Source organism: Capsella rubella, unplaced genomic scaffold (assembly GCF_000375325.1).
Source record: "Capsella rubella cultivar Monte Gargano unplaced genomic scaffold, Caprub1_0 scaffold_2, whole genome shotgun sequence".
Classification (NCBI taxonomy): domain Eukaryota; kingdom Viridiplantae; phylum Streptophyta; class Magnoliopsida; order Brassicales; family Brassicaceae; genus Capsella; species Capsella rubella.
In genome coordinates, this window is record NW_006238922.1 from 775426 (window position 1) to 842866 (window position 67441).

Below are 67441 nucleotides of genomic sequence, written 5' to 3' on the forward strand. Positions count from 1 at the left end.
GGGGTGAGGTATATGTCTGTGTTAGGATCGCAAGGGACTCTACGGCTCTGGTTCTAATACCGTTTTGATGCTTTATTGGTCTTGACAATGGCTTCAATTTTGGTAATTTCTTTTTATATGTTTTTTGGTTCAGGGTATGTACTACGATAATATATGTTTATTCATCAGTGAGTTTGTTGTTAATTTCCATTGTTCTTCACCATCTCTGATACGTTTTGTTCAGTGTACAAACTCAATTAGAGAGATGAAAAGAAAGTATAGTATTACACGAACATGGAGACTTGTCTATTGCTCTGGTAAGGGGTGATCATTAGAAGAAACACTTACCATTCAAGAAGATCTCAACTTGGTTTGGTTCTACTGCAGATTTTTGGTGTCTCTTTGTACTCTTGGTTCTGTTCTCCCTTTTCCCCGTATACAAAATTTATGTTTTTGTCTTCTTCTTATACAAATATAACTATATTCAAACAGAGCAAGTTTTGCAAAATATTATCATATCTTAGACATTCAAACGGAACAAGTAAAAATTCCGGTTTATCTAAACCGGAGTGATTCATTTGAAAATTTGTGAAAAGTAATCTTGTTGGAACTACTTCTGGTCTAGAATAAATTGATACGACCCGACATAAGTTTAGTGGACCCTTATTATGGGCTTCATCTTTGGTTATATAGTCTAAGCCCAACTCTTTTAGTATCTTCGTGTATTTAAGTACGCTTTCTTCATCTGTAAACATCATCACAAAGTTGATCAATCAAGCCAACGAGAGTGGCGTCTTCTTCTTCACCATTCTTCACCTTTAACCTCCATTTCTTCTGATTCTCATGTATTTTCTGTTACATAGTTGATAGCATAAAACCCGGTTCTATCAGAAATGTGTTGGATGATTTCAATTTTGCATTAAAACGATATGAAACAAACCCGTGTATAGAGAACTCAGAGTGAACCGGTCGGTAGGTAAAGCTGGAGATGTAAGATCAAATCTTGACCGTCAAATACAATCAATAATCCAACGGCGTTGCAAAAATGAAATCGTGAGCTTTGCTCTCATCGGAGCTATAGATTTGGAGTCGGAAGTTGGGAAGAAACCAAATCAGCTGAAGATGAGGAGAGTGTCTGAGATTGCATCGATGGGAAATATATTTGCTCGTCGGAGTCTTCTTGAGAAAGGTAACCTAAGAACTGCTGCGTCGTCTTCGTTTAGCCATTGTAGCTTATGTTGTTACCGGGTACGAGCTTATTCTAGCGTCAGTGGTGATTACAGAGCGAAATTGAAAACTGAGCTGAGTGATTTAAAGTTAGATGATGCTATTGGTCTGTTCAGTGTTATGGTCAAGTCTCGTCCACGCCCTTCAATCATTGATTTCAGTAAACTCTTGAGTGCTATTGCTAAGATGAAGAGGTTTGATGTTGTCATCTCTATGGCTGAGCAGATGCCAAATTTGGGAATCCCTCATAATCTTTATACTTACAATATTTGGATCAACTGTTTTTGCCGCTGCTCTCAAATCTCTCTTGCTTTAGCAATTCTTGGCAAGATGATGAAACTCGGCTATGAACCCGATATTGTCACGCTTTCATCGCTGCTTAATGGGTACTGCCACGGTAAGAGGATATCCGAGGCTGTAGCTTTAGTTGATCAAATGGTGGAAATGGGATATCAGCCTAATACCGTTACATTCAACACTCTAATCCATGGACTCTTTCTTCACAACAGAGCTTCAGAAGCAGTGGCTTTAGTTGATCGAATGGTTGTAAAGGGCTGTCAACCAGATCTGTTTACTTATGGTGCTGTTGTAAATGGACTATGTAGGAGAGGTGATATCGATTTAGCTTTAAATCTGCTCAAGAAAATGGAAGCAGGGAAAATCGAGGCTGACGTTGTGATCTACAGCACAATCATTGATGCAATTTGCAAACAGAGACATGCTGATGATGCGCTCAACCTGTTCAACGAAATGGAAAACAAAGGAGTTAGAGCCGATGTTGTTACCTACAACTCCCTCATAAGTTGCTTTTGTAATTCCGGACGATGGAGTGATGCCTCTCGACTACTTCATGATATGATTGAGAGGAAAATCAACCCCGATGTAGTTACTTTCAGCACATTGATCGATGCATTTGTGAAGGAGGGGAAACTTGTAGAGGCAGAAAAATTGTACGAGGAGATGATCAAAAGGTCTATAGATCCTGATATTTTAACGTACAGTTCATTGATCAATGGGTTTTGCATGCACGATCGCCTAGACGAGGCTAAGCAGATGTTTAAGTTCATGGCTAGCAAGGATTGTTCCCCCGATGTTGTGACATATAGTACTCTGATAAAAGGGTTCTGTAAGTCTAAGAGAGTAGAAGAGGGTATGGAACTCTTCTGCGAGATGTCTCGAAAAGGATTGGTTGGAAACACAATCACTTTCAACACTCTTATCCAAGGGTTTTTTCAAGATGGCGACTGTGATAGTGCCCAAAAACTATTCAAACAGATGGTTTCTGGTGGTTTGCCTTGCTCTATCATGACATACAGCATTTTGTTAGACGGACTTTGTAATAACGGCAAGCTAGAGACAGCATTGGTCATATTCAAGGATCTGCAAAAGAGTGGAATAGAACTTGATATAGTTACATATAATATTATGATTGAAGGGATGTGTAAGGCTGGGAAGGTGGAAGAAGGGTGGGATTTATTATGTAGTCTCAGCCTTAAAGGAGTGAAGCCTAATGTTGTAACCTACACTACAATGATCTCAGGATTTTGTAGAAAAGGTTTGAAGGAGAAAGCGGATGCCTTGTTCAGGAAAATGAAAGAAGATGGGCATTTGCCAAATGACCGTACCTATAATACGCTTATTAGGGTACATCTTAGAGATGGTGACAAAGCAGAATCAGCAGAACTCATCAGGGAAATGCGGAGTTGTGGGTTTGCTGGAGATGCTTCATCTTTTGGGTTGGTCACCAATATGTTGCATGATGGGAGATTGGACAAAAGCTTTCTGGACATGCTTTCCTAAATTAGTTTCTGGAAATTCGTTTGATGCTTCACTCTCAATTTCTTCAAATGTTTAGTTGAGATTGGAGGAACCGAATTTTCCATTAGAGGATGTGTGAACTGTTCGTTAGCTTACAACCTGCAATAACATGTGCATTCTCTGCTCTCCAATCACATATAGTTCAGTTTACAGGAGGAAATACTAAGATTTGCTCAAGCTCCTATTTATATGATACAAAGGTTAATTATGAGGTTTCATTTTTCTCAGAAACAAGATGTGAACGTTTCAGAATTCAAAGAAAAGCCTAGCTGCTTTTACTTGAAGGAGGACAAGAGTAGTTTTCTTGTAGAATTAGCATTTTTATGTGACGCTGCTTTTACTTGTATCTAGACGTGAGTAATTTATGCTTTCACTCTTACTTAGAATTAGCATTTTTAATTGTCACACATATTTTTGCGTTTTGAAGTTTGAACAAGACACAAATTCCGGTTTATCCAGACCGAGTGATTCAATTGAAAATTTTGAGAAAGGTAATCTTCTTGGAACTGCTTCTGTTCTAAGAGGAAATGGGTTGCATGATTTTAATTTAGAAGCTTCTGCTGCTTAAGTATATTATTGGCTGGCTTATTAGTAAATATTACGTATATTAAAAAAAAAAATTCCCAAAAAAATACATTAGAAAGAAAGACATTAAAAACAATATGAAACAAAATCGTATAGAACTCAGAGTGAACCGGTCGGTTAGTAAAATTGGAAATGATAAGATCAAATCTTGACCGTCAAATACCAAAAATGATCCAACGGCGGTGCAAAAATGAAATCAGTCACTCTTTTCTCGTGAGTCTCTTTGGTAGAAAACCAGAAATTGAGAAGAAACAAAATCAGCTGAAGAAGATGAGGAGATTGTCTGCGATTGCATCGACGGGGAATAGATATGCTCGTCGGAGTCTTCTTGAGAAAGGTAACCCTAGAACTGCTGCTTCGTCTTCGTTTAGCTATTGTAGCTTATGTTGTTACCGGGTACGAGCTTATTCTAGCGTCAGTGGTGATTACAGAGAGAAATTGAGAACTGGGTTGAGTGATATGGAGTTAGATGATGTTGTTGATATGTTCAGTGTTATGGTCAAGTCTCGTCCACGCCCTTCAATCATTGATTTCAATAAATTGTTGAGTTCCATTGCCAAAATGAAGAAGCATGCTGTTGTCATCTCCTTGGGGGAGCAGATGCAAAAGTTGGGAATCCGTCATGATCTCTATACTTACAGTATTTTGATTAATTGTTTTTGTCGCTCCTCTCAAGTCTCTTTTGCTTTAGCTCTTCTTGGCAAGATGATGAAACTCGGTTATGAACCCGATATTGTCACGCTTTCTTCGCTGCTCAATGGTTTCTGCCACGGTAAGAGGATATCCGAGGCTGTAGCTTTGGTTGATCAAATGGTGGAAATGGGATATCAACCTAATACTGTTACATTTACAACTTTGATTCATGGACTTTTTCTCCACAACAAAGCTTCCGAAGCAGTGGCTTTAGTTGATCGAATGGTTGTAAAGGGCTGTCAACCAGATCTGTTTACTTATGGTGCTGTTGTAAATGGACTATGTAAGAGAGGTGATATTGATTTAGCTTTAAATCTGCTGAAGAAAATGGAAGCGAGTAAGATAGAGATAAATATAGTAATCTACAGCACAGTTATTGATGGAATTTGCAAACACAGACATGCGAATGATGCGGTCAACCTGTTCAAGGAAATGGAAAACAAAGGAATTAGAGCCGATGTTGTTACCTACAACTCCCTCATAAGTTGCTTTTGTAATTACGGACGATGGAGTGATGCCTCTCGACTACTTAGTGATATGATTGAGAGGAAAATCAACCCCAATGTAGTGACTTTCAATGCATTGATCGATGCGTTTGTGAAGGATGGGAAACTTGTAGAGGCTGAGACATTGTATGTGGATATGATTCAAAGGTCTATAGATCCTAATATTTTCACGTACAGTTCATTGATCAACGGGTTTTGCATGCACGATCGCTTAGATGAGGCTAAGCAGATGTTTAAGTTGATGGTTAGCAAGGGTTGTTTTCCAAATGTAGTGACATATAGTACTCTCATAAAGGGGTTCTGTAAGTCTAAGAGAGTAGAAGAGGGTATGGGACTCTTCCGAGAGATGTCTCAAAAAGGATTGGTTGGAAACACAATCACTTACAACACTCTCATCCAAGGCTTTTTTCAAGCTAGAGATTGTGATAGGGCCCAAAAAGTTTACAATGATATGTTATCTGATGGTGTGCCTCCCAGTATCATGACATACAACATTTTGTTAGATGGACTTTGTAATAATGGGAGGATAGAGAAAGCATTGGTGATATTCGAATATATGCAAAAGAGTGGAATAGAACTTAATATCGTCACGTACAATATAATGATTGAAGGTATGTGCAAGGCTGGGAAGGTGGAAGATGGGTGGGATCTATTTTGTAGCCTCAGCCTTAATGGAGTGCAGCCTGATGTTATAACCTACAATACATTGATCTCAGGCTTGTGTAATAAACGCATATCACAGGAAGCTGATGCCTTGTTTAGAAAAATGAAAGAAGATGGTCCTCTTCCAGATAGCGGTACATATAATACGCTGATCAGAGCCTGCCTAAGAGACGGTGACAAAGCTGGATCGGCTGAACTCATCAAAGAAATGAGAAGTTGCAGGTTTGCTGGAGATGCTTCAACAATTATCATGGTGACCAATATGTTGCATGAAGGGAGATTGGACAAAAGCTTTCTGGATATGCTTTCCTAACTAAGTTAGGTGAGTGTAGTACGTTTTCATGTTAAAGTTGTTGTTTGTAAGCTGCTTCGTGGACAGAACTAGGAAGAATAAGAAAGAGACTTTATTTGAAACAAGCTCAAAGAGATTATTTTATATGTACAGATTAATTAGAACAAAGAACTTAGAAAAGATAAATGCAAATTTTATTTGAAAGCAGCACAAAAACAAAAAACTTGATCGACTCTTCAGAAGGTTATCAGATACCCTTTGGAGCCACACCAACGGAGTTCAATGTCTCTGCATTTCGAGGCCTTTGCACACACAAACAAAAGAAACACAAAAGATTGATTTATCAGTATAAGTTCTTTCAAAATTTGTCATATGTGATGAAGAGAGGTCGTGACAAAACAACAACATACGTGGTGTATGGGTTAGGTCGGGTGGGATCAGATAAGATAGCTTTAGACTTATCTTGAATCTGACCAACTTTACGTAGCCAAGACTTGTTGATGAATTTGTCAGCGGAGGAAACACAATTCTCAGGATCATCGACCTCAGCTACAGCAGCTCTTCTATTCTTTCTTGTACTGATAGCCGGAGAATGCACAAGCTGCTGCTTCAGGCTATGTCCTGCCATTAGCACCGTTAGACCAACAAATCCTCCTATTATTGCCACTGGTGCAAAATCTCCCGTTACAGAGAACCTATTTCAAAGGGAAAACAACTCCATTGATCAAATTAAATTTTTTGTTTTCTCTTCTATGGATCTTTCCTTTCATGCATGTTTGAGAGAAAATATAAAACCATATATATATATATATATATATATATATATATAAGTATCTCTTATTACTTGTTATATGTTTGTTTGGCACCATCGGCGACGGTGGTTGCGAAGCGGCGAGAGCCACCAAATTGGTTTCCGACCGGTCGCAATTGCCTCTATAAAAAAATAATAGAAGTCTTCAAATATGATATAAAATTAATATTTACATTTGAATAGACAAGAAAAACAAAAACTTACGATGATTCTGAAAGCCATCACGGTGAAAATTTAATTTGTTGAGAGTTAGGAAGCTTGAAAAGAAAGATTTGATTATAGTAAAAACCAAAAAGAGAAGAAGAGAACGATTTGATTATATACAAAGTGAGGATGAGATTATTTAGGATCTTTGTAACTAAGATTGGAGAAAAATTCAAATGGCATCTTATATTTAGTCATGATGAGGACATTAAACATTGTCCATTGATTAAATTTTTCCTTTTTTTTTAAAGAAAAAAAAAAACAAAGGCTTACAATAATTAATTAAACACCAAAGAATAATTATAATTAATGAAAAATAATATGCATCCCTCTCCACCCTATTCTAATTTCTAGGTTACTTAGAGGAACAAATATGAAAAAAAAAAAAAAAAAAAAAAAAACATGTAAGGCTAATGTGTTGTGGACATCTCAAACATTGTCTTTACAAAACCGATGCGTGAAGTGAATGATGCTCTCGTTATGGTTTGTGAATCTCTCATGTCTCAACAAACATTACATTTCCTAATACTATGTTGTAAATTAATCAAAACTTTATTGTTTTATGCGTAGTGATACACTAAATTTGTGATGATATCTATATTTTATGATGCTATTGTTTTAAAGAATAATATCAATGCACGTTTAGTATGTCCGATCCCATATATTTTTATTACGTCTCACACAAAAATACGTTTTGAGATGATGATACATGTGGTGAGAAATTAAGTAACAAAATTAAGTAGGAGCAAAATAATCATTTGCTCTTTAATTAGTTAATTAGTAACCTTAGACATATCTTCGTTTTGCATGTCTTCTCACATTCTTGATAGCATTTTTCATACTCCCTCTCATCGTCTGTTGTCATGGCAAATTTCCAAAAGCAAATAAAAACACTTTCGTTATATACATATTATTCAGTTTTCGTGTTTGAAAATAAATTTTTTCATTCATAACCACAGCTTGTAATATCAAGTGCATAGTTTAACACAAAAACATATATATGAGCCAGACGTTTAAAACGTTCAACTAATAAGAAGAAAAAAATCATTAACAAAGTAGTAAGCTAGTTTATTTACATAGATCAATCCATAAATAATACGTATCCAACTTACTTGAGTTATTTTCAAGGTGAAGGCACTGATGAATAGTACAACCAACAACGCAATTTACTTGTTTATGTGTTAGCTAGCTTTGAAGAAGGTGAAGGTGCAGGAGAATCAGAATCTGGTGAAGGGACTTTGAATAAACATCAACATCTTGTGAAGGTGCAGGAGAATCTGAATCTTGTGAAGGAGAAGGAGACTTTGAAGAAGAATCTGAATCGAAATAGCTATCATATTGTGAAGGAGATGGAGAAGGAGAATGATGATGACCACATTTTTCAGGAAACTCACAGAAGGAAATAGCTATCATCTTTGCCTGAACCAAAACGTTCTCCATTCCCATTAGTACTATCATTACCATACTTAACATTAGCTACACTCTTTGTGTTCATCATTTTTTTTTTTTTTAATCTTTCTCAATGACTTATTTTTTAGTAATCGTACAAGAAGATTGTTGTGTGTGGATTGTGAATTTTGATGTTTGATTGCTTAATCATTGTGTGCTTTATATAGGAAAATGTGTGTGATTTCGTATAGTAGGTGTTCATAATGATTATTATATCCCATATATCAATGTTTATTATATCCCATATATATTTTATTACGTCTCACAAAAAAGTACTATGAGATGAGAAATTAGGTAACAAAAGAAAAACACAGTACTCTTTAATTAGTAATGTTAGACATATATATATCATCGCTCGTGTTCTTCGTTTTGCATGTCTTCGCACATTCTTGAAAGCATGATTCAAACGCGCTCCTATCGTCTGTTGTCATGGCAAATTCCCAAAGAAATAGAAGACACTTTTGTTAGATCCAAATATATATATACATATTACTCAGTTTACGTGTTTGAAAATAAGATTTTTTAGATTCACAACCATAACTTGTAATATCAGTGCATGGTTTAACACAAAAACATATGTATGAACCAAACATGTTAACCGTTTTAACTATAAAAAAAAAAAAAAAATCATTCCCAAAGGAGTAAGCTAGTTTATTTACGTAGATCAATCCATAATTAATACAAAATGTCCAACTTACTTGAGTTTTGGCCAAGGTGAAAGCACTGATGAATAGTACAACCAAGAATGCATTTTACTTCTTTTGGGGTTGGCTTTGAAGGTGAAGGTGCAGGAGAATCAGAGTCAGGGGAAGGAGAAGGAGACTTTGAATAAACATCAAAATCTAGTGAGGGTGCAGGAGAATCAGAGTCAGGTGAAAGAGAAGGAGATTCTAAATAATCATCAAAATCTTGTGAAGGAGAAGGAGACTCCGAATCGAAATCATCTTGTGAAGGAGATGGAGAAGGTGAAGGAGACTGATGATGACTACTTTTTGCTTGAACCAAAATGTTCTCCATTCCCATTAGTACCACCATCACCATCATTAACATGGCTACACTCTTTGTGTTCATCATTTTTTCTTTTCTTTTTCTTCTCAAAGACTTATCTTTAGTAATTGTACAAGAAGATTTGTGTGTTTGGATTGTGAATGTTGATGTTTGATTGTTTGGTTATGCGTGTTTTATATAGGAAGATGTGTGTGAGCTTGTATATATAGAAGGTGAATCATTAGTTAAATGTCATATAATAGTTTAAGATTTAGGTGATATGCCACATACATAATAATATTTACATAGGTATGGTCTTATAAGATAGTAAATATATGTTTTATTAATTTTTTATTTATTCTAATAATATGATAACTATTATGACTTTTATTTTGCAAGATAAGTTACTCAATCATGTAGCTTTAATATTTTACAGATATTCCTCAAAATAGCATAAATTTAAGTTATATTATGAAACTAGAATTAAAATTCTTAAATTATTTGAAATTCCATTTCTAAAACAACAAGAAATAATTCAATGTTTCTTTAATTTTAGTGTAATTTTTTAGAGATATTGTAATTTTAATTTGCAATATGATTGATTCAATCCATGCATTTGTAATCATTTCAATAGAGATTTGTTTTTTTCTTTCAAAATAGCATAAAATTAATTTTAAAATTGATCACTGGTATACCTACTTTTTCACTCTTCCAAAGAACCATCAAAGTTAAGAGTACTTACATAAAATTTGGTGTTATTTGACATTTGAATAATTATAATTTTTGGTATATTATAAGTTAATAACATAACTACTACTCAATTCTCTTGTTATGATATCTTTTTGTTAAGTACATAAGTTTTATACTTTTTTATCCATTGTAAACTTTTTATTCAACAACAAAATCTCAATTGTGAAATGTATTTTTTCTTTTGTTCTTACAATTTACAAACATATTTAAGAAAAAAAAATACAATCAATATTTGTGGGTAAGATCATAAATTAGATCGAGCTACAAAATACGGTGTTTTTTTGGGTAGTTCTTCGATATGTCCAAGAACATTGTTAAGAAGACCTCGAGGGTACTATTGTAACTTCACATATAGGAAAGATCGAAACCAAACCAAACCAACACGAGATTCGTTTTGGGATTCAGATGTCCGCACTGTGCGAGTCGTCGTTGTCGTCGTCATAACTCAATCCGAGTTGACACGAAAAGTTCAAAATCTTCACTTTCACCACACTTCACACGCAACCATGGGATTGCTCGACATGGATTCCACGGCGGCATCGATCGGCGTATCCGTCGCCGTTCTCCGATTCCTCCTCTGTTTCGTCGCGACGATCCCAGTCTCGTTCTCTTGGCGATTCGTACCGAGTCGACTCGGTAAACACATCTATGCAGCTGCGTCTGGTGTTTTCCTCTCTTATCTCTCCTTTGGTTTCTCCTCAAATCTTCACTTCCTTGTCCCGATGACGATTGGTTACGCTTCGATGGCGATTTATCGACCCTTGTCTGGATTCATCACTTTCTTCCTGGGTTTTGCTTATCTCATTGGCTGGTAAAGTTTAAAACTTTAAGCTTTTGGTCTCTAAATCTTGCTCCTTTTTGATCCAAGTTTTGAACGGTTTTGTGATTTTGTTTATGTAGTCATGTGTTTTATATGAGTGGGGATGCTTGGAAAGAAGGAGGAATTGACTCTACTGGTACTCTTTGTTCCTCAGTTTGATTCCACTTTTGTAGAATTTGAAGGTTTAATATTGGTTTATGTTATTAGCCGAGTGTGAAACTATTAGGATTTGTTTTGAAGTTTGGATTTTTTAGAACTTTGAATCATGGTGGAACTATGTTGAGGTTGTGATTACAGTGCTAGAGTCATTGATTTTGTATAATGGTGGAGATTAGAAGCTGAAGTTTTGATTGTGATGAATGTATGTTAGGAGCTTTGATGGTGTTAACACTGAAAGTGATTTCGTGTTCGATAAATTACAACGATGGAATGTTGAAAGAAGAAGGTCTACGTGAGGCTCAGAAGAAGAACCGTTTGATTCAGATGCCTTCTTTAATTGAGTACTTTGGTTATTGTCTTTGTTGTGGAAGCCATTTTGCTGGGCCAGTTTTTGAAATGAAAGATTATCTTGAATGGACTGAAGAGAAAGGAGTAAGCTTTTTTTCTTTCTTATTCCTCGGGTTTTGTCATTATCAACTAAGGGCGGTTCTTGATTTATCGAGTTTGTTTGTTTGTGTGTGAATTTCAGATTTGGGCTGTTTCTGAGAAAGGAAAGCGACCATCGCCTTATGGAGCAATGATTCGAGCTATATTTCAGGCTGCCATTTGTATGGCTTTATATCTCTATTTAGTACCTCAGTTCCCGTTAACCCGGTTCACTGAACCAGTGTATCAAGAATGGGGATTCTGGAAGAGACTTGGTTATCAATACATGGCGGGTTTCACTGCTCGTTGGAAGTATTACTTCATATGGTCTATCTCAGAGGCTTCCATTATTATCTCCGGTTTGGGTTTCAGTGGTTGGGCAGACGAAACACAAACAAAGGCGAAATGGGACCGTGCAAAGAATGTCGATATTTTGGGAGTTGAGCTTGCCAAGAGTGCGGTTCAGATTCCACTTTTCTGGAACATACAAGTCAGCACGTGGCTCCGTCACTGTGAGTAATAATGCATTTGAGGAGGTCGTCTAGATTGCCATATTTTTATAAGCCTTTGAACCGTTTCTTCTTTTTTGACGTAGATGTATATGAGAGAATTGTGAAGCCGGGGAAGAAAGCAGGTTTCTTCCAATTGTTAGCTACGCAAACCGTCAGTGCTGTCTGGCATGTGAGTGCTCCTTCCCTTCCTTTTTCTTTTCTGAATTCTCAATGTTTTGGAGTTTTGAGTATCGCTCTCCTGTGATAAAGTAATAGTTTTCCTTTGTTACCACTGAGAATCTTTATAAATATCCAAATCCTCACCTTTCAATTCTTGAGTGAGATCAACCGATGAATATATCATCACTTGCTATTCTCAACTCAGATTCTGTTTGTTTGAGGCCTTGAAAGTTACCGTTTCTAATTGCTTACAATGTTAAAGGAATCATTGTTCATCTGTCCGCACTGTGAATTCTGCATAAAGATTCAATCTTTTTTGTGCCAAGGAGAGTAATCAAAATCTTGTTTTTTTTTGGTTTTGCAGGGACTGTATCCTGGATACATTATATTCTTTGTGCAATCAGCATTGATGATCGACGGTTCAAAAGGTACAATACTCGCCTTCATCTTTCACTAATGTTCTGTTTCGATTGAATTCGGTAATAAATTGGTATCTGAAAACATATCCTTTTGCATTGAACAGCTATATACCGATGGCAACAAGCAATCCCTCCAAAAATGGCAATGCTGAGACATGTTTTGGTGCTAATCAATTTCCTCTACACAGTATTGGTTCTCAATTACTCATCCGTTGGTTTCATGGTAACAAAAAACTCTTCTCTCAGTTTTCTTTCGCGTATTTTCATTTTCAACATTCTCTCATGTATGTGTAACTTTCAGGTTTTGAGCTTGCACGAAACCATAGTTGCCTTCAAGAGTGTATATTACATTGGAACAGTAATACCTATAGCTGTACTTCTTCTCAGCTACTTAGTTCCTGTGAAGCCTGTAAGACCAAAGGCGAGAAAAGAAGAATAACCTTGTTTTTTTCTTTGCTTTTGTTGGCTTTGTCTTTTTTTCTTCTCTGACCTTTTTTATGTATAACAAGAGAAATTAAAATTTTAGTTCATTCTTCTCCTTCCAAAACTGTGATTTTGTTTTTGACCTTCTATGTTTCTTGATTATACCAAAATCGTAACAAATCGATCTAGAAGACTAACATGTACATTTCAATTATTCATATGTTAAACCGTCATTATTGAGGGTATCTTAGCAACAATCTTAGGCTAAGATTTGTGAAGGAATGTAAGATTTTTTATTAAAAAGTTCTCCTCGAAATATTTGATCCAGTGATTAAAAGTTTAAAAGCTTCTCAACTTGGTATGTGGTTTAGTTTTCAAAGGTCATAATTTCTTGCAAATTATTGATGTAAAGTTTATCGAAAATGTCGGACAGTGGGAGTATTGTTGGCAAAACCGTCTAAAAGAAAATTTACATTATAAAATTGTTGTTTGTAGAAGTTTGTTCATTGTAATGACATATTTTTAACGATGATGTGACCAAAAGGAGAAAAATAAATCTTTCAACTAACAACATTGTGGTGGTGTGTTATTTGTTTAATACTTTAGGTAAAGCCTTAAGAAAGAATCGAGTTTGGGGACAGTTCATGGGAAATTAAAAAACATTATCATCTTAAGACTACATTTAGACATGATATCAAATTAGGGGAAAACCCGAATCTCGAAAAAAAGAGATTTGGGTAATAAACAGAGGCATTTAAGGGTAATAATGAAGTTTAAAAGTTGCTAATCTTTGTTTAAGCTAGTAAACACATGCCATAAAGAGAAACATTATGATTAAGAAACATTAGCAAGAGGGATTAGTGATCACATTACATTAATATAGAATCAAGTCACATCAAGTATATGGTCGGGAACTTAATTACTTTATACAATTTTTTGTACAAAGAGTGAGTCACATTACTAAATTCTTGTAACTTAAAACTAGATTCCATTTTATAGAATAGTTTCGACTTTCGATTCTTTGGTCAGTCACCAAAAATTGTTTGAACACATAAAACTGTTCGTCTAGCAGGTTTTAGAACATTGGTTTGATATCAAATCATAAATCATATCTACACTTTTAAAACTACATGAACATAACATGAATGGTCTTACGAATGATATAACACAACAATGAGCTTTGATTGGATATACTATTAATTTAAAAGAATTCAAAATAAGATGTAACTTTTAAGAGTTGATTAACTTGCATGGAAAAGTTATATAATATGAGAGATATGAACAACCAACAAAGATGAAAAGAGAGACCGTGTCGGCCATATGCAACACCACTTCTTCTTTTTTGTTTTTTGCTTTTAGTCAACAAAGCCATAACAACTTAAAAACTAATACTTATCATTAATTTACGTCTTCTTCTTTTTTTGTTGTTGTTGACAAAAGAATGAATTAAAAGTTTTCTGCTCGTTCAAAGTCCATGCTAAATCGAAATTTTGGATATTCGTTTTATACACTCGAACTATGGAGTTCGGAAAAAAAATGAAAAACATTGTTCTTTCATGTAAAACGTAGGAAAAAGAGAAAGTGGAATTTTAAAGTTTCGAATAATTACTTCGTACGTTAAAAAGACAAAAGGTACAAAAGACGACTGTATTTTTCTAAGTAGTCTAGACGAACATCGTTCTATTGAAAGTAGATAGTAAGAAACTTACATTGTTCTTGTTGAAGTACACTCATCGATGAAACCAAATACGTAATTGTTTGACTCAAGATGTTGCGGGTTATAATGTCTATATCTCAGATCATAAGTTATGTGGTCACGTTCCAATATATATAACCATCTTATCTTTTCTAAATAGTACTATATATTATACGATTCTACTATAAAGTCTTGGAACCCTCTTAATCTTGATATTATACATTCATATACTTATAGAACCTATTCATATCTTGGTACGCATGATGTCCCATCGGCACGTCCCGTCTAATCATTCACATGCTTTTTCTAGGTAGTACTAACAATTTTTTCGTATTCGTAAGATGAAACTTTTGAAAGGATTCCCCAAGATGAGGCTGGCACGAGAGAGCTCATTCGTCGAAGTGTTCCTCTCCTTGTCTACTACATGTCACAAGCTAAATTATTAACCATCCCCTCCAATAGTTTGTATTTTTGTATCGCAAACAACATATATTATTCAAATTTAATGCTTTTGTTGTTTTGCTATATGCATATATTGCAATTATTTTAAATATTTTTGTCGTACACATTAATTTATAATAATAAAACTGAAAGTACAAATTTATAGTAATCTACTAATGTTGTTCCAATAGGGTAATGTAATGATGAAACCCGTGAGTCTAAAGCTCTAAAGACAGACAAACTAGCTAAACCCACTTGCCAACAAGTTCTTAGCCAAACCAAAAAATTAAATCACACAATCGATACTAGATTCAATGTATTAGTCGCAGATGATTTGATGTAACAATTTTATTTTTTTCTATTTAAAAGAGAAACAACTTTTAAGCCTACTAGCTATGACTTAGAATTTAGGTGAGTACGGAGACGAATCAAATTGGCTAACAAAAATGTCACCTTTTCATGTCGACTTCACCAATATTCACACTCAACAAAATAAATAACCTCAAGAAATTTTCTTGTAAACTCATAAAACAATCTCGTACATAAAGCACAACGTACGCATACATAAAACAACCAACAATATATATTTTTCTCATATGTATGGTACACAAACAACAATTCCATTGTTATCTACCATTGATAAATGTAATCAAAGTACCTAGAGTAGTTGGTTCTACCATGTTAATAAAAAGGTGTGATGAATTAGTCTAATGGTAACAAATAGAGTCGACATGAGAGTTTCAATATGAGTCAATTTGGCCGCCATTGGAGTCTTTTAGAATGATAAGTGAATATGGACCCCAGCGATATCGAGAAAGATATGTGCTGTCTCCTCAGTCCTCTCTATGCTGATAAAATAATATAAGCACAACGAATACATAAACATACATTGCTCTTTCCTTATCGATCTTCTGAACAATAATAATACTATACAATAAAAACACAAATACATAAACAAACATACATTGCTCTTTCCTTATCAATCTTCTGAACAAAAATACTATTATAGTATGATTCCAAAAAAAAAAATATTATAATAGTAGTCTCTTGTCTTCTACTTTTTTAATTTATTTTTGGTAAAAGTTGAATTATACTGAGGAAGATGATGAGGCTTGACAGAAAAAAATTAGTACTATTTATAGTATAATAATCTTTTGGACTGTAATATCAATACTATAATATATAGTTGTGCGTGGCCTGTCTTGTTCCTCTCTTTACATTACTTTACTTTACTTTAACATTGTTAGTTCGTGTTGTGTACTGTACGGACTTAGCATTGTTAGTTATACACTTGTAGTAACTTACTACAAATAGTCTCTCAGTCCAGTCTCCTCCTTTTAGTAAACAGTTTATATATAGGACATTTGAGGGAAATTGTGGTATAGTTTTAGTCTTTTAGTACTTACTACTTACTACTAACGAAAAAGATTGATTTTTTATTTTATTGTGGCAAAAGATAGGTATATTATTTTATTTTTAGTTTTTTTTTTTTGGCAAGGAAAGATAAATAGTTTTTTTTTCTGCAAAAAAGTTTTGAAAGAATTTATGTCTTTTTAGTATTGATGATACCTAGAAGTAGAACTATGTGTGTTAAAATAAATCTCTTTCTTTAATAATCTAATTTCACAAAAGAAAGTTGATATATCTATAGTATGTGCATCAGATAATATAGCTACTCAATCTATATGTATACAACTTAAATCAATTTAATTTCCGGACAATAGTTTTTTTTTTTTTTTTGTTTCCTAATGTGTGTTTGAACATACTCAAAAAGCTCTCTACACTTTCTTATAGAGAGAGTTTTGTCATCGACGAAAATGTCGTTAAGTTTCTTTGTTCATATTTTTGAAGGTTAGAGTTGGCATTCAAACTGATACTGATTAGACAAGATCTTATAGCTAGAGGGGAAGATGATGTAACATGTTTCGAATCCTACCATGAAGGTAAACATGTTTTTTCTTTTCTTGATTTGGGATATTTGGTTAATGTCTTCTAATCTTCTCTATCACCATGACCTATGTAATCTGAGGGCTGGACGAAGATGATTGATCATCTCTTCTAGACTAATTCAAACTATCTATGGAAGCATCTTCATAGCTAGCCAAAACCTTCATACGCAAAATAATTGCGATGAAATATAATTGTATTATATATTCATATATCAATTACTTTAGAATAATTTTATATGATATCTTTACAGATTTGTATATCGTAAAGTGGCATATAGATATATTGAATACTTTATGAACAGTTAAAAGCGGTTATTTCATTATTCTTTTCACTGTTCATTAATTAAGTTTTAATATTGGAAAGTTGAATTATATAATTAAGTTATTAACCATGATTTTTTTTTTGGTGAGGCGTTATTAACCATGATTTGATAAATGAAAGGCTGGCTATTCATCTTCAACCTTTTGGCAGTTTTAACATGTCAAATGGTCGGTTCAAATTTGGATCAGCCTTAGCCAATATAAGTCGACTTCACAAAAAAAAAATAACAAGTATTTAATTCAAAAATATTATATTATTAAACAACTTTGGATTCAGTTTCAGAATTTCATTGTTCAAGTTAATAGATTTGTCTATGACCTATACAAAAATGGTAAAAAGTTGCGATATAAAAACCAAACGGACGAATGAATACATTGTAATTTGATGGATACTAGAGAACAGTGAACACAACAATCCAAAACTCTTTTGAGCTACAATGCAAGAGTAAATGAATTAGTATTCACTAACAATATTACCCATTTCGTAGTCGATCCATTCTTGATTCTTCAATGACATTAGAGAGGAAATTTAGGAAATTTTGGTGAAAACTCACGACATATCTACTCTTGTCAATATAATGGTCCCACAGAGTTAAAAACAATATGGTCCAAAATTTCAATTATTGTATAAGGAGACAAGCCGACTTAATTCTCGTAACTTTTATAAGTAAAATAAAAAGTAGACGCATTTTTTTTTTAAAAAAAAAGAAGAAAAATAACATCTTTGGATAACAATTTAACCAAGCCAAGTGAAACCTGACCATGTTCCAAAACCCTAAAAGCATTAACATAATGTTAAGGTTAATAATATATTTATATATTAATGTACACTTATAAAACTGTTTTAATTAAAGAAAATTCTTTGGTGACAAGAATAAGAGATTTTGGCTCAGTTGAGCTAATCTTCTCATAGTAGTTGTTGATATTAAAAAAAAAACAAGAAAGTGTTGAGACGTTTGGATGATTCAATGCCAGCATCAGAGTTAGTTAAGTGTTGAGACCATGTCAAAATTAAACTATTGAATTTACTTTTAGAATCATGACACTACTTTAGCGTCAGATAGACAGATACGATGACCTGAGAGCATTATATGCAGAATTATACGATCTCTCTTTTTTTTGTTTTTGTTTGTTTTATCACTCTATCTAGCTATTATGTACATATTTTGCGTGTATGAGTTGGAAATCTATGCTACTCAGAAGTATATAAGATTCAACTTATCATACATACATATAATGTTATATATTCAATATTTACAATAAAGCTTTCAAACGGAAGCGTGCAATACTACAATTATAACTTAGAAAATTGCGATGCGGTTCTAATAGTAATAAAAATACATATATATAAACATATTTTGTTATTACTAAAACCACACCGTATAGTATGATTCAATTTTATTTTTTTGGGAACATAAGTTTATTTTCTAAGCCAAAACGGATTTTGTTTGTATGTTAGTAATTCATACAGTATATATGACATATAGTGGAAGCATAAATACAAGTAAGAGTATAATAAAAAAAATTATATCATCAAAATACAGTGGTCAGTAAGAAAAACTTAGTGGTTATTTCTTGAACAGATATGTTAATAAAATACACCGAAAAAAAAAAAAAGATATTACAACCTAGAGAATCACCTTGTATTTTTGGCACTTTTTATGTTTTTAATGTAGACAATGTAAGAAACCTTACTTATTTTATGACTTTATATACTTAAAAACATATATCAACACAAACACATACTTCAAACTTCACCAAAAGAGTGTAAACATATAAAATCCCACTAAAAGTCAGTCTCTTATCTCTGGTTATTATCCTGCTTCCTAAAATCAAGAATCTGTTTTGCTTGTCCTCTTTTGAAAATGTATATTATGCATAAAAATAGTAGCAAATTTCATAGCTAATTTAATATGAGTTTAGATCTGGGACCATTTAGTTATATACAAAAAAACAATGTCACTTACAAATATCTTGATCCATCATATCTATGCATATTTCTGGAGTTCTAAGAACAAGAGCAGTATAAATCAATATCATCACATCTTGATCTACAAGATATGCAAATTTAGGATTATATTCATGAGGCTATTCATATAAGCAAAACATAAGAGTCAATCACACAAGAAAAGAAAGGGTAGATAAACTAATAAAAAACCCTAATATAAAAAAAAAAAAATCAAGAACACCTCTCTTAAGAGCCCTAATTGATCAAGAACACACTCCAAAAACGAAATGTGACTAAAATTGTTAAGAAAGATCGATCTTCTTGAATCATAAAAAGTGGTTAAATTGAAAACATACGATTATTTAAACAAATCATCTCAAACAATCATCAGAAACAAAAGATGACTCGCAATAAAACAAGAAATTAAAACAAGAAATATCAACCAAATCAATGGATCAATAGCTCCACAATCTCTCTCCGTCAGAATTCTCCGGTGAATCATCTGACGGAGGAGATCCCATCCACGGTGGAGCCACCATCATCCCCTTGGCCATATCAGCTAGCAAACCAGGCATGTTCAATAGCTCTTCTTCGTCCACAAACTGTGTATTCGAAGATCCCGCCCCATCACAAACTTCCTCTTCCTTCTTTTCACCTCCCTTCACGGCAGCTGCACTCGTAGCCGCACACGCACCCGCAGCAGCAGCAGCCGCGGCCGCAGCGCATCTGATATGAGCTGCGGAAGAGGAAAGGGGAATGGGGTAAGATCCCACGGAATCCGGGAAGTTCAAGACGGTGTCTCCACCTTTAAGAGCTAAAGCCGCCACGTCATAGGCGGCAGCAGCCATCTCCGGCGTGGGGTAAGTACCGAGCCAGACACGTGTAGTCTTCTTAGGCTCACGGATCTCAGAGACCCATTTACCGCTCCGGCAACGGATACCCCGGTAAAGAGGATGCTTTTTCCGGCGAGAGATGTCGGGGTCACTGGCCATTAAAGTGATGATATCATTACCAGTTGTAGTAGAATTACAAGGAGCCGCAAAAGAAACAGTAGTAGTAGTCGTAGTAGTAGTAGAAGTGATACTATCAAGTGGACAAGGGTTTTCACACGTGGCAGAATCAGAGAGGCTGTCACCGCACGTGCGAACTGGCACAATAGTAGTAACTGACGATGAAGAAGCTTGGCTTATAGCTTTAGGTTCAGTGATTGCATTTTTAGGGTCACCCATATATATATACTATGTGAATGTTGTATGTATATAAGTAAAAATAATATAGAGATAGGTAATTAAGTAAAAAAAAAACTAGAAATGGATTAGAAACGAATTAGGGTTTGTTTAGTGATTAGAAATTAAGGTTGTTAATGGAGTATATATATGAAATGAGAGTGCGTGGTTATTGCGTGGGGTTTCCCTAAAGTGTGTTTTGTTTGTGTTTGTGTTTGGTGGGGATATTTTTTTGTACTAGCTTAGATGTAAGAAAGTAAATTATAATTTTGTTGTTTGTAATAATAGTCAATGAAGATAACGGATCCAGAAATATGTATATGTGGTGCGACTACAATTCTTTTTGTATACTATCCCAATCACAGTCACAAACTTATTTTGATTTTGAGTGGCGAAAACAAAACAATGAGACATTGAAAAGGAGAGAGAACCATTTTAAATTTCCACATTCAAGATTAGGGATACAAGATTATATTCAGTTACGTGTAGACGTGTAGTTCATTTTCTATACATGATACATATTACATATCTTGTTTATTGTGTATCTACATGAAAATGAGGTGAAATATATTTACATATAGGCTAAATGGCTAATATGAGTCTATGACCAACAACAATAACAGCAATAACAAAAACTTACATAGGCCTAAGAAAATCTGAATATGGATCCTAGCTAGATTGAGGCCCAATAGCTTTATATTCATATGAATCGTATATAAAAGCTTACCTTAAGTAATTAGAATCACCTTTGGATGCAGAAGCAGCTGCCTATATTCATGTGTTTCTAATCTTGGTTTTGAAATTAAAAACTTACTTATACAAAGCCATGACCCAAACTTACTTATAAAAAAAACTTATTTATCTAATGCCATGGATTATTATATCCTAAAATCTTAAACTCCACAATGACAAATTACAATCCTAAAAGAGAGGATTGGATCAAGAGGATTAGCCGATTAAGGCATTAAACATGAAAATAAGTTGGAACACAAAATATACATGGGCCTGGATAAGTCTATTCAAAAGTTAGGTTTAGGCCCAATAGACAATATATTTTTTTGGGCATACATTACAATACATCTTTTAACCATGTTTGAATATAATTGTATATTGTTATTTTTTAAAAAAAAATTATGCTTAAAAATTTGTAATCAAGTAGTAACGTTTTCAATGGTTTCATATGGCTTATACGTAAGCTAGAAGCCTTAAAAACCTAACTAAACGAGTCTTAAGAACATAAATTTTCACAATAGATCTTGACATGTCCATATGTCAACTATAATATTTCGTAAATTCATAAAAGAGATAAACATTACTATTATAAATTAACCTATACAACTACACTAGTCTAGTACAGTTGGTAAAAAAATATGAAAGAATAATAAAAAAAAAGATGAGGGTGAAGCAGACACGCAAGTTACACACACTTAACACTTAAACAGTAATAAAGCATTTACTCCAACCAGATTGGGCTTTTCCTGACCCCGCCGTGTCTGCTTTCTATAACCTACTGTATTCTCTTAATTTAATATATTGATTTGTTTTTCTTTTAAATAAGTCATTTTTGGAAAGCAAAAAAAGAAAACTATACGGTATATATATATATATATATTAAGAATATATAATACTATTTGTTCAAAAGATTTTCTACAAAAAGATATTTATCATTTTGATAAAATTAAGAACTAATTAACTGAATTAAATAACACTTTTTTATATAGCAACAATTAAAACTAATATAAATAGTAGTATAAAATAACTTTCTCATTTGTCGAAAACATTGTGACCTATACGGCTATACACAAAAAAAAACGCATGAGTCGTTCTTTTTCCTAACCATTGGAGACGACGACGACTCATACCAATTCAATAGGCTATATAATTGGAGATGAGGGAGAGGAGGCTGCGGGTGGACGTGGGAGCAATGTCTATAGGCTTATGTTGTCTTCGCATTCTGATCATATTGAAAACGCTAATTAAGATTACGTTATCTTATGTTTTCTTACTCACTCTCTCCCTAGTGATGATCCATGTGTTTTTTTATATGTTGTTTCCATCAATATATGTTAAACTCGTTCTCCATTGTTTTAAACTTTGAACAAGATATATATGATTTTCAAAAAAAAAGGTCTCGTAATCGGTTTAGTTTAAGTGTTGGAGAATATTAGACCATCATCAACGCTGGGTTATTAGGTGATTCTTAGGCTAATCTTAGGATTAAATTTAAATCAAAATACAATTAAAATCATAAGATCCGTATATTATATAAGATCAAAATGAGGATGGAAGAAGTGTATACTCAATTAAATTACTAAATATATTTAACGATTCATTTTTTAATGATTCCCATTGATGATGCTCTTATGATAGATACATCATTAGTTTTTTCAAAGACCAAACAAAAAAAAACTAATGATGTTACCCCACGGAAAAAATATGAATGTACAGTGAAAAAATGTTAACCCACGGAAAACCCACGTGATACTTACAGCTTCTTATAAAAAGGCCACATGCTAAATATTGTTTTCATTTTTTTTTGAGATGGTTTTATTACTATTTCTTATTTGAATTATAATATTTATTTACTTGGTTCACATAACTCATATATACTTAATGTTGATTCCTAGTAATATTATGTGGGATACCTAAACAAAACATAATTAGTTTAAGTGATGTACAAAAAATTAAATGAAGTAACTTTGGGAAAATTCTCAGAAATACAATTGAATTAAGAGTTATTTTCTAAAAATACCATTATTAATTATTTTTTTTCCAAAAATACCATAAAACTAAAACTAATTTTTTAATCATTAACACTAATCATTACCCCTAATCTATAACTTAAATCTAGAGTAGTCGATGTCAAAAAAAAAATCTAGAGTAGTCAATCTGAACCCACAAAAATAAATTCTTCGCTCTGAAAATTAATTTTTAGGTTTGCGTTATTTTTGAAAAATAATAAGTATGGTATTTGAGAAATTTCTCCCCTTAATTAATGTGTATGATTAAATATTACATATATACTCTTTAGAAAGAGGTGATTTATATGCCAGCAAGGCATGAGCACAGAAGAAGAAGATCAAAATCAAGCTTCCCCATGTCTTACGCGCGTCCGGTTCGTTTATTGAGTCACTTGAGTGGGTCACACAACCGTTGCCTTATAACTTATAAAGTCTCACTTCACTTCACTCTTCTTCTTCACTTACCCCAAAAACAGAGCAACCTCATAGAATCACACTAACCTGAAAAAGCTTCTTCTCTATTCCCACAACCAATTTAGCAAACACAATTCCGAGGTAATTTTCAGCTTTTCTTGTACTATACATTTGTGAAAGGCTTTTTTTTTTTTTTTTGAAATTTTCAATTCTCTGTTCTTCTTTTTTTTTTTTTTGTTTCTGACATTATACTCTGTTTTATAGTTTATCCTTTTAACTCAATTAAAGCGTGAATTCACTTAGAATTTTAAGAACCCATGTAGGTAGATTTTGTAAATTCATGTTTTTGAATTCGGAATAGTCGAAATTTTGAATTTTTATGCGTTTTTACTTGTTCTGCATTTTACTCTGTTTTGAACTGAAACAGAGTTTGAAATGAGTTTTTTTATAATATTAAGAACTCGAGACGATAAAATTCGTCAAAATGTTAAGTTTTTAACAGATTTCTAATTCGTAAACGTCGAAATTTTTTATCATTCTTGTTTTTTAGTTTTGGATAACAAACATTTTTTATGCTCTGTTTCATCCGAAGCAGATCGGAGATGGAGAAAGACGATATCATCGTGGCGGGAATGAAGCCGAAGAAGCGTGCAGGACGACGCATTTTCAAGGAGACACGTCACCCAATCTACAGAGGAGTGAGGCGTAGGAACGGAGACAAATGGGTCTGCGAAGTCCGCGAGCCCATCCACCAGCGCCGAGTCTGGCTCGGAACTTACCCTGCAGCCGAGATGGCGGCACGTGCTCACGACGTGGCGGTTCTCGCTTTACGCGGGAGATCCGCGTGTTTGAATTTCTCCGACTCCGTTTGGCGGTTGCCGGTGCCGGAATCCACCGATCCGGACACAATTCGTCGCACGGCTGCCGAAGCGGCGGAGATGTTCAGGCCGCCGGAGTTTAGCACCGGGATCACGGTTTTGCCTTCGTCCGGTGAGTTTGCAGCGTCGGACGGAGAAGGAGTCGCCGGAATGATGATGAGGCTCGCGGAGGAGCCTTTGATGTCGCCGCCGAGATCGTACACTGACAATGATATGAATACGAGTGTGTACGCTGAAGAAGAGATGTATTACGAAGAATTGTCACTTTGGAGTTACTAAAAAAAAATACAAAAGTATACGTATTTTTCGATACGTATATAATTGGAACGTAATGTAATGTATGTATGTATGTATGTGTGGTATGAGTAACTTAGGTTTTCCAGGGGTTTAAAGATCTTCTGTATGAAGTAGAAGGTTTCTCTCTAGGATGGAATAATTTTGTGCAAAAAGATTCTTGGAATCTTTGGTGTTTGTGCTTTTTGGTGAGGCAAGTCTTGTATTGGGTTTGCTTTGCTTCACGTTGTATATTATGCAAAATAAATGGGGCGTAATGATGGGCTTAGATAATGATAGGCCCAGCCTATGTTAAATGTTTTGTTATTTGTTTGTGTCTGTTAACCTAGTTTCCTAGGGGATTACCATAATGTAATATATCAATTAGTAAGTAATGTAATGTAAAAAAATTATGTTATCGATTACCTTTTTTCCAACTGCAAAATTGTGATAAATGAAGTTTGAAAACCCTCTTTCAAGAGGACACATTCACAACACATCAAAAAAAACTTCTCATGACAAAAAAAAAAAAAAAAAAAAACTTCACATAACATACAACATTCCTAACTAGGAGAAGCACTCAAGAAATGGGCTTTGAAAGCTCATTTTCGAAAACAGATTTAAACAATGGACCAAAATCTAAAAGGCCCATAATGTTAGAAGACTTGGTTTTAATTCTATGTTTCTGAAGAAGAAGATATTTTTTTTGTTGTCTTTTTCTTGTTTTTGGTTTCATATTTACAGAGAAAATATGGATTCGCCATCTCTGTCACTTCCCATCGGTTTCTTCTGATTGTTTGTTTGCCATTTTCAGCATTCTTCTGCTGCGTTGGAGATTTCAATATTATTCTTATAGAGAAATGAAATGGCAAACTCGAAAGTAAAATAAAGCTGTGTTTACATATTATGTTGACTAGAGTGTACCCATCATTTTGTTGTCGTCAATAATATTAGATTTTAACATACCCATCATCCATTTTGGTTACAAAGTCATAAACTTTCTAATAACCAGAAAAATCTTAGGATAATTAAACACACACTAATTTTAGGTTCTTAAGAAAAAAACAAACGAATTTTTTTTACCATTAGGGTGATAGGACTTTAACCCTGCAGTAAAAAAAAAGATAACAAAAAATTTCTGAGTATATTTTAGGGAGAGTTATCTCTAACATGTGATGTGAAGGTCTCATTTCCCAAAGTTTTATTTTCTCTTGTTGCCAGTGACTATTAGCCAATGGTCACAAATGGGATCATTACACCAAAGACAAAGGTGGTCTTATTATATAGAGCTTTTTTTTATAAAATTCAAGTATTTAACTCATGATATGATCTTTTCACAAACAAAAAAAACTTATTTGCAGAAAGCTTATCTCTATAAAGCAACTTTTTAAAATAATAGCTTTTGCATAGCTACTTTAGTTTCTTTTTTTTTTTACTAAGATTTCATTATTTTCATATATATGTAAAAAGAGACTAATGACATGTGACAATATAATTTCTCTTTTTTTGCCTACACGTTTTCACTATAACTAGATTGAATCGGATCCTATAAAGCTGATCTCTATTATAAATTGGTTCCCACACAGTACTATAAGTTAACTTTGTTGTCGCAAACAAATTGAATAATGGACTACATGAACAGTTGAACACGAATGGGTGGAGTGGATTACGTGTGTTTTATTTCAAGTTAGTGGCAAATGTTTTGTTTATCAATTTTCAAATCCGCAGACCAATTATTAAAGCCAAGTTCCTTTTTTTGTGCGGCGATTCGGCAAACCCGTAAAAGCAAATCCTTTTTATGTTGGTACTAGGACCATGAGTATTGTCAAGGGCACGAGTGGATTGGGTTGTTTTATTATATCAGTTGATGCCCAAGTAGGATTAATTTCTAATTCACTACTTTAACTGTGTTTTGTTTTTGACACTTATTCTCGATTTCAAGTTTAAAAACACTATAGATCAAGTAAGTAGTTATCTGCTTAAAGATTTCACTTTGAGTTCAATCAATCATAATCGACCACTTATAGATGTTTTTTGTGACAAGAAAATCTAGATTTTAAGTATTGAAGATCTAGATTTCTATGACACCAACTGATTTAGATAGATGATTATAAAAAACATACTAATCATTTCTTTCAAAGTTCTCTTCTACCACAAAATTTGTATATTTCTTTTGTTCCTTATTAATTCAACTTTTTTTTTTCTAAAAATGTACTTTTTAAGTTATATCTATCGTTTAGCTCAAAACTTATCTTCACAGTGTGTTAGAAGTACCAACTTGGATAGTGATAAAACCATTCACAGAAAAATTTGACCAGTTATTGACGATGAATTGTAAATTTCAAGAAAATTGTTAAATATTATTGGTTGAAAGTTTTTTAAAAATTGTAAATCACAATAAATTATGTATTTACCGTCTATTTTAAAAATACTTTATTGGTATGTGTGAAAAAATTAAAAATTTAATGACCTACAAACATATATAAGATTTGTTTTTTTCTTTCATATTTTGAAGATTTAGATCTTGGAAATGACATCATATAATATGTTTAAATAATATTATGAGAAAGAAATATAAAAAGTAAAGATGGTTTGCTTATTTTGTCTAAATAAACTTATACTTTTACCTTTAATGAGATGAACAGAGACCGTTTAGAGATGTGACAACTCATGTATATTTTCTCTTCTTATCTCTTACCCATAAAGTACTTTAAATATTTTATTTATCACTATGATATTCCTATTTGAAACACGGATTTTTTAGAATTTAGCATTCTAGTACCATTTTTACATATCTTATTACTTATAACACCATTTTTAGTTGTAAAAATACACAAACACCCTTGATTAATTTTTTCCACTTTAACCCACTTATTTTCATCTCTTTTATTTCTTTCTTTCTTTTACAAAACTTAAAATTTTACATTTCTCTTATTAAAAAAAAGTTAAAGATGTAAAGTTTCTCCAAAATCTCACTCCTTAACAAAACTTTAAACATCTCTCATACTCTCTCTTTCTACAAAACTTCACCCACACAATTGATTGAAGTGTAAACATTTGAAGTTGTAACAGCATGCCTACTTCTTAATAAACGTTCTTAAAGTTTATGAGTTTTTGAATTTGTCAAGGTTTTTGGATTTTTTCTTAACGAGTGGATGGTTATTTGTGGATGATTGTGTGAAAAGACGTGGATTGTATATATGTGGATGATTATAAGTATAAATAGATGTGGATTTTGATGATGTGTGGATAAATGTGGATTTGTTATATGTGTATGGTTGTATGTTTTTATTGGAGCCATTGTGAATGTGATGTGATTTTGATATACCATCGTTACTTAAGTTGGATATGGTGATGATGATCAATATAGTTTTATGTGATCACAAACGACCATCCATTTAACATCGACTATATATTCAACCAAATCTGAATAATGTTTATTATAATTATATACATAAATTATAAAAAATGGATCATGTATAGAGAAAACAATTATAATATATTATACAAAAAAATAATAATAAGGAAGAAAGATAAAACAAGAAGACCAATGAGAATGATAAATGAATATAAAGGAAGATAAAAAAAGAAGAATGAGAAAAAGACAAGAAAATGGCATAATCATCAAGAAAAACTAGCTAGGAAAAACAATAAAACTTAGGTTGTGAATGGTTCACCCGACCCGGACCCAGATCCGGAACCAGGCTCAAACAAAACAAAAGGTGGTTGTGGATCAAGTGTTTTTTTTATGTAAAAACAGAGTTGGTCCGCCGTGGTTTGTTATCCATCCTAAAAATAGAGTTGTCCAAACCGCTAACAGATTTGTTCATCCGGCTGATTTAACCATTCACACCCTTAAAATAATTTTTAGTATCACAAAATGCCTTAAAAACAAAATAGTTTTCTCATAGAGAGTGTTAAAATGTAGCTGTCCCTTAAGGTTTTAATTTTATATAAGTAATTTCTAATTATTCTATATATATATTATAAGTCTAAAGGAAATTATCTAACACTCTCCAAATACATGAGTCCTCTTATGTTTAAAGAAGTCCAATAAAATTATTTTTTAATTCTTAACAAGATTTGGAAAAAAAAAGTGAAATGATCGAGAGATGTGAAAACTCATGTATATTTTCTCCGCTTATCTTTTATCAATAAATATTAATATTTTTATTTATTTAATTTTTATGATGCTTATATTTGACATGCTCTTAATAATTTACTTCATATAATTAAATTCATATTATATCTTATATTTATATTTCTAATTCAATGATAACATCTAAGACTCTTCCAAATTCGCAAGTCTCCTTATAACAACTTTATTTGTTAACATTGTTACGGTTCATATGCCACATAACAAAATCATTAAGGAACCGATACCAACGGCCGCATCAAGGCTTGCCAGATGAAGATGGTTTACTGTTGGCTTATGTTGTAGAGTACTGAAGCTTTAAGTAACTTTATGTTTAACAGAAATACTAATGACATGCATCAAAAATATACATTTTTGTTCCATTTTTAAGAATATATGTTTATTATAAAACTAACTGGTTATAATTAAATCGATTGTTATATACCACCAGATGATCGTTAAATGGTGTGATGAGACACCATATAAAGAATGAGTTATTCAAATAAGTGGGATGAAATTTCAAATTACAGAAATAATCGAGTGTGATTGACTAACACTGCATGTAAAATCTATATCACACCCAAAAATATGACGAAAAAAAAAAGTGAGTTATTCAGTCAGTACGTAGATGACTAACCATTAATGACTAACCATTGTTTGCAAAATGAGATGTCATAAAAGAAAAACGAATGATGTATTATTATGTATGGGTGTGTCAAGTTACATCAACTGCGAACAAGAAAGCAAATAAACTTATTTTTTGGGCTAACTTTATTTATGTTTTTGAGTATTTTAATTTTATCATATATTGCTAAATGTCATCCTCTTTAATTAAGCTTGAGTTCCTAACTTTAAAACATTTCGAAAATATGACAATTTTACTCTTCAGTTTTAGTTTTAGATATTTTTAAATAATAGTAATTGACACAAACATTATTCCATGTACAAAATGTAGTAGTACTTTGGGAAACTCGCAAATGTAGAATTTTTTAGCAATTTTTGTGGAAACATTCGATCCATATCTGCAGAATCATTCTTGTAATGTTTAAAATCACAAGAATGAATGAATGATGTCCTTATAGATTGTGAATGTAATAAAATAAAATCTAAGCATATTTAGTAGTCATCAGAGAGATAGATATTTTGATAGGGATTAGGGAACATTATAAACAGAAATGAGTCAGAAACATGAAATCGTTTTTATAGTGAAACCAAGAATCTTGATATCATTATTATTACAAGTTGGAGTGAAAAAATAATAATATAGAAACTGAAAATAAAGAAAGTACCTCCTGCAACATCAGAACATTAGATTCTAGTGGGAAAATTATAGGCTGCTTTACAAAAAGAAGAGTCACCTCTTGCCCCTTCGTGTTTCTTTTTTTTTTTTTAGTTTTCTTTTTCACTTCCACAATTTTCGAAACAAAAACATTTTTTACTAGTACAATTTACTTATTTTTCTATCACGATTTAGTTTTTTTTTTTTTTCTTGTTGTTGTTGTTGTTGTAAAACCACAAGTGTATACTTATTTTTATTTCTGAAATTAGTTAACTAAATTAGTATATTGTACTCAAAATTTTGACAAGTTAGGAAAAATTGCACTAAATTATATTTCCGAATTGATAAAATATACAAACCTTAGAAGTTGACAAATTAGGCAAAAAAATAAAAGGAATAAAAGAATAAAACAAAACAACGAATATGTATGTAGTGTATACCAATTGTCGATTCATGTTGATGGGGTTGATCATCAGGTTCCAATGTCCAAAAAAAATAAACTGAGCGTAGAAATTACGCATCTTGATTAATTTTGTTTCTTGTGACTTTTTTGTCAATCAAGATATGAACATGAAATCAAGATTGAATTGTTTGTATTTTACTACTTTTGTCATTTTAAGTAGCCATTTGAAAAAGTTAGCGATCATATGCATGAACCATATTTATGGAGAGTACACGAGCATAAGTTAGCATCATGAAACGTTCTCTATTGAAGAAGTTGTCGTGTGATAATCAACAAATCCAAGACTCGTGCGTGTGTGAATTGGTAAAGAAGACAAGAAAAAAGAAAAATGATTATTATGTTTGAACGTAACGTTTTAATGCCATGCAAACTTTAAATGCAAACAAAACAAATGAAAACGTATATAATTAGATTATAAGGTTACGAATAAAATATGTTTTGGCTTACAAAATAAAATATTGTATTGAGTTGTAAGAAGAAGAAAATAAAAAGAGAGAAGAAGTAAAAATGGATAAATTTACAATTATATCCCTCTTTGACTGCTGTCGTCACTTATACTTTTTTTGTACGGTTGGGGTTCTTTTGGAAGACTTCAGGAGAAAGCTGTAATGAATGAGATAACTAATCAAACACTCGTTCAATTTTAAAATTGTATATAAAGAGTTTTATCCAACGAATTCCATTTATATTTAAACAATTAGTAACAAAATTATTTATTTTTTTTTTGACAAAAAAATATATTCATGGTGAAGGTAAATTTATTGCATAAATCCTTATCTTTAGGCTCTGAATGGTAACTGCGTTTTTTATTGCGGGAGAAGTGCGGTGCGGTTCAAATAGTAACAAAAATATATAGATATATATGTATATGTAGATATTTTGACACTGTTACAACACTGTTGCGCTGCGGTTTTGTAGAGCATTATGGTTACCATTCAGAGTCTTAGTAGTCTAGTCAGGTGAGGTGAACCTACAGAATGGGTCACCAAATTTTCATACTTTAATGGTTATTTATTAATTATTTTTGTAAATTTATTTGATTTAATTTTCATATCTATTTTCTTAAACCTAAATCAAAACAAATATTTGTTATTTTTGTTTGAATGTAAAAATGTACAAGTGTAATTATTCAGTTCATTTTTATTAATAAACTTTTTTTGTAATAGCTAATCACTAACTATGTAAGTGTTAACGGACAAAAAAAACAATGAATGAGATTTGTTTCTTTTGTGTATAATTTGCTTTCAGATTTCTTGTTTGATGGGTTTTGATTTGAACCCTTATTTTGTAACTGTATATTTGTGTTAGACCTTTATTAAAAATTCTTTGTTAAAGTCCATTACGGATGATAAATAAAAATTAGAATATATTAAAAAATGATAATATATGTTTTTTTGTTAAAGAGATAACAATGTGAATATGATGTAACAAAAAATTATGTTCCAATAAGCATGTTTGTTTATGTGGATTTATACTCTATAACATAAACTCATTGATATTATAAAGTTTAACAAATAATACTTATAACCACGAGGAAAAAGATAAACATAAATTTCCAATGTTTTATAATTCAATTAAGAACTAAAACAGAGCTACAAAATCACTAATGAAATTCATTTTTGGACAAAATGGAAATTAAATTATATAGAGTTAATTTAAATCACAACATTATACTTTTTAAAAAGTACTTAATTACTTTTTGTAAGTTGAAAAACTAGTCCCAAACTCGAAAATAATACAGCTAATAAATATAGTTTAAGGAAGGAATTTTTTAACTTTGGCTTTACTTCCCAGTTTCAGAGTTTATACGAATAAGGTAATTCGAAGAAACAGAAAATCATAAAAATTTATTAAACTAAAAATAAATAAAACCTCAGTAAGTAATTTTTGTTTTTTTTTCTCTCTTCCAAAAGGTAAAGTGTACTATTACTGTAAAGTAGGTAAATAGCGGTACAGGTCAAGGGGCAGTTTCGGTATTTCATCTTCATCATCATTCTTTTTTTTTTTTTTTTTTACTTCTCACATTCCAAAGAAGACTCATTGGGACTTATAGGAAGAAGAGCTTTTTTCGTTTTCTCTGCTTTCTCACTTTTTCCCGTTTCCTTTGGGAATACAAACGGCGGCTTCTCAAAAGCCTCCGATTTCGTTTTTTTTTTTCTTTCTTTTTTTCCTCTTTTTGTTGTTGTTCTTCTTCTTCTCCGGCTTCGTCCGTCGGAATCACAAACCGGAACTAAGAATCAGAGGTTTTGGTCTGTGCACTGTTTCAATTGGATCATTACGAAGCAAGATCCTCTGTTCGACGAAACAAGTAAGTAACTACATTGTTCTGTCTCAACCTTCTTCTGGGTTTTTCTTTCGTTTTTTACTTTTTTCGGTAATTTTGTTGTTTTTTTTTCTCTCTTCGTGACGATTTGAGTTTTTCGTGAATGATCAATCTCTCATACTTCCTATTCTTGTTCTTTTGATCGATCGTTGTCTGCAAATAGCTGATGCTCTTGTATAAAGCTTGTAGCTTTTGGATGGTTGTGAAAATTTAAGCTCTTTAGTCGATGCATGTTCTTATCTGAAATCTTCGTTTTGAGATCGTCTCAATGCAGAGAAGAGTTTTTGTGAGGCTTTAGAAGTTAATTTGAGAAAAGGGTTTTGTGTACTTTCTTTCTTTTGTTGGCAGTGAGATTTTTTTTTTCCTTTTTTTTTTTCTTTGGGTCCATGTATAATGTGTGTTCAAAGTTTGAACCTTTTTATGTGTGTGTGTGTGTGTTCTGCAATTTTTGTGTCTGAATAAAGTTTTCTCCTGTTTTGTGGGTTCATGCTAGATTCTATCAGAAACTCAATTTCGGATCCCCGCTTCTTCTTTTTTTTTACCAAGGCCAGTCACAGAGACAGATTGTGGCAACACTATTTGTCCACTAATAAAAGGTGTCTGTTTCTCTTTGGTCTTTTGGTCAGTGAAATGATAAAGATTGGTTCTTGTTTTATATTCTGCACATTAGATTGGTACATATAAAAACTGGTCCTTTTGAAGATTTCTCTCCTTTTATGTAACTTTGAACCCAATAGCTTGTAGCGGGCGACACACAATTATTCAGTGAGTTTGTGCTTACAAATTTGTCCAAAACCAAAAGTTGTCTGTTTCTCAGTGGTCAATATATTATATGTTAGATAGAGTAGTTTGGTTTATGTCTGGCTGATGAATTGCTTAAGATTGGTTTTGTTTCATATCCTGCACATTGGATTTGACAACTGATGAAAACTGACTTTTTGTTTACTTTAATATCTGAATTGGCCGTAATGATGATTTCTTATCTTGTAGGAGACTCTTTAGTATGGAAGACGATTATGAGGAGCTTCAGGTCCCCGAGGCAACTCTAACCTCAATAGGTTTTAGCATTTCAAATAACACTGATCGAGTAAGTGTTGTCCTTAGTTAATCTTCGTGGTTTGATTTTGAGTAGTTTGAGCATCATATATTTAAATGTGATGGTACATTGTTATAGGAAAAAATGGCTGTCTTAAAGATTGAATCAGCGAATATGGTGACTGATTCTCGGCTAGGGCTACCAAATCCGGATGCTATCTGCAGAACCTGTGGCAGCAAAGATCGAAAAGTCTGCGAAGGTATCATTAAGATCGAAAAGTTTTTGGCCAATATGGTTGCATCTCGTGGCTCATTTATGATTAGCTCCCCTGAATATGCTTCTTTTGTTTCCTGTTTAGGGCATTTTGGGGTTGTAAACTTCCAGTACGCGATAATTAACCCGTACTTCCTCAAGGAGATAGCTGCATTGCTAAACAAAATATGTCCGGGCTGTAAATACATTAAGAAAAAGCAGTTTCAGGTTCAAGAGTCCTTCCAAGTGTTAGTTGTTGGTTTTGTGTTTATGGAACTATATATATACTAATGTCGCCTTTGGTTGTTACAGATTAATGGAGAGCAGCCTCATAGATGTAGATATTGCACTGTAAGAGTTTGATTGAGAACTAAGTTTCTGCAGTTAAGACTTTGGTCTTACTCTAATTTACTGTTTCTGTTTTTGTATATCAGACGAATACCAGTTATCCTCCAGTGAAGTTTAGGGTAACTACTAAAGAAGTCTTTAGGCGATCGGGAATCGTTGTCGAAGTAAACGAAGAGAGTCTGATAAAACTCAAGAAACAGGGAACGAAAACATTGCCGCTTGACTATTGGAGTTTTGTGCCAAAAGACTCCAATATTGACGAGAGCTGTCTGAAAGAAACCAAACGTATCCTAACACATGCACAGGTACAGAATAGTGAAATGTATCATGGAGACTCGATGAATTGTCTTACATTTTATAGTTTTCTGAAATTTTCACTTTCTGTTTTGCAGGTTTATGCTCTGTTATATGGGATTGATGAGAGGCTCATCAAGAAGGATATCCCCATGTTCGACTCTCTTAGTCTGGCATCTTTTCCTGTTACACCAAATGGTTACCGTGTAACCGAAATCGTCCATCAATCCAACGGAGCTCGACTAGTATTTGTAAGTTTAAACGCTTGGTTATCTAATTTGTATCATATACAATGTTATTGTTCTTATCTTTTTCGGGTTTTTGTTACATTTTTTAAGGATGAACGGACTCGGATCTACAAGAGACTAGTCGGCTTCGAGGGAAACACACTTGAGTTGAGTTCTCGTGTGGTCGAATGCATGCAGTATTCCAGAGTAAGCAGTAGTTTCTGATAGATTAATCTCTTTTTCTTCTGTTCATCTATGAAGGTTATTGATTCTCGATTTTCACACAGCTCTTTTCGGAAACTGTGTCTTCGAGTCAAGATTCTGCTAATCCATACCAAAAGAAACCAGACACTCCTAAACTATGCGGTCTAAGGTTCATGAAAGATGTGCTGCTCGGTAAAAGAAGCGATCATACATTCAGGGCAATAGTTGTTGGTGATCCGGCCTTGAAGCTTCACGAGATTGGCATACCCCAGACGATCGCAGAAAGGATTCAAGTATCAGAGATTCTTAACGACTGGAATATGGAACGGCTTTCCGCTTTTGTTTTGCACAAGCTAATCGCGTTAAGGAAGAGGGAGGTGCATGTGAGAAGAGGAGATAGCTTGGTGGCTATTCGACAAATCAAGGACCTCCAAACCGGAGACAAAATCTCCAGGACTTTGATGGATGGAGACACAGTGCTGATGAACAGACCGCCTTCGATTCATCAGCATTCGCTCATTGCAATGTCAGTTAAACTACTCCCAACGACTTCTGTTGTCTCCTTAAATCCGATCTGCTGTAACCCGTTTCGTGGTGATTTTGATGGAGATTGTCTTCACGGTTATATTCCTCAGTCAGTTCAAGCAAAGGTCGAGCTTGATGAGCTTGTGGCTTTGGATAAGCAGCATATCAACCGACAGAATGGTCGGAATTTGCTTTCTCTTGGACAAGATAGCTTGACGGGAGCTTATCTGGTTAATGTTGAGAAAAATTGTTATCTGAATCGAGCTCAGATCCAGCAGCTTCAAATGTACTGCCCATTTCAGCTTCCTCCGCCTGCGATAATCCAAGCTTCTCCTTCGAGCACTGAGCCTCAATGGACAGGAATGCAGTTATTCGGAATGCTTTTTCCTCCTGGGTTTGACTACACTCACCCTCTGAATGATGTGGTTGTGAGTAATGGAGAGCTTTTAGCGTCCTCTGAAGGATCAGCTTGGCTTCGGGATGGAGAAGGGAATTTTATCCAGAGGTTGCTCAAACACGACCAAGGGAAAGTTCTTGAAATCATCCATTCCGCTCAAGAGATGCTATCTCAGTGGTTGCTGATGCGCGGACTGAGTGTGTCCTTGGCGGATTTATACCTTTCTTCTGATCCGCAGTCTCGGGAAAACTTGACTGAAGAGATTGCATACGGATTGCTGGAAGCTGAACAAGTCTGCAACAAGCAACAGCTAATGGTGGAATCTTGGAGAGATTTTCTTGCAGTTAATGGGGAGGAAAAGGACGAGGAAGAGGATTCATTTTCAGATTTGGCTCGGTTCTGCTATGAGAGACAAAAATCCGCTACATTAAGCAGAATTGCAGTTAGTGCTTTTAAGGACGCTTACAGAGATATTCAGGCACTGGCATATAGGTATGGCGACCAATCCAACTCTTTTTTGATCATGTCAAAAGCCGGTAGCAAAGGGAATATCGGGAAGCTGGTTCAACACAGCATGTGTATCGGTCTGCAGAATTCGGCAGTTGCTTTGTCCTTTGGGTTTCCGCGCAAGCTGACTTGTGCTGCTTGGAACGACCCGAACAGTCCACTTCGCAGTGCAAAGGGAGCAGACAAAACCGCTACTGAGTCATATGTTCCTTATGGAGTCATTGAGAACTCGTTTCTTACGGGTCTGAATCCGTTGGAGTCTTTTGTTCATTCGGTTACTAGTCGTGACAGCTCATTCAGCGGTAATGCTGATCTCCCAGGGACACTGAGCAGAAGATTAATGTTCTTCATGCGGGACATATATGCTGCTTATGATGGCACAGTGAGAAATTCTTTTGGGAACCAGGTAGTCCAGTTTACTTATGAGACTGATGGTCCCGTTGAAGAAATCACTGGTGAAGCACTTGGGTCACTTTCTGCTTGTGCATTATCTGAGGCAGCTTACAGCGCGCTGGACCAGCCAGTCAGCCTTCTTGAAACTTCCCCGCTTCTAAATCTTAAGGTCTTCTTCTTCTTAATTTGTTTAATCATTTACACCTTATCTTTTACAGTTCTCTAAGTAGACTTTAATCTCTTTCTACAGAATATCTTGGAGTGTGGATCAAAGAAAGGTCAACGAGAACAGACGATATCTTTGTATTTGTCTGAAACCCTTTCAAAGAAAAAGCACGGGTTCGAATACGGGTCACTGGAGATCAAGAACTACTTGGAGAAACTTAGTTTCTCAGAGATTGTTTCAACATCTATGATAATGTTGGTAACATTAACTGTCTCTATGAATCTTTTTTGGTTAAGGGCTTCTTTTAACAAAAATGTTTATTGTCTTCTTGTTTCATAGATTCTCTCCACGCACTAACTCGAAAGCACCATTAAGCCCGTGGGTTTGCCATTTTCATATCTCTGAGGTACAAACTCATACACATATAAAGCCACAGACATCTATATATCAACAGATTCTAATGAACCTCTTCTTTAATTTCACAGAAAGTACTGAAGCGGAAACAACTTAACGCAGAATCTGTTGTTTCCTCATTAAACGAGCACTACTCGAGCAGGAACAGAGAACTGAAGCTTGATCTAGTTGATTTGGATATACAATGCACGTAAGAACATCCTTGAAATTGTAGCAGACATGTTTTTTTTAGCTTTTTTATGTACTTATTAGAAACTGATGTGTTATATATTTATGTGTTGTGGATTAGAAACCACTGCCCTTCAGACGATAAGGCGATGACGGATGATAGCTTTTGCATCACGGTGACTGTAATCGAAGCCTCAAAACCGTTGGACCTGGATGCTGTTCGTCTCATTTTGATCCCTTTTCTTCTTGACTCTCCTGTCAAAGGTAAAATTGGATGAATAAAAAGAGTTATGTGATCTGGTTTTGTTTTGTTAATATCGTTCTTAAGAGTTATGTGATCTGTTTTTGCAGGTTACCAAGAGATCAAGAAGGTTGATATATTGTGGACCGACCGTCCAAAAGCGCCTAAAATGTACGGGAATCATTTGGCGGGTGAGCTTTACTTGAGGGTTACAATGAATGGAGATCGGGGAAAAAGAAACTGTTGGAGCTCTCTCGTAGAAACCTGTCTTCCCATTATGGACATGATCGACTGGAGCCGAAGCCACCCTGATAATATCCGACAATGCTGCTCGGTTTATGGAATAGACGCTGGACGGAGCATTTTTGTAGCAGTCAGTATCGGCTTCTTTTACAATTTCTTCTTTATATTGCGTCTTGCAGCTTCTATAGTTTAAGTTTTTTTTTTTTTTGTGACTGCAGAATTTGGAGTCCGCGGTGTCAGATACCGGTAAGACGATACTAAGAGAACATCTGCTTCTCGCAGCTGATAGTCTCTCTATTACCGGAGAATTTGTGGCATTAAACGCCAAAGGTTGGAGTAAACAAAGACAGGTCGAGTCCACGCCTGCACCTTTTACTCAAGCATGTTTCTCGGTATGTTTCTAAATCCCAAGTTAACGTCCATATTTTTTTCTGGTATACCAAGCTTTTATTGGATTTGATTTGATATTTATTGCTTGCTTAATCTCTACAGAGCCCAAGCCAATGCTTTCTTAAAGCTGCTAAGGAAGGTGTCGTAGATCAGCTGCAAGGGTCTATTGACACCTTAGCTTGGGGAAAAGTTCCTGGTTTTGGAACTGGAGATCAGTTTGACATCATCATTTCGCCAAAGGTTAATAACTTTACTCTTTTTTAATCCATTTTCATCACAACTTCACTGGTCTAATTTAATGTCTTTATGGGTGCATCAGGTTCATGGGTTTACTACACCAGTAGATGTGTATGAACTTCTGAGTAGCATACCCCCAAAGACAGTGACGAAGCGCGCAACAAGCTCTGCGCCCAAATCAGACAAATTCAAGGTCCAGCCATTCGACATGCTTGATACCGCATTCCCTAAAGCTTTCAAGGCACTCAATGGGAAAGGGATTTCTCTGTTCCAGCTTAGAACGATGTTTACATGGGAGGACGTTGAGAATCTTTCCCGGTCATTGAAACACATACTCAACAAGTAAGGCAAAAAAAACAACCTCAGTGTCAAAGTTTTGATTTTTCTTTCTTTGCTGTTCGAAGAACCGTAAAGAATCTTCCTTTTGTTGTTAACCTTGCTGTTATATTTTGTCAGTTACGAAGTCAATGCTCCCTTGAGTGAGAGTGATGAGAATTTTGTCAGCATGGTTCTGTGCTTCCACCCCAACAGAGCCGAGAAAATTGGACCAGGCTTCCAAGGAATCCGGGTACATCATATATAAAAGAAAACTCATATGTTTCAGAATCCTTGAAAAACATAAAGATCCTGACCCGGTTTCTTTTCGCAGGTCGGTAACTCGAAGCACGGAGATTCCCGTTGCTTTGAGGTTGTAAGAATAGACGATACAACAGAAGACTTTTCGTATCACAAGTGTGTATTGGGAGCAACAAAGATCATTGCCCCAGGGAGAATGAACTTCTACAAGTCAAAGTATCTTAAAAATGGTACAGTCCAGCCCGTTGCTCTCTAAAACACCCGTAAAGAAGCAAAAGACAGGGTCTTATGTCGATATTATATAAAGTTGGAACAATGCAAAATGTAGGAAAGTGTGTGTGTGTGATTAGATAGAGATATTAGGGGAAAAGCCTTTTGGCTTTGCTCTAAGCTTCTTTTTGCTCCTTTCACTATGTAATACCTTTGCCTTCAACCTTAAAAAGGCTTAAAGGTTAATTACGTAGTGGAAGCAGCAACGAGAAGCTGGCAAAGGAGGCTTCTGTTCTGTTTCTGTTTCTCTGTTTGTGTAAACCATGAAATATCCGGTTTGACTATGATATATCCGGTTATGTTTCTGTTCAATCTTTACCCGGTTTAGATCGGTCTTCATAAAATTGCTTTATAATCCTCTTCCTTCTCATTACGTACATCTGATTCTCTTGGTATTGCTCTGTTGTTTTCCTGGTTTAGATCGGTTCATATAGAATTTGTTCATTCTTAACCGGTTTAGATCGGTTCTTCTGTTTCTATCTTATTAAGCTTATTTATTTCTTTGGTTATGATCTGTTTTGTCCTGGTTAAGATGAGTTCTTATACATCTGAATTTGTATCTATTTACAATCTTTGTGTATCCTCCGGTTATGCTACGAATGTTTCTGGTTTAGATCGGTTACGGTCCATATATCATATATTTTGTCTTTTCGTGATTGAATCATCATCCTTAAGAAATTATGTTTTTTTAAGGTTATAGAGTCGGAGTAATTAATCATTTTATCAAACAACTACACATTATTTTAATGTTTTTACATCATTATGGCTATACATCATAACATTAACTGTCTTTTTTAATCAAAAGTTAACATCACTAAAACAATCATATTCATCTTTATATGTTTTACTTTTACAGAATTGAATAGGACAAATAAAACAGAATCATTTAATTATATGAAAAGATTAAATTTCTTCAAAAGATATCAAATCCCGGTTTAATATATGAACCGATTCTTTCATTTCTCGGTTGAGCTCTGATTTTTCTCGGTTAGATCGGTTTTCGTGCAATTGGTAATCATCCATTGATCGATTAATCTCAATTTGTTTTTTTTTTTTTTTTACATTTCTACAAGAGACATTTGTCCCAAAAAGTTTCTAAAAATGGGAAAAACAAGAGGAAAGAAGCATACCACAAGATGTACTTGTAGGTCTAGGCACAAGACAAGTATTTGTATTTAGGCCTACCACACTATAAAATAAAATAAAATAAAAAACCAAAAACTAGTCACCTTTTGAATAAAATCCACATTTATTAAAAAAAAAACTTTTTTGTATTATTGTTTATCTCTTTTGTCGCAAACCGCAATTATTATTATTATTTTTTTTTTTGCTTTTCCATTTTGACAAAATATAGGGCCAATAGGATTTAAATGGTGTCAAGTTGCAGAAGTGTTGATAATATAGATGAAGTCTCCAAACTTCTATATAAAAATATTCATTTCCATCTTGGAGAGATTTACAATATGAGGAGGAAGGTAGTAATATTAACGAAGCAAATCAATCACAACATTTCTACTCGTACTGCTCAAAGTCGTCCACCACTCACCATGTCCAAGAGCATCTGGTATTACTTACTACTGGCACTAACACTACACTGCACTCACAGGAATTAGAAGAGCTGAGGTTATTATATAGGTTCAACTTATTATAAGTTGCAAATTATAAGTTTCTTCCAAATCAAGATCCAAAATACAGGCAAAACATGTGGTTGTTAATTTTTACAAAACTATACTGTGATGTTTAATTATATATTCTGAATATTGTAGTCATTGTTAATTTAATCATAAGGTTTTCTTTTAATATTAACGTATATTCTTTATTTTTAAACAGTAATGATATATATCTAAAAACAAATTAAAATTCTCTATTTGCGTCAATCAGCTAATACAAAAATTAACAACCAAATATGTAAGAAGGGCATGCACTAATTAAATCATTGTCTTGAAATTTTTTTTTTTTTTTAATTTGAACTAGTATTGATCTTCTCTCAATCACCAAGTAATCAAACCATCTATGACTTTTATATAGCAATAAAACGATATACACATTTCTAAAAAAAGGATGAAGTAGATTTTTCTAGAGAATTACATGCATGTCACCTTCTCACACTCTCTTACACAGGTCCACAGCTGCACTTGCTTTGGTTTTATCTTTAAAGTGGGGTTTGGTGCAAAGAAAGACACATGTCGTGAACTCATAGTGTCCACTAAAGGCACACACTAGTTTAGAACGTAGAAGAGAACCTTAGCAAATCAAATACTAAGAGTTAAAACTGTTGTGTCCACTAGAGAGTAGACGCGTAAATAATGAGTACAAAACCTTAGCAAATAATTATGCTTTACACTAACTTATTTAATACTCCTATTAAACCAGGCAAAAAAATATCTGACACCATGCAAAATCTGATACTCTAAGAAAATTATAAATAGGTGTCGTAAAAGCACTTTTATGTCGTGCGGCTTCAATAAAGTTAAAACCAAATCCGAATATACTCTTAGAATATACTTTGTTATATCGAAAAAATTATTGTCTAGTGTATGTATCATAAGGTAATTTATAAAAACCATTCTTTTAATTAACGTTTTTATCACTTTTTTAGCATCAATACCTCTAATACATTATCAATTTATACATGTATAATCAAAAAGAAAAGACATAGCAATAATTGAGCTAATATAAAATTTACGAATGTCACAAAGGTTGGACCACCGACTAATAAAAGATAAAATTTTTGTATGTAATTGTAATCATGCGACTCATCTTTAATTATGGGAGTAGCTAATCTTTAGGAAGCTTACATTTTTTTTTATGGAAACACTTTGTATGGATGATGAATACATGTTTGATATATCTAATCGTGAAATAACATTTTTTTTTACAGGTTTTTAAGATATAGTAAAGATGATATATTTTTCCAACTAAATAACTAACCTTTTCGACATATTTAGTAGAGATTTCAACCAAATAACTTATTTTTCTAATCTCTCGGGCTCTCGCTAAATAAAGAGAATACATAAGCAAATAATTTGGTACGTAAAACACTAAACCACTACAATATTAAATATATATATGTAAACAATGTTTTACAGAATTGGATCTTATGTGCTATTATGTAAACTTTTGAAAAAGAAAAAAATGAGTTTAATAAATATGGCTACATAATAATACTAATATGAGTTTCTGCTTATTTTTGGTAAGTGTTTTTGTCCAAAAATAGGTCTCATACATTTTGTCCTCACTATGTTTATTTTATATTTTGGGATCTACCTCACTATGGTTATTTTTATGAAACAATATGGAGAAAAAAGACAAATATCTGCCACCTAATTATAAAATTATATTCCAACTAAAATTGTGTCGTTTTCTTTTATGTTTTTCTCAACTTTAAACTATGAAAAAAAAAAAAGATACAAATTGAATACGGACACATGAGTCCATGACATATGTCTTTTACAAATATTCATTACATGAAGACAAATTGAATACCAACACATCATATCTACAACACTATTCGACTCCATCCTTTCTCATTTATATCAATACACATCAATTTTGAAGAAGCTTTAAAAAAATAGTTTTATTTTCCATTTCATTTACAATTTCGGATTATATGGTTATAATCAAATCATGTAATTTCCTATTAACGACAGAGAAATACCAGAACAATGGTTACATTTTGTACTTGTTTCCATAAGCGGCCGACTAAAATTTGTTTTATTTTCATTTACACCCTAAAACTTTACATTTGTTCCCAAAACCCCCAATCCAAGAAGTTTCACATAATTACGTAAAAGCTCCCCTTTTATTAAAAACATGCAATTTGAGGACTTCTCGGCAGCCACGATTTGATTTTCCACTCTTCTTTTCTTTTTCCTCAATGATTGGGTCCATCTGAGTAAATGCGATTGATGATACAATTTGCTCCTTATAAGATTTTGCGATCTACTATGATCAATTAGTCCGAGACTCTCTTCAAGATTCTCTTTTTTTGGTTTTTTCTTTCTGGGTTCTTCGTAAAAATCGAAGCTTTTCTGGGTTTGTGTGTTCTCAGTTCTTTTCGTTGATTGTTAACTCATAAAAGAATGATCTTTTAATCCAGATTTGTTTGTTTTTTCAGGTTTATTACGTTGATGGTCATCTATATCTCAAAATCAGGACAATAAAGTTGGGATTTTTCCAATCAAGTTTCTCACTTTAGGTATTGTTCTGTTTTTTGTTTTCTCGTTTGATTGATCAGAGAACGTAAAAGTTGACAGAAGAAGAGAATCTAGGGTTGGATGTGACTCCATGTTAGAAAAAGTTTAAAACTTTTTGGCGTTTTTTATATGTCTGTAAGGTGTGGAGTTTTCTTTAAACATGGCAAAAACTATTTGGCCTACTACTAAAGCAAGTTGGGCTGCTTTAGAAATCATGTATCATTGACTCCACTATTGATCTAATTTATAGTATAATATTTCACAAAAGTTTATTAGTTTTTGTGTAGGCCTTCCTTAATGCTAAGCTCGTGTGTTCTGATCTCTTTGCACTTTTTTAATCTTTTCTTTCAGAGATTTATATCTGTATAAGAAGAACCAGAAGAACCATCAGCTTTTTGTATTCAAGAAGAACCAGAAGAAGAAGAAGAAGGATAGACAGAGGTAATGAGTTTTTACTGAATGTACCAAGATCTCTGTTTTGGCTTCTGTGCTATAGAACAAAGGATCTTGGTTAATTGAAAATGAAGGAGTTTTGAAGTAGAAAATGAGCTGAGTTTTTATTGTTTCCTTCAAATTTTTGATTTGATTTGATTTGGTATTTTTAATGTCCTTAGTGATTTCTGTGTGATCGTATCTCACATCTAAGCACATGGCTTGTTGAGATAGCCAGCCATTTAGCCGCTGACTTTCGTGTAAATGTTTTTTATAAAAGTGTAACTTGAAGTTTTCTTGATTTGGTTTCTATTACTGTAATTTGTAATTGTGCTTGAGCACTACCACTCAGCACTTTCACACCAATCCATTGGAGGTTTATTCCTTTTAGATGCTTTATGATCTCTTCGTGCTTGAGTCATATTGTTTTTTTTTGTCCATGACTCTTTCTTTCATTTTCGCAACCGGATTCGCGTTAATCCCTTGAATCTGACTTGTGTGTTATGCCTCTTGAATCTATTTGCATAGCTTTCTTTGTGACTGTCTTGATATCTGACTCTAATATGTGTGATTGTATTTTGTAATGATCAGGTCGAAGTTTTAAAATTTTGGTTAGCTCCACTGGGTAAGGCTTGTTGTGGATTGGTTGATTTGTAAATCTCAATGTGAACTAATAAGTCTTCAGGAGCTTCTAGAAATGTTCTTTTTCTCTCCTTTCCATTTTGGGATTTTAAAAATGTTCGTGAATGCTATTGACTTTGGATAATATTATTATGTATTTGTATTTAATTCATTTCCCTTGCCACAAAACCCATTCTCTGTTTGGTTGTCAAGTTGACAAAAAGCAAAATCTATATATAAGTGGTACCAAGGTGTTCTAATTTCGACATTCTTCTCAGGCTCTTATTTGAACTTTGCGCTCTGCTTTAGGCGATAAAAAGATGGTGGCGTTTGGGAAGTATTTGCAGCGGAAACAAATTGAAGAATGGAGAGGGTATGCATTTTCTTACGATATCTCGGTATTAGCACATCTTAATGTATCTTCTAATCATATTGATGATTCCCTTGTAGCTATTACATCAACTACAAATTGATGAAGAAGAAAGTGAAGCAATATGCTGAACAAATCCAAGGCGGATCTCAACATCCTCGCCATGTTCTCAAAGATTTCTCAAGGATGCTCGATACTCAGGTATGTTACAGACAATTGTCAAGATGATTTTATGCGAATACTACTCTCACTAAAGTGTTATTGTCCATGCATCTCTGAGGTTTAGTTTCTGTTTATTGGATGAAACATTTAGATGTTAACCATTCTGATGATCACATGGAAATCCTTTATAGTGTTGAAATGTTCGAGATATTGAAAGTGATTCATCATTTTGTAGATTGAGACAACTGTCCTTTTCATGTTGGAACAACAAGGGTTGCTCTCAGGGCGATTAGCCATGTTGAGGGAAACTCATGATGCTATACTTGAGCAGCCTGACATATCAAGAATTGTTGAGCTACGAGAATCATACAGAGACGTTGGGCGAGACCTTCTTCAGCTTCTGAAATTCGTTGAGCTTAACGCCATTGGTCTGCGCAAGATACTTAAGAAATTTGACAAACGGTTTGGCTATAGATTCGCTGATTATTACGTGAAGACCCGCGCTAATCATCCTTACTCTCAGCTTCAACAAGTCTTTAAGCATGTGGTAAATTAAATTGTTCTTACCATTCTTATCTATAGGCTCTTCTTGTTAGGGATCTGAAATGTTCTGTGTATTGAATATATAGGGTGTAGGAGCTGTTGTTGGGGCAATTTCACGCAATCTTCATGAGCTTCAAGAAAATGAAGGAAGCTTTTATTCAATTTATGACCAGCCCGTTCTTCCGCTTCAGGTACTACATGTCAAATATATAAATTCAGATTCCTCTATTTAGCACTTGTAAATCGTAATACATTCCTTGAACTCTGCAGGATCCAGTGGTTGAGGCAATAAAAACCGCAGTGGACAAGCTAACGCACTCGACAAATTTTCTTAACTTCTTGGCACAACATGCTCTCATCATGCAAGATGAATTGGTGACTCCTTCAGAGGAAACATTCGATGAGCGGACTTACCATTTTAATTCGTTACTCCTGAATCTAGGAAATACATTTTTGTACATGGTCAACACTTATATCATCGTCCCTACAGCAGATGACTATTCGATGAGCCTTGGGGCAGCAGCAACGGTTTGCGGTGTTGTCATTGGATCAATGGCTATTGCTCAAGTATTCTCATCAGTTTATTTCAGCGCGTGGTCCAACAAATCTTACTTCAAACCTCTTGTGTTTAGCAGCATCATGCTCTTTATTGGAAACTTAATGTATGCATTGGCTTATGATGCCAATTCTATAGCGCTTCTCTTACTCGGCCGTGTCTTTTGTGGGTAAGTTACAAGTTAAACATTTTCCTATGAATCGCGTAAAGAGTAAACCTTTTCTACGACTAATTTTAACCCTGTAATTTTTCCAGGTTGGGATCAGCAAGAGCTGTGAACCGGAGATATATCAGTGATTGTGTGCCTTTAAGAATCCGAATGCAGGCATCGGCAGGTTTTGTGAGTGCTAGTGCTCTTGGAATGGCTTGTGGTCCTGCGCTTGCCGGTTTACTCCAAATAAAATTCAAGTTCTACAAGTTTACATTTAATCAGTCTACTTTGCCTGGGTGGGTTATGGCTGTGGCTTGGCTATTCTATTTGGTATGGCTATGCATATCATTCAGAGAGCCGTTGCGCGACACAGAGGAAGAAGAAAAAACCAATCCAAATGAAACAACATCAAGTAATCTGCTTTTGAAGATTATTGATAGTAAAAGCTGTTTTTATTGTAACAATAATTAACGAGTTTTAATTGGATACTTGGTTGATGCAGTGACAGACAGAGTTGAAAGTAGCAGAGTCGAGGAAGGTCTTCAAAAGCCCTTGCTGATTACTTCAGGAATCAAGCCAGAGGATGAAGAGGACTGCAATGAAAGTGAAGAATCTCAAGAAGATTCTCACAAACCTGCAAATTCTTTCAGATCAGCATACCAACTTCTTACTCCATCTGTTAAGGTACCATCATCAGTTTTCGTCAACATCGAGAAAAAAATACATAATTTTGATAGACATGATTCCCGATAGAAGAATTCTCGGAATCTTAAAAGTTTATCTGACTGAAATCTTTGTCGTGTGGTTTTGGTGGTCAGGTTCAACTGTTGATCTACTTCATGCTCAAGTACGCAATGGAAATATTACTGTCAGAATCTAGTGTCATTACTTCATACTACTTTAGTTGGTCAACAAGCTCTGTTGCCATCTTCCTAGCCTGCCTTGGCCTAACGGTGTTGCCAATCAACATTTTGGTCGGAAGTTACATCAGTAATATGTTTGAAGACAGGTAATCTTGGATCCCAAGCTCAAACCAAACCAAATACATAATTCTTCGATCTAAAAAGCTTGATCCTGTTTTATATACCTAATGATTGAATTCCTACTGAAACTTTTCGACGAATCCAAAACTTTGATGGTTACTTTGGTGTGATGATTTGCAATGTCTCTCTCACAGGCAAATCCTTTTAACATCTGAGATCATCGTCTTCATCGGGATTCTCTTCAGTTTCAATCTGTTTGTTCCATACACTGTACCACAATATGTAGTCTCTGGTCTCGTTATGTTCGTGGCTGCTGAAGTACTCGAAGGTATAACTAAACAAACCTCTGCTTTCTGTTTTCAAAGAACCAACAGACTCCTAATGACTTTTCTGGTTCTTTAGGTGTGAATCTGTCGTTGTTATCGCGAGTAATGTCATCGAGGCTATCGAAAGGAACATACAACGGAGGGTTGCTGTCGACAGAAGCTGGAACTTTGGCTCGAGTTGTGGCGGATGTAACCATAACATTGGGAGGATACTTGGGAAGAGGCCATCTCTTGAATGCCACTCTTCTACCATCACTTGTCATCTGCATTGGCTCCATTGTTGCTACTTGTTGTACTTATAACTCTCTCTATTGATTTTGGAGTTTTGCCACCAATTTTTCAAAATAGAATAAAAAAAAAAAAGAAACAGTGTGTATGATCATCCTCTCTTTTATTTGATTATTTTTGTTGTCACTAATGTTCCAATTCACATGGCTGTATATGTGTTAATATACTTAATAGTATGTCTACGCGTATATATATATACCTAATCCTCTGTTTGGTAGAAACCTTGTTCCAGTATTGTGAGATTTTTGATCTGAATTACTTGTAATGAATTTTGTTTTTGATTTCTTAACCCAAGTTTATTCTTCTGTAATGGATCTTTCTATCTCTTGTTCTTATCCATCTTAACATGAGTTTGATGAAATTCACATTCCGACCTTAACTAGCTCATTGCTAACATAATACTTGAGCAATATATTATATGGTATATATGTCTAGCGGTCCACGGACGAAAACAATTGAATCAATATAGATGGAGAACAAAACTGGAATATGAAAGAGGATTGTTCCATGCATGTCCTGCTAATAATGGAGAATCCTCCATCCATCGTTTACATTTGTAACTAAACCATAATTTATAAAACAAAACTTTGATATATGCGTTTTCTATACAATTATTTGGAATATCTTTTATGCATGGTTGGTTCATGGTGTAGTGGTAAAATGTACGTATAATATAATGATTATCTTATTTCGTAACATTAGTGAACTGCAAAACTCTGAGCTAGTCGATCGAGACATAAGATCACTATGTTATGTCTTTCTATTATTTCTAACTTCGTGAAAACTTTTTGTTAATCAGTTTAATAGTTTTCAATTATATAAGGGAAAACAACGTTCTCATAACGTGGGAAAACAAATATATTCGTCCTCTATTTTCTTTCTATGAACTTTAGACTCTATAAAAGTAACAAGACTATTATTCGAAATTTTAATTTAGTTTTTCAATTTCTAGAAGTAGTTTTATTTTGGTCTGAAAAGCTATTCTTGTTCATTATAAAGTAACCATGCATGGCACAACTAAAGAATATCCAACGGCATATCCTATATACATATTGGTCTATATGGCACAACATCTATACCATATTTCATTATTGCATTGAGAGAATGAAATCATTTCTTTCTTTCAACACTTTGGAATTTAATCTTTGCTAATTTATATAGTTTCATTGTGTTAGAATTACAAAATCAAACCAAAAAATTATAAACCTATTTCGGAATTTATATGTATTTTTATAAAATTATACAGTTCATAACAAAACGTTAACAAAAAATCAAACCAAACCTAAAATGTATAATTTCACCTTTAAATAAATCTTGGCCAAATACAGAATCTAAACTGAAACCAAAATTGTATCAAACTAGACCGAATAACTAAAAATTTAAAAAACCAATGAAACTGGATTCATTGCACCTTTCAAATATTAAATTTACAGTATAATTACTAATTTTCTCACATTCCATATCTTTATATTCTCACCTCATGTGTTCTGATAGAAAGAAACAAAAAAAGCTGCAAAAATAAATTTCCAGCTTATCTAAAGAGACATCATGGAAAAATCCGATATTCGTTGTCGAAAATTCCTTATCTATATTTAACTACTATATGTATATGTGCTCACACGTATATATAACACACACACGACTACATGGATCTTGTAGAGATGAAGAGAAGAAACATGTACGTAAGCTCACTAGTTCTAGGGCACTTCTCTATTGGCAGGTCCTTTTCCACATATATGTGCATCGAAACTTTTCCAAGATCGATGTACGTAGATGACCTGCCAAAGGAGAGTTGCCCTGAAACTGGTTCTGCTTAATTTAGCACATGGAAGAAGAGTAGTAACCAAAGGTAATCTCTCTTCTCTTCTTCTTTTCTTATTATTTTATTTTATTTTATTTTGTTTGGTTTTTTATAATGATTTATAACTTCATAATAGTTCATATCGAATTGAACAAATAGTGTTAATCAATCTAGATCTTAGAGTACAATGTTATATGTTCGAGAGAGAACAAATATTGTAGTAACCCTAGATAGAGATTAGAGACCATTAAATTAAATATGGAATTAGCTAATGGTCTAAAACTAAACATTTAGAAGTTTTTCCAATAATTTCCTATAAGAAATTATCTTTTATCGGTCATTGCATTCGTTTCTGCTTGTCATATTTTCATAACTGAGACTTTGATATTTGTCTTATAAGATTTGTGAAATTATGTCGCCATTTAGTGTAAGTCATAAGAAACTGACATTGATGTACATACTAGATAGCATCCAAACACAAACTCTATTTCCTCGGGTGAATATATTTGCAGGCTCTTATCATAGCAATGCAAATTGGGTTGGTGCAAAGACAATAATATGGTGGATGTATCATGCACAAACTATATATATTGTTGCAGCATATGTGTATTCGCAGCAATGAAAGATATAAGTTTGACGTCAAAAATCTGGTACAAGAGAAAGAACTTCAAATATTGAAGAATGTGATATTGTCATGTGTGGGAACAGTAATCTCCTAACGTGCATACATGTGTGGGAAAATATTAAAGAATGTGATATTGTCATTATATCTTCGAATAATACTGTGTGGTCTTTCTTATAAACAGTAATCTTTTTTTTTTAGTTTAATTTTTTTGAGTGTTTTATAAGTTATAAGTACCAACAATGTTTAATACGTTGATACGACATTTTCGCATGCAACTAGCATATATACTCAATAACCAATTTTACTTACCCATAGGAAAAAGATGATAATTGAGATAATTAATCAACAAGAGATTAAAAACAGAGGAAATAACGCAAAATCCTCAAAATAGTACAATTTTATTTGTAATGAAAAAGGTTTATTTTAACAATACAACAACATTGGGAAGAAGAAAACAATAATAAAAATACAAAAAACACAACAATTTTTTTCAGCCCATAAACCCCAAAAAAAAGATACTTCTTTTAAAAACCCAAATGTTTTTGATTTTTTGACTTTTGATTTTTGATTTTCTTTTTTATATGTTGGGGGGTTTTGAACTGTTTACCTTACAAAAACCCTTTTACAGCATTTAAGCTTTAACTTCAGTCTTCTTGTTCGGCTCAAACACGAACTTGATCAGAGATTCCTTGATAGACATCAACTCAGGGAACTCAGTCTTCAACTTAGTGGCATCGAGCTCGTTGTTACTCCTTGGAGCCACAATCACTTTAGCTTGTTCCTCCAATGTGAAGTTCTTCCAAGTAAAGCTCGGGTCAATGTAGTCTCTGTACATCTCCAAGATCTCGTTGTGACTCACAACCCCTGGATTAGTGAAATTGTAGATCCCGGTCAAGTTCCTCTTTGCCATTTCGATCGATATCGGGAGGAGCTCGTCGAGGATTGTCATCGAGTTAGGGATGTCCACAACTTTCTCATACCGAGCAATCTTCGTGATGAAGTTTCTCGGGTTTGTTAAATCCGAAGAGATGGGCATACGCACTCTTAGCGTGCATACATTTTCATAGTTCTTGAGCAGCTCCTCCACCTATATTTACATAACCAGATTCAACTAGTCAATAAAACGAGCTTATTGATCATCTCAAGAACATTGAGCTAATCTACATTTCATCTATGCAACATTCTCAGAGCTAATTTAGGATCTAAGATCTAAACAATCAACACGAATCAGAACTAAATTAGCACAAATCTTGAACATTCCATGTCAACGAAGCTCTAACAAAATCTAATCTAACCATTTCCAAAGACAAAATCAGCTAAAATCTCAGATTTTGTGGGTTGAATCAGAGAATTAAACAAAGAAACGGATCGAATCTGAAGTAAAACCAAAATAAAAGGATTGAAAATGTGAAAAAAGAATCTGAATCTCAAGTCTCAAGTCTCACCATAGCTTTGGTTTGAGAGTAGAAAGATCCAGTGAAGTTAGGAGTATCCTCTTCCTTGAATCCAATACCCGACCCGAGAGGATGACCCGAATCATACTCAAATATACAACCCGTAGCGTAATTGATCAGAACAAGTCCCTTCTCTCTGCAAATATCGGCGAGAGTTAGGGTTCCGGCGACATTCGTACGAATCGTCTCGACTTTGTGAGATTCGCACCAATCAACATTAGGACGACCGGTGACTCCAGCGGCGTTGAACACGTGGCTAGGTTTCACCGATTCGATGTCGGCGACGATCGATTGACGATCTTGGAGACGACCGGAGCCGTAAGTGTAAGAGATGCCTTGAGATTCGCAGAGCTTACCGAGTAAACCACCGATCCATCCAGTTCGACCGTAGATTAGGAAGTTGAATGAGGTTGAAGAACCGTTTGCGTCTGCTACAACCATGTTTTTTTTTTGTCGGTGATCGGAAAATAATCGCCGGAGATATAAGAGAGGAGGAGGAGGAGTGTGTGGATCTGAAGGGAAGAAGAGAAATAGAGACGTTTTGTTGTGTGTGGGATCGGTGAAGCTTCGTTTTATCCCAAATTTTCGGGGAGACAATGAAACTTTTTAGTGTTTTACTTTTAACCACCCATGTTTTCTTTTTTGAGATTTATGACCCTCCTAGAGAGAGATTTATAAACATTTTTAGGAAATTGTTAATTTTAGGTTTTAATTACCAAAAAATATAATGAGAAAATTTGGCTAAACAAAACTGTATGTATTAGTGGAAAAGTAAATGTGAGTATCTATAAATATTTTGTTTTTAAATGTCACTCTATTTGACTAATTTTTATGTCATTTGTTATATTAACTTTAGTGAAATATCTTCGTAGCAAATTATATCACAGCAAATTAGTAATACCATCCAAATTATATTTTTAAAATTTTCAGAAAATATCTTAGTTTTAGTTTTCGAATTTCAATAGTAACACTTATGGTGTTATTGCTATTCCATATATATATATATATAATAGTTTTTATAAATCATAGCATACCAAAAAGAAAAAATAAATTACCATAAACTTTAGGCAAAAATAATTTTAAACAATTTTTTTTGTCAATAACTTTAATTGATTGACTTAGATTAACCAATTTTGAGGAATATACATTATATATAAATTCAAAAATGGTTCGGTACATATTTTATGTGTCAAATTATTTGTTTTAATATTAGACTAAGTCGAACAAATATACAACCAATATTTAGTTAATATTTTGATTTTGGGTTTTCTAATTTTTGGATGTGTTATTACTTCCTTCATAAATATGGGGGCGTAGAAGTAGTTTTCCTAGTCTTGAGGTAGTGGATTACAATTTACCTTAAACTATTGTTAGTACTTAGTAGTAATCTGTGTTTTAAAAAATAGTTAATCGTTGTCCGAATTTTAGACAGAGATCTGTCATGGCGGTGGAGTATGATAAAAGCCCAATTGTTAATTAACACAAAAATAGATTCCACTATCACTACATTTGAGGTCTGAATTTAATTTAATTTAATCTTATTACAATCTAAATTAAAAAGAATCTAACTAATTAATTAATTTACAATTCAGAATATTATTACGTTATTAGTTAACTTTAAAAATTATATGTACAATATTATATGAGAGAACAAATTAAAATGCCAACTTAGCAATATATAGAATTTTCAATATTTTACTCACTAACTTCTGTGATATATAGCATTGTTTGAACAAATTTAGATACATTTCGATTATTAAAAATAATACTAAATATAGGATTAATGTAAATGTAAATGAGAAATCTCTATATCATTATTTTATTATATTACTAAATAATGACTTCTCCTTTACAATAATCCCATATTTGGTACTATATTTGTCTAATCGAAATGTATGTTAAATTTGTTATTATATTAACAAAAAAAAAACAGTACTAAATATGGTGGTTGATATATAAATGAGAAGTTTCTATATCATTGTAATTGATTTGACATTCTAATGAGGTTTAAGTGAGTAACCAAAGATCTAGATTTATACACAAACATTGATATATCAACCACATAAAAAGACTCTTACAAAACACTTTGTTGAAAACATATATATTACCTAAAATTCATTCAATTAATTATAGTCAGTAAAAAGTTTTTGTCAACCATTTAAACTTTATAGTATGAGATTAATGATGCATTTGGGTATTGCCAGGACGTTATGTATTACTAATATACTATTATAACCAGATCGGATCTTCTGTCTGAATCGTAGTGGACAAGTGATGGGGGCATATGTAGTGACTTTTCTAAGATCTAAATATTTCTCAATCTCGAGAGCTTTTTTATACTTTTTTTAGTGAATAATATTCCTTAATATACATATTTTTCTTGGGACAATTGTGTTTGTAAAATCATTTGATTTTGCCGACATGCCAAGAAAGGGTTTATAAATCATTTGAAAATATTAAGCCACGCAAATCACATGATAATAATCAAATAAAGAACTATATAGTGTATCCGTTGTTAAGTTTTTTGAGAACTTTGAATACCAATCATTTTACACTAAAATCAAATGTTACATTTTCTTATGGACGACTTTGTTCACATATCGGTCCAAAATATATGGACATTAGTATATTACTAACAAACTGTAATCACTCAAAGAACAAATCGTATGGTGGTTGGGAGGGTTTGATTCATAAGCTATTATTTTTGTTAAAGAGTTTAAAATGATTTGGAAATATTAGGTCACGCAAATCACATGGTAATATCAAATAAATAAATTATAAAGTATCCGTTGTTGAGTTGTTGAGACTTTGATTACCAATACTTTAATCTAAAAACAAAACAAAACAATGTCCAAAATATATGGATATTACTAACATGAAAATATAAGCTATCAATCATTCAAAGCACAAAACGTATGGTCGTTGGGGGATTTGAATAAAAGCTAAGTAAAGTACAAGATATCAATGATTACACACCTCGTTATTATCACAATAACATGAATTACATACGTATATATACTCATGCATGATTAAGCAATGTAATTAGTATGAAGATGTATAGGTAATTACTAATTAGTAAAGAAGAGATTAGTGTTTGCGCTTGGACTTCAAGGAAGTGAGTGAGTGAGAGTTGTTGTGCCAATTCCTCTTTCGTTGGTTAATGAACCAATTGTTGATTTGCTTCAACTGCAGTCCTGTCTCCTCCACCAGTTTTGCCTTGTCATCTTCCTGTTTCAACAATCACATGTTCTTCTTTTAGTACATTACAATTTTCTTGTTAATTACATTAACTGTATAGTTTGTTGTTTCATGTGTTATAGTACTCACAGTAGGGTAAGGCCACTTGCAATGTTGTTGCCACCAATTTTTCAAGACAGTGGTCGTGTCTCCTGGCAATTTCCCAGCCCTTCTTTTCCTCATTATCTCTTCTCTTACATCTTCGATTCTCGATTTAAAACCCTTATCCACAAAATAAAATGTCATTACAAGAAAAATAAATCGTACTATAGATAATGTATGATATATTTTTGTAACTAACATTATGGTTTTTACCTGTTTGAGTTCGAGTTTAAGTTCTTGTCTGACTCTTTCCATTAGAGATCTTTCCGATTCAGTCGGTAGCAACGGGCCAAATCCCGTCATATCGTGGCTGCCGCTAAAATCAACTCCCGAGTTATCCGAGGAGAAGTCCATCTGAAGATCGTCCTCGTCCTCTGACATCGTTGCACCGGACCCTTCTCCTAACGTTGCTCCTACGGAAGGGAATAGAGAAAGTTTCAAATAATGTTGTCGTTACTCCAACTACAAGATCTACACGGATCAATCCCAAGCCCAAATGTAGACTCAAGCCCAAAAGGCCCTTTAGATTACAACAATCCACATCAATGTAGTATAGTTTTACATGAACATTATTAACGCAAAACGTGATAATATTTCGTAGGTTATAACGTAAGCATACAAAAATCTCCATATCTTATATTGTATTTTATTGTGTGAGGCATGAGCATATAATATATTCTTCATCATCACATCTCCCAACACATTATGTACATTTATAATATGTTTTTACTAGTTGACTAGTTGTTCAACTTCATATATGGTATGATCAACAAGAACCTTTAGATGCCTAACTCATCTATGAGGGTTTATATATGGTAATATTATTATTATCATGAAGAAAAAGTGAAATCGAAAAGTATTAGAAGAAAGAACGAACCTGTAAGAGAGTGAAGGTTGTTCTCAATTTCACGGCAAGCCATAACAGCTTCGACGGCATGAACCCTCACGTGCTGTTGCAGCTGTTCTTTGAAGCTACACAACACCATTACATATTGTGCCTGTCTCCAAAATTAATTATTATTATTATCATTATTATATTTTAGACCCCTCACATTTTATTAAAAAATTATTCAGTTCATTTAAATTTAGTAGACATTTCCTCTTATGTGTATACACACATAAATATGTGCTTTCTGGTGTGGTGTGTTTTTGATCGGTTGGATAATTATATAGTCATAGTTTCTACCTAATTTATAGAATCTTTTATGAGACATTTCGCAAGCTAATTCCAAAATTGTAGTTGCAATATCAATTTCGACTTTACTGCAAATTGCAAAATTTCGTTTGGAGTAGAAAGAAATCAATCGCCGACTTCAACCAACATGATTAGTCTAAGATTAAATAGAATTTTCAATATAATTATTAACATTTAACAATGACTTGAAAATTTAGCACCTAACTATATACATTTACACAAAGCTATATTTTACAGAAATATTTATGTGTGTACAATAAATTTGGAAATTGTATGAAGATACCTAAATTTCCATGTAATCTTTTTTTTTTTTTTTTATTTTATTTTCCATGTAATCTTTAATATTCACAAAAATATGGTAAAAAAAAAGCCACTTAAATAATTGAAATATAATGATAAGGTTTTACATTTTTTTTAAATTCACTATGATCTTGTTTAAAAAAAAAAATCCGAAAATTATTGAAAAGCATAATTTGTTTGAAACTTAACAAGATTGGTTATAGACTTATAGTAATCATAGCTTCATTTAGTAAAATAAAAATCAACAAAAACGACTTTCAAAAGAAAACATAATAAGTTATATCAAACCATAAATGATGAAAATTATAGAAACAAGTTAAATTAAACTATATTCCAAAAACGTACCAAGAAATTGTCGAGCTCGTGACGATCATGGTGTGAGTATCCAACGGCGGTGGAAGCATAAGAACGGAGAAGATGATGAGACTGAGAAAGCTGAGCTTCAATGATCGGAAGCTGATCTATCGGAGTAGCTACTCTAAGACACGACACGTGTGCTGCTAGTAACTGTTCATACATCGGATGTGTAGCTATCTCACCTTTCATCTGTCTATTCTGCTCCGCCGCGGCCACGGCGTCTCCGTCTCCACCTACGGTGCCTCCGATCATACCTAGCGCCGCTTCTTGCATGTTCTTGAACAAAATACTATGTTTCTTTGTCCGAAAACCCTAATTCTTGGAAGCCGATTTGGTTCGTATGTTTAGAGAACGAAAGAGAGAGAGAGAGAGAATGATCAGACGAAACCAACGTATATAAAGCTATCTTGATTTCTTTCCCCTTTATTTTTTTTGTCTTATTTATATATACATAAAAAAATTCAAAGAAAATAAAATAATTTGGTATAGTTTTCTAATGTATAGTGAACTTTAAGTGACACTAAAATATATATATTAAAAAGTTGAGACAAACGCTATCTATCTAAAATATACTTTAGTTTATGTTTTTTACATTATTCTGAACAAAAAACACTAACTAATTCTTCTTTTGTAAGATATTGTTATAAAATATATCAAATTATATAGAAAGAAAAATAATAAACAAGTGGTCGTTATAATTGTTTTGCTATGTTAGTCAAAGACTCAAAACTAAAAATCACTATAGTTTTAATCACACGCACATTAAAATTTAAAACCTATTTTTATATATAAAATAATACTGCAATATTGAATTAGCTTAATCCAGAAGTAGACTGCAACTGAGTTATGTGACTAAGAAATGGTGCATCAAAGCTGTATCACATGATTGATTATTTCATATTTTAAATGAATAGATAATGGTATTTTTCATACTTAAACAATAAATAGTATTATTAATTAGGTGGTTACTATTTTGTTAAGTGGGTGTTTAGAGGATTAGGTGTGTCTACCAGTCCTGTCGTTAAAGGTGCGAAGATATTTTCTTTTTCCTCATTTTCTTTTCAAAAATTTTCAACTAATTTTTAAGTTCAAGTTGTTGAATCACTTATTAGGTCTTAAATCATTGTCAAGACAAAAAAAAAAGAGTCTTTTTTTCATTTTACATTTGATGTAGATATACATAATACTATACACGTATGTATGTTTTTTTTTTCTTTTTCTTGTAAAGCATATTACCAACGTGCACTTTTTCATAACTTTACGTCAAGGTATATATCACCATATATTGTGGAACCAAACATAGATAGCAGTTTTCTAATTTCGTTTTATCGATCGAGTGTGGTATGAGATTGAAGATACCTATTGGAATGAATAAATTAAAAGGATCCTTTTTTTTTTGGACGGCAAACGAAACTCAATGATACTATTCTCCAATAAGTGGGAAAAGTAAACAATAATAAACATATACATATTCATGTGTGTGTTTTTTGCTTGGTGGGTGAAATATTGACTAAATTTTTTCACCAAAGAAAAAGAAGAAAATTTGGATTATTCTTTTTTCTTTCCATTCTTAAATTTTTCAATAAATTTTGGTGTGTTTTCTTTTCCAGCATACGAGTATGAATGATTATTATAAGTCTGCAAATTTAGAGCAAAATGAAATTGCATATATGATGTTACACTAATGAACGTTCATTGAAATGTACTAATTTCAAATTCAGTGGGAAAATATTAAAGACTGTTTTATCTTATTTTCATTTTTCGGACCTACCAAAGAAAAGGCAATTTGTTTGATTTTTTTTTTCTTTCCTTTTGGTAATCACTTTTATTTTTATTTCTTTTTGGTCCATCACTCACTTGGGATTTGGGAAAGTGGTGTAAAAAGATTTTGGAGATTCCTATGCAATCGGTACTGTGAATTTCTATTTTATTTAATTAATTTAGTTAATAAAATTAAATCCTATATAATTTAAATTTTAACTAGAAAGATAGAACCGTCAACACAAACTACGATATGTAAAACGCTCTTTGAAAAAGAAAAAAAAATGGTATGAAAATTACGTATTGAAAGAACTTGTTTGGTGATATATTTGGTCAAGGCAACGATACAATATATAGATACAACCAGACTGAATTCCAAATATAATCTATTTTTTAAAACTGATCATTTTAAACAGAAAAATATACTTATGACCAAAAAAAAAAAAAAAAAAAAAAAATATACGACATTTAGACCATCATTATTAATGAGTTCTTAAGAAAATTTTAAGCTAATAAAAAAAATTTCTTTTTTTAAGACTTTCTTAACAACTAATCAATAATGATGGTCTTAAATATCCGCAATGTTGTTCTATCCAAATAATAACTTCTAAAAATTTAACAAAAAAAAAATATATGGACACTTAATCATTTAAAATATACATTCTTAATTTTTTTATATTTAATTGCTACTTTTAAAATAAAGTAATAGCACTAGCTAGATTTATGGGTTAAACAAAGAATCAATTAAAAAAAATTATGTATTAAAAATAAAAAAAGAGAATTATACATACACACCTTCACCAATAAGGAAAGAAAAATAATATTCATTTCTCCCCTTTTTTGTGTTACAAATTCCCTTTTGTTTTACGCTATGAAATAAAATAAAATATTCGTTTGTATAGAAAAAAAATGAAAGAAACAAAAATAAAAAGAGGGACATAGACAGAGTTGGTCGAAACAAAAGAATTGGACAGAATTGTCGTTCTCTTAAGCCTAAGATTAAAGACATCTCACATCTGAAACAGTTTCTGTGGTCCTTAGCTTTTTCCTACTTGACAACTACTTCTCATCAACTTTATAATCATAATATTGCGACCATTAATCAAAAGAACCAATGAGACACTATTACTTACACGATCGATTCTTCAGTTCTAGTGATTTTATGTATGGGCCAAATGATATTTTGTGTTTGGACATAATATATATATACATGATCTCAATGGGTACAAGTCTCACAGCCCAAACACTTGTGCAAATGTTTTCGTAATTGTTTACGTGTGTCGTATGAAAATTATCATTAATTAGAGTAGTAGAGGTAGATTTTCATCAAGAATTATAATTCTTTTTAGGTCTCATTTTACGTACGTAAATGTAAACATAAATTATATAAAGATCATGTTTATCAATGCCTTAGTTCTAATTGGAAGTATATAACATCATTGGCATGACTTGTCTACAACGAAATCTATGTTATGAATGTTCCAAAACTCTCAACAACATATATTTTAAAATAAAATTAAAAAACCTATTTTACAAAAAAGAAAAACACAAATAATATACGTTAACAAAAATCCACAAAAACGGAATAAAAACGTAAAATATAATTAAATTAATTAGGAACACATTCATGTTCCATGTAACCAGGGGAAGTCCTTGTAGCCGAAGCAACAAAAGCCCTAGAATGCCCCACCATTGTCACTACTCTAAGTGCTTCTTCTTCGTAAGCTTTTCTCTCCATTTCTTCTCTTTTTACCCTTCTCCTCCTCTTCTTCGCCGTCACCACCGCTGCTGCTACAACCAGCCCTAAAAGCACCACCCCCACCGTCACAGACCCGACAAGCCCTCCAACAACCATCCTCCACCGTCCGATCTTCTCCTTCTTCATCTCCTTCTCTCCCCCACCGTTCGATTTTGGATCATCTTTCACCACTAAACCAAAATGTCCGTTGGTTTTAACGGCGCAAACAAACGGCTTCACTTCTCCGGCAAACGTTACTTTCCCATCGAGCTCGAACGTAGCGCACATTGGCTTGTTCAAGAACGTTCTCTCTACCGTCGATGGTCTAGATACGTTCCCGAAATCAACGGTGGACGGTTCTTTAGCATCGGCTAGGAGGAGAATTATCTGATAAGAGCTAGTCACATTATTCCCCAGACTGACGTCGTTTAACGCGTTATAAGCTAAGAGCCCTAGAACCGGAGACACGAGTCTATAACCAGAGAGATCATAGTTTTTGTAATATATATCAGACCAGTTTGATCCCAAGCTTTGTCTCACAACCAAAAGACGCTCACCACACGGCTCAAGAATTGCTCCAACGCCAATATGAAACTCTTCTACTTGAGCTCCGTATCGCCGGAGACTCCCACATCGGAACCTAACGGCGTCAAGTTTTATCTCGGAGTAGTTAGAAGGGAGATGAACACGCCGTATAACGCCGGTCTTGATTGAGTAATGTTGGTTCTTGAAGAAGCTAAGAGTGTAGTCTCTTAGGATGAGATCGAGAAGCCTTGAGGATTCGTTGAGAGCTTCTTGAGTCGTAGTAGTAGAAGTTGAACACTCTAGATCAGAGGGAAGGAATAGGATTAATACGATTATTATTAGTTGAAGAGAGGGAAGATAGAGTAGTGTTGTTGTTGTTACCATTTTCGATATTGGTGGAATTATGTTGTTCACGTTTGAGTGTTTTTGGTGAGAAGGATGAGAAGAAGAAGTGTAGAGGAAGAGTCGATCATGAGAATTAGAGCTTGGTGAAGGCTTTGGATTGAAGGGACAGGTTTACTTTTATTTGATGATTATCTTTTATGTACTGTATATAGTTATGTTTCATCTTCAACAAATTAACAAAAGTATATATATGCATATTTTTATGCTATAATGTTTTTGAGGGTATGAAACTAAAGGCGGCGTGAGATTATTTTGAGTAAAGTGTACGTCTACATATAAACATTAATATTGGTGACAAAAGAATCATTATATAAGAGAAAATATTGCAAGATATATTTATGTACTTATATGTACACCACCTTTCGATATAAACAGTTTTATTTCTATTTTTAAAATAAGTAACGTTTTTCAATGTTTTTGTTCAACTTTCTTTCACTAATTCCTAATTTTAATAAGTCTAATCAAAACTAAATGTAAATTAAGATATATATCAGAATTTTAACACTCAATTATTCTTTAGAAATATGACATAGTGTATAAAAATATCGTGTAATCGTGCTGCCATGCATGTAATATAGATTGATAACTCTTGAGTTAGCAAAGTCCATTCCTCATACGAAAAATAAAATAAAATTGCCAATGACCCCATCAATAATTTTGATCCTAAAATAAAAATGAAAAGAACAAACAAAATTAAATAACTTAACTCACAAAAACAAAAACCAACAATTTTTCCTCAACCAGTGATGGATATACAAGAATTAATGACTACCATATAATCAAAGGGAGTTATTAATTAGAAAAAACATCAACCTCTCGATCGATCAGCCTCAAGAACAAGTAGCAAAACCGTAAAGTTCAAATAACCGGTTTTGTCGGAGTTGAAAATGATCTAAATCAGTAGAAATTAGCCTTGCTCTGGTAGGTCTTACCGGCACTCCAGCTAGCCGGAGCAGCGTTCCAAGCGTAAACGGTCTGACGAGTGGTGTAAGAGGTGACTCGGAAGGAGAGAGACTGACCATATAGAGAAGAGAAAGCTTGGTACGAAGCTCCCCAATTATGGCTCATGTTGATCCATCCTGTTCGGCTACCTTTCACGGCCATGGTCTTTATGTCACCTGCTCCACCTACGTTCATCACGTACACAAGTAGCCAATACCCATTTCCTTCAAATTTGAACCTTATTCCTCCGCTCTTCTTACATGCCACTCTGTATATACATATATACCAAATTATCAACATATAATCATATTCTAGCATGTATACAAATCTTACAAACACATTATTGAATATAGATATACTATTTCGAGGCGCTTGGGACGAGACCATATAACATGCTTTGGTTTCGGGCATGAGGAGATGTATTGGTTTCGGCCTAAAACCTCTTTGATTATTAAAAAAATAAAATAAAAAATATAGATGTACTATGATTGATAAACCATTTCTATAGGTTTTGAAAAAAAAAATGGAAATTGTAATAGTATACACACACATTATTATACGAATCAATATTGGTCTAGCTTAGTGGATATATAGTACCTGCGGTATGAGACGGGGATGATTCCAGCCTTCCAATTAGCGATCTTCATGAAAGCTGGTTTAGTCAAATCAAAATGGGCACGTGGCGGATTACACCATCCACCATTGTTTGAATCTTGGCCATAGTTTGGTGGACATATGTTGGTCGCAGTCACCACGGTAGCTGGTGAACCGTAGTAGCAGTTAGGTGACGATACACACCTTATCTGAAAACATTGACCACAAGCGTAACCGTCGTTGAACAGCACCGTGCTAAGCGCAGTTGTGGCTACGCCGTAGCCGCTGTCCCACATATTACCGTAACCACAAGCCCCACCTGATCGATGTATATATATCATGGTATATGTTAAAATATTGACAATACATTTTAGTGTTTCTTTGTGTTTTCATTTTTATGTTACGTACGAAAACGCAAACAAACGACCGTGTCAAATTAAATAACATGCAACGTCCATATTTAATCAATTCATCTATATATAGTTTGTATACCATATACAATAGATATTGTAGAAGTATCAAGTATAAAAACTTTAAATTACCCATAGTTGCGCTGGCGGTATCGTCACCGTAAAAAGTGGCTGAGGCCCTACGCCATGGAGTTCCGGCATAAGCAGCCATTGATGTTCCGATCATGGCCATCATCGATATAATAACCAAGCACTTGCGATACAAATTTTGATCCATTTTCTTACTCTATCGTACGTCTTGAGGGCTCTCCTACTATTTGTTTTCTCTCTGAAAAGCCAAGTCTTATTATTGCATTAGTTCTCATATATATAATGAATACAATGGCTTTAATTGTTTTTTTTCCCAAAACTGTAAGGCAAAAAAAAAATGGTGTCAACGTGAGAGACACTAAGAAAGAAAGAGTATGAACAAGTAAGCAATGGACGTGCGTTCATGTTTGTTTTGGTCTGCGCCTCCCTTTGAGATTTTAATTATTTTAGTTTGTATTACTTTTTAATGTCTTCATTTTTATGTTACTTTTAGTCAAATCTATAACAAAGAGGTTAGATGGATAACATATCAATTTCATTCATTAATCACTAGAAGATTGTTATTGGTACACGTATATGTTTTGCTCGCCACTTCTCTCATATTCGGACCTCATATTCGACCAAGACCTTTTTTTTTTTTTTTTTTTTTTTTTTCAAAGACCATATTAGTCTATTCTCCACAACCAATATTCTCCTAAAATCCATTGCATGATCAAAAAATAATTATTGAAATCTTAAGTAAACGTGGATATTAATATGATAACTAAATTTACATTTTTATAAAATTTAACATATAAACCCCCTAATTTATCTAAATTTTCCAACCATAGTATATGCATTATATATATAAGAAACGAAATGATTTATATACTACACTACAAATGTTAGTACACTTTCAACTTTTGCTAGCCTCGGGGTTTATAGTACTTATGATTTTCGTATCATCCAAATCTGTAAATTTTAAAAGTGTTATATGCTTTATATCCATTAAAATTTTCAATAAATAGAGTATTCAATGGTCATATTCATTTTATAAGGATTAGTCAGAAACATTTATCCCAGTGATGATTAAATAATGAAATTTATATCTTATCCTATAAGTTAATACAACCAGTAAAAGTTTGTATAAAATAGATAAATAAAAATATAATTCAGACGTACATTTTATTTTATGTATGAATTACAATTAAATATCTGACTTAATTTTAAATTTGTTTTAGAAACGTATAAAACATGATATTGATATTAAAGCATGAAGAATATTAATGTGATGCCAAGAAAATTAAGCTGAAACACTTGATAATTAACATGGTCTTAAAAGCTAAACCACTCAACACAAAATACAGTATACATTAAAATACAAATCATGATTTTTCCGTTTGTTGATGTATATATGATATGTATGATGGCTACATATTCACTATTTTATCTCTAAGCTCCAAAATATTGATCTGCTTGGTATCATCCACCTGAAAATTATCAGAAACTATGATAAAGCCAATGTTCGTGACATTATATTTCACAAATTATATTTCTTAATGTTATTAGTAATGAGTTTTACCTGAGAAACAATGGTGTGCATGAATCTCTGTTGTAGTCTAGTTGAGATGCAACTAACTACACTGAGCTTTTGTTCTTGAGCCAATATTTGAAGAACACTCGAGAGACAAGACTTGTTTCGTCTGAGACAACAACTTACAATGATCTCAACACCAACCAAACAAGGCGTGACCACAACTGTAAAGTGTTTGTCTCCTACACATGAGCAGCTTAATGATAAAGTTGATGTTGTTGACGATGATAAACTACTGGTGCATTCCTCTGTCGATGGAAGAGTAGCAGCATTTGTCCCCGGTATAGATTTTTTAATCCGGTTTCTTTTTTCATTGAGTTCTTTGTTCTTGTTTTGTAAGTCTTTGATGTACTGCACTGCCTGAAAGATGTGATCTGATGTCGAGCGTTTACCCTGTACGTATATGAATTGGTATGGACGTATGGTCACATGTAGTTATGTACAATAGCATGTAATTATATGATTTAAGATTATAGTTAGAGATTAACTTGTGTACTTTGACTAATCAGTTTGAATGATCAATGGAATGCAATAAAATCTTACAATATTAAACTAAGGTTGTATACATACATAGTTTCCATTTCAATTAAAAAGATCTGCTCTCTCGCGTTTAACACATAATTTTTTTAAAAAACATTGTTTCTTGATTAACATGTAATTAAGGAATATTGTATATAGATCAAAACTATAGACTAGTTCTTAAGCTAATCAAATTGAAAAGTTGATAGATAAAGGTACCTGGATATATTGAAATGGCAAGAGAGATCTTAGACTTTTGAAAAGAGATGAAACTTCTTGTCTTCTTTGCCTTTCAATGTCTCTATGTTTCAGCTTCTTGGTTTCTCGATCATCAACATCATTTTTGTTGGCTTCATCACTCATCACGCCATATGTATCGCACAAACTTCGTTTCTTCTTGCTAATTCCATGATCAATCTTGTTTGTGATCGGTTCGCAAACGTCATGGTTTTGGTTTGATGATACGAACGAAGAAAGAAGGAAAGAATCAGAAAATAGTAACCCATCTTCGTAGGACGTTGAATCAGGCATGAACAATGAAGGAACAAAGTCCATTAGAGAAGAACTTGAGTTCTAATAAGACTAGTACTTTTTTTTGGTTTGCTTTGATCTTTTTATTAGTGTTTGTGACTTTTACGACATGTGTGAGTCTCTTTTTATACATGTCTCCCAAGATTTGTATCGTCTTCCTATTTAATTGGACAGATCATAGATGTGATGACAGGTTAGTGTATGGATCTCGAAGAAACTAAAATCACCATAAGTTTACGAGTAGTTGGGATTAAATTAATGATGATAATACTATTACTAGTACTACTATTAAATTAAACTTTGGTACTGTGCATTTAGTGGCCATTTAATAATCACGTCAAATGGGAAATGGGAACATATGTTTTAAATGTGCTTGAACATAATACGTCTCACCTTCATTACACACCACCTAAATTTTTCAAATCGAATTAATTTCTATTTCACAATAATTCATAATTCAGATAAAAGAAAGAATAAGTTAAAAAAATAGACAGTTCTTGAAATTTTTATAAGAGAATTAGTACATTTACTATTTATAATTTGGGAAATACTCACTAAATATATTTCCTTCTAGACTTAATCTTTTTGTTTTAATTTTGTTTTCCTTTTTGTCGTTGTTAATATCATTTTAATAGAAAATTATCTTATTTACCTTTTATTAAATAAATAAATATAAATTTTAATAGTCAAACAAGTTAATATATTTTACATATACAAAATATGCAAAATCTAGATAATTGATTTATATATAGATATATTTACAAGATAATTGCTTCACTAATTATAAATTTCTGCTA

The 67441-nt window shown here is 33.3% G+C and overlaps 16 protein-coding genes across 22 annotated transcripts in view; 8 read left to right on the forward strand and 8 right to left on the reverse strand.

Moving 5' to 3' along the window:
• Window positions 1-272, forward strand: part of LOC17896514 (pentatricopeptide repeat-containing protein At1g63330) — a 2533-nt gene extending 2261 nt beyond the window's left edge. For all 4 annotated transcript variants that reach the window (XM_006300813.2, XM_023788405.1, XM_023788404.1 and 1 more), the window contains exon 2: window positions 1-272. This exon is cut by the window's left edge. The gene's annotated coding sequence lies outside the window, so the exon portion shown is untranslated.
• Window positions 273-772: 500 nt separating this feature from the next.
• LOC17894557 (pentatricopeptide repeat-containing protein At1g63330) lies at window positions 773-3403 on the forward strand. Its single transcript, XM_006300798.2, has one exon. The coding sequence runs from the start codon at window positions 1102-1104 to the stop codon at window positions 3004-3006; it is 1905 nt and encodes a 634-aa protein (XP_006300860.1). The 5' UTR covers window positions 773-1101; the 3' UTR covers window positions 3007-3403.
• Window positions 3404-3867: 464 nt separating this feature from the next.
• LOC17895300 (pentatricopeptide repeat-containing protein At1g63330) lies at window positions 3868-5993 on the forward strand. The gene has a single exon (XM_006301132.2). The coding sequence runs from the start codon at window positions 3880-3882 to the stop codon at window positions 5782-5784; it is 1905 nt and encodes a 634-aa protein (XP_006301194.2). The 5' UTR covers window positions 3868-3879; the 3' UTR covers window positions 5785-5993.
• LOC17894717 lies at window positions 5858-6926 on the reverse strand. Its single transcript, XM_006301830.2, has 4 exons — window positions 6779-6926; window positions 6608-6696; window positions 6174-6458; window positions 5858-6065 (listed from the first exon to the last, which is right to left on the reverse strand). Exons 1-4 carry the CDS (start codon window positions 6794-6796, stop codon window positions 6011-6013), a joined length of 447 nt encoding a protein of 148 aa, XP_006301892.1. The 5' UTR covers window positions 6797-6926; the 3' UTR covers window positions 5858-6010.
• A 1547-nt stretch (window positions 6927-8473) lies between these two features.
• LOC17896519 (pollen-specific leucine-rich repeat extensin-like protein 1) lies at window positions 8474-9390 on the reverse strand. Its single transcript, XM_006301271.2, has 2 exons — window positions 8926-9390; window positions 8474-8648 (listed from the first exon to the last, which is right to left on the reverse strand). Exons 1-2 carry the CDS (start codon window positions 9299-9301, stop codon window positions 8548-8550), a joined length of 477 nt encoding a protein of 158 aa, XP_006301333.1. The 5' UTR covers window positions 9302-9390; the 3' UTR covers window positions 8474-8547.
• A 990-nt stretch (window positions 9391-10380) lies between these two features.
• Window positions 10381-13079, forward strand: LOC17894413 (lysophospholipid acyltransferase 2). Its single transcript, XM_023788232.1, has 8 exons — window positions 10381-10775; window positions 10865-10920; window positions 11155-11375; window positions 11473-11881; window positions 11965-12050; window positions 12405-12468; window positions 12564-12682; window positions 12761-13079. Exons 1-8 carry the CDS (start codon window positions 10471-10473, stop codon window positions 12896-12898), a joined length of 1398 nt encoding a protein of 465 aa, XP_023644000.1. The 5' UTR covers window positions 10381-10470; the 3' UTR covers window positions 12899-13079.
• A 6428-nt stretch (window positions 13080-19507) lies between these two features.
• LOC17894934 (ethylene-responsive transcription factor ERF026) lies at window positions 19508-20466 on the reverse strand. The gene has a single exon (XM_006301691.2). It carries the CDS (start codon window positions 20464-20466, stop codon window positions 19693-19695), a length of 774 nt encoding a protein of 257 aa, XP_006301753.1. The 3' UTR covers window positions 19508-19692.
• Window positions 20467-23682: 3216 nt separating this feature from the next.
• On the forward strand, window positions 23683-25047 carry LOC17894082 (dehydration-responsive element-binding protein 1E). Of its 2 annotated transcripts, none has more exons than XM_023788186.1 (2): window positions 23683-23759; window positions 24211-25047. In XM_023788186.1, the coding sequence occupies exon 2, from the start codon at window positions 24221-24223 to the stop codon at window positions 24773-24775; it is 555 nt and encodes a 184-aa protein (XP_023643954.1). In that variant the 5' UTR covers window positions 23683-23759; window positions 24211-24220; the 3' UTR covers window positions 24776-25047. The 2 variants fall into 2 exon arrangements, with proteins under 2 accessions (XP_023643954.1, XP_006301487.1); XM_006301425.2 differs by having other exon boundaries at window positions 23744-23759; window positions 24214-25047.
• A 7669-nt stretch (window positions 25048-32716) lies between these two features.
• On the forward strand, window positions 32717-40214 carry LOC17895349 (DNA-directed RNA polymerase IV subunit 1). Its single transcript, XM_023787941.1, has 19 exons — window positions 32717-32954; window positions 33960-34056; window positions 34144-34264; window positions 34364-34485; window positions 34570-34608; window positions 34692-34910; window positions 34998-35150; window positions 35238-35333; window positions 35414-37321; window positions 37403-37572; window positions 37658-37724; window positions 37804-37922; window positions 38022-38164; window positions 38252-38514; window positions 38603-38776; window positions 38877-39014; window positions 39094-39353; window positions 39468-39579; window positions 39661-40214. The coding sequence occupies exons 2-19, from the start codon at window positions 33973-33975 to the stop codon at window positions 39841-39843; spliced, it is 4371 nt and encodes a 1456-aa protein (XP_023643709.1). The 5' UTR covers window positions 32717-32954; window positions 33960-33972; the 3' UTR covers window positions 39844-40214.
• A 3457-nt stretch (window positions 40215-43671) lies between these two features.
• Window positions 43672-48740, forward strand: LOC17894899 (SPX domain-containing membrane protein At1g63010). 3 transcript variants are annotated; one of them, XM_023787357.1, is made up of 13 exons: window positions 43672-43892; window positions 43975-44055; window positions 44405-44494; window positions 45385-45479; window positions 45557-45677; window positions 45874-46185; window positions 46268-46372; window positions 46452-46906; window positions 46993-47300; window positions 47391-47572; window positions 47707-47897; window positions 48066-48199; window positions 48274-48740. In XM_023787357.1, the coding sequence occupies exons 4-13, from the start codon at window positions 45427-45429 to the stop codon at window positions 48510-48512; spliced, it is 2100 nt and encodes a 699-aa protein (XP_023643125.1). In that variant the 5' UTR covers window positions 43672-43892; window positions 43975-44055; window positions 44405-44494; window positions 45385-45426; the 3' UTR covers window positions 48513-48740. The 3 variants fall into 3 exon arrangements, with proteins under 3 accessions (XP_023643125.1, XP_023643126.1, XP_006301231.1); XM_023787358.1 differs by having other exon boundaries at window positions 45416-45479; XM_006301169.2 differs by lacking the exons at window positions 43672-43892; window positions 43975-44055; window positions 44405-44494 and adding an exon at window positions 45092-45110.
• A 2753-nt stretch (window positions 48741-51493) lies between these two features.
• Window positions 51494-52900, reverse strand: LOC17895890 (bifunctional dTDP-4-dehydrorhamnose 3,5-epimerase/dTDP-4-dehydrorhamnose reductase). The gene is made up of 2 exons (XM_006302470.2): window positions 52357-52900; window positions 51494-51998 (listed from the first exon to the last, which is right to left on the reverse strand). Exons 1-2 carry the CDS (start codon window positions 52804-52806, stop codon window positions 51543-51545), a joined length of 906 nt encoding a protein of 301 aa, XP_006302532.2. The 5' UTR covers window positions 52807-52900; the 3' UTR covers window positions 51494-51542.
• Window positions 52901-55281: 2381 nt separating this feature from the next.
• LOC17895910 (homeobox protein knotted-1-like 7) lies at window positions 55282-57944 on the reverse strand. Its single transcript, XM_006302567.2, has 5 exons — window positions 57545-57944; window positions 56582-56702; window positions 55918-56117; window positions 55693-55824; window positions 55282-55593 (listed from the first exon to the last, which is right to left on the reverse strand). The coding sequence occupies exons 1-5, from the start codon at window positions 57827-57829 to the stop codon at window positions 55453-55455; spliced, it is 879 nt and encodes a 292-aa protein (XP_006302629.1). The 5' UTR covers window positions 57830-57944; the 3' UTR covers window positions 55282-55452.
• Window positions 57945-60865: 2921 nt separating this feature from the next.
• LOC17895162 lies at window positions 60866-62101 on the reverse strand. The gene has a single exon (XM_006302429.2). The coding sequence runs from the start codon at window positions 61962-61964 to the stop codon at window positions 60927-60929; it is 1038 nt and encodes a 345-aa protein (XP_006302491.1). The 5' UTR covers window positions 61965-62101; the 3' UTR covers window positions 60866-60926.
• Window positions 62102-62654: 553 nt separating this feature from the next.
• On the reverse strand, window positions 62655-64248 carry LOC17895256 (expansin-A18). The gene is made up of 3 exons (XM_006301482.2): window positions 64064-64248; window positions 63525-63840; window positions 62655-63195 (listed from the first exon to the last, which is right to left on the reverse strand). The coding sequence occupies exons 1-3, from the start codon at window positions 64206-64208 to the stop codon at window positions 62883-62885; spliced, it is 774 nt and encodes a 257-aa protein (XP_006301544.1). The 5' UTR covers window positions 64209-64248; the 3' UTR covers window positions 62655-62882.
• Window positions 64249-64342: 94 nt separating this feature from the next.
• LOC111831904 lies at window positions 64343-64488 on the forward strand (the record flags this gene model as incomplete). The annotated part of the gene is given in 3 exon segments (XM_023787460.1): window positions 64343-64390; window positions 64392-64450; window positions 64452-64488. Coding segments are annotated over 3 exon segments (144 nt in total), but the record flags the coding sequence as incomplete, so codon positions are not given.
• Window positions 64489-65303: 815 nt separating this feature from the next.
• LOC17894727 (transcription factor bHLH125) lies at window positions 65304-66724 on the reverse strand. The gene is made up of 3 exons (XM_006302632.2): window positions 66333-66724; window positions 65583-65987; window positions 65304-65490 (listed from the first exon to the last, which is right to left on the reverse strand). The coding sequence occupies exons 1-3, from the start codon at window positions 66666-66668 to the stop codon at window positions 65431-65433; spliced, it is 801 nt and encodes a 266-aa protein (XP_006302694.1). The 5' UTR covers window positions 66669-66724; the 3' UTR covers window positions 65304-65430.
• Between the last annotated feature and the right edge of the window lie 717 nt (window positions 66725-67441).

Excerpts from the sequence above, each read along its gene's own strand:
- LOC17894557 (XM_006300798.2), top strand. The coding sequence starts at position 1,102 with ATGAGGAGAGTGTCTGAGATTGCATCGATGGGAAATATATTTGCTCGT.
- LOC17895300 (XM_006301132.2), top strand. The coding sequence starts at position 3,880 with ATGAGGAGATTGTCTGCGATTGCATCGACGGGGAATAGATATGCTCGT.
- LOC17894717 (XM_006301830.2), bottom strand. Across the intron at positions 6,459-6,607 it reads GCCAAACAAACATATAACAA|GTTCTCTGTAACGGGAGATT; the intron begins GTAATAAGAGAT and ends CCTTTGAAATAG. Across the intron at positions 6,066-6,173 it reads CGACCTAACCCATACACCAC|GCCTCGAAATGCAGAGACAT; the intron begins GTATGTTGTTGT and ends GTGTGTGCAAAG.
- LOC17896519 (XM_006301271.2), bottom strand. The coding sequence starts at position 9,301 with ATGATGAACACAAAGAGTGTAGCCATGTTAATGATGGTGATGGTGGTA. Across the intron at positions 8,649-8,925 it reads TCACCTTGGCCAAAACTCAA|ACGATAGGAGCGCGTTTGAA; the intron begins GTAAGTTGGACA and ends CCATGACAACAG.
- LOC17894413 (XM_023788232.1), top strand. The coding sequence starts at position 10,471 with ATGGGATTGCTCGACATGGATTCCACGGCGGCATCGATCGGCGTATCC. Across the intron at positions 11,376-11,472 it reads AATGGACTGAAGAGAAAGGA|ATTTGGGCTGTTTCTGAGAA; the intron begins GTAAGCTTTTTT and ends TGTGAATTTCAG. Across the intron at positions 11,882-11,964 it reads CAGCACGTGGCTCCGTCACT|ATGTATATGAGAGAATTGTG; the intron begins GTGAGTAATAAT and ends TTTTTGACGTAG.
- LOC17894934 (XM_006301691.2), bottom strand. The coding sequence starts at position 20,466 with ATGGGTGACCCTAAAAATGCAATCACTGAACCTAAAGCTATAAGCCAA.
- LOC17894082 (XM_023788186.1), top strand. The coding sequence starts at position 24,221 with ATGGAGAAAGACGATATCATCGTGGCGGGAATGAAGCCGAAGAAGCGT.
- LOC17895349 (XM_023787941.1), top strand. The coding sequence starts at position 33,973 with ATGGAAGACGATTATGAGGAGCTTCAGGTCCCCGAGGCAACTCTAACC. Across the intron at positions 34,057-34,143 it reads TTTCAAATAACACTGATCGA|GAAAAAATGGCTGTCTTAAA; the intron begins GTAAGTGTTGTC and ends ACATTGTTATAG. Across the intron at positions 37,923-38,021 it reads GATTTGGATATACAATGCAC|AAACCACTGCCCTTCAGACG; the intron begins GTAAGAACATCC and ends GTTGTGGATTAG.
- LOC17894899 (XM_023787357.1), top strand. The coding sequence starts at position 45,427 with ATGGTGGCGTTTGGGAAGTATTTGCAGCGGAAACAAATTGAAGAATGG. Across the intron at positions 46,373-46,451 it reads AGCCCGTTCTTCCGCTTCAG|GATCCAGTGGTTGAGGCAAT; the intron begins GTACTACATGTC and ends TGAACTCTGCAG. Across the intron at positions 46,907-46,992 it reads CTCGGCCGTGTCTTTTGTGG|GTTGGGATCAGCAAGAGCTG; the intron begins GTAAGTTACAAG and ends TAATTTTTCCAG.
- LOC17895890 (XM_006302470.2), bottom strand. The coding sequence starts at position 52,806 with ATGGTTGTAGCAGACGCAAACGGTTCTTCAACCTCATTCAACTTCCTA. Across the intron at positions 51,999-52,356 it reads ACTCTCAAACCAAAGCTATG|GTGGAGGAGCTGCTCAAGAA; the intron begins GTGAGACTTGAG and ends ATGTAAATATAG.
- LOC17895910 (XM_006302567.2), bottom strand. The coding sequence starts at position 57,829 with ATGCAAGAAGCGGCGCTAGGTATGATCGGAGGCACCGTAGGTGGAGAC. Across the intron at positions 56,703-57,544 it reads ACGAGCTCGACAATTTCTTG|GCACAATATGTAATGGTGTT; the intron begins GTACGTTTTTGG and ends TTTTGGAGACAG. Across the intron at positions 55,594-55,692 it reads GCAAGTGGCCTTACCCTACT|GAAGATGACAAGGCAAAACT; the intron begins GTGAGTACTATA and ends TTGTTGAAACAG.
- LOC17895162 (XM_006302429.2), bottom strand. The coding sequence starts at position 61,964 with ATGGTAACAACAACAACACTACTCTATCTTCCCTCTCTTCAACTAATA.
- LOC17895256 (XM_006301482.2), bottom strand. The coding sequence starts at position 64,208 with ATGGATCAAAATTTGTATCGCAAGTGCTTGGTTATTATATCGATGATG. Across the intron at positions 63,841-64,063 it reads TACCGCCAGCGCAACTATGG|GTGGGGCTTGTGGTTACGGT; the intron begins GTAATTTAAAGT and ends TACATCGATCAG. Across the intron at positions 63,196-63,524 it reads ATCCCCGTCTCATACCGCAG|AGTGGCATGTAAGAAGAGCG; the intron begins GTACTATATATC and ends ATGTATATACAG.
- LOC17894727 (XM_006302632.2), bottom strand. The coding sequence starts at position 66,668 with ATGGACTTTGTTCCTTCATTGTTCATGCCTGATTCAACGTCCTACGAA. Across the intron at positions 65,988-66,332 it reads TGCCATTTCAATATATCCAG|GGTAAACGCTCGACATCAGA; the intron begins GTACCTTTATCT and ends ATATACGTACAG. Across the intron at positions 65,491-65,582 it reads TGCACACCATTGTTTCTCAG|GTGGATGATACCAAGCAGAT; the intron begins GTAAAACTCATT and ends GATAATTTTCAG.